General features: G+C 50.6%; 1 long non-coding RNA gene across 2 annotated transcripts; it reads left to right on the forward strand.

The window, feature by feature from the left end:
- The first annotated feature begins 20458 nt into the window (after positions 1-20458).
- Positions 20459-51685, forward strand: LOC147000454 (uncharacterized). 2 transcript variants are annotated; one of them, XR_015045837.1, is made up of 4 exons: positions 20459-20588; positions 39680-39769; positions 46322-46487; positions 51382-51685. It is a non-coding gene; the product is annotated as an uncharacterized LOC147000454 (long non-coding RNA). The 2 variants fall into 2 exon arrangements; XR_015045838.1 differs by having other exon boundaries at positions 46327-46487.
- The last annotated feature ends 20404 nt before the right edge of the window (positions 51686-72089 follow it).

Below are 72089 nucleotides of genomic sequence, written 5' to 3' on the forward strand. Positions count from 1 at the left end.
TCATACAGTGTACAAAAGCATTAGTCTGGCACATGGGCTCCAAGGAGACCCTTCCATGAATTGCCTGCCTCCTTGTATACCATAGGGGACAAAGGGGGCTATTTGGGTCAGCTTCTAGGGCCAAGGGTCCAATTGACCAGCTTGTGTCCAACCTATAGGCGAAAGACATTTTTTACTTTTTGTTTTGTTTTGTTGTTTGTTTTTTTCGAGACAGGGTTCCTCTGTAGCTCTGGCTGTCCTGGAACTCACTTTGTAGATCAGACTGGCCTTGAACTCAGAAATTCGCCTGCCTCTGCCTCCCAAGTGCTGGGATTAAAGGCATGCGCCACCACACCCGGACATTTTTTTACATTTTTAAATGTCTTGTATGGGGAGATTTATCTCACGCTACGTGACAGTTACACAAAATTTCTGTCTCGGAGACACAAATGCGTTGTGCAAGCCATTCTGCTGGCTCCTGAGGCATCGTGGGCTTTCTCATGCTGTGACCCCCTGGACTCTTCAGAAGCTGTTACTGACTCTAAGGAAGGGTCTACTTCCCACACTTCAGTCCTCCTGGGAACATGACAAGCTGCTGACAGATCCAAAATGTACTCCAGGCTTTCTACCGAGGCCACTTGGCTCCTGCATGTCAGCTGTTGAGATCCCAAGAGGCTCTGGCTCCCACTTTCCACCTAAAGTAGACAGATAAGGCCAGTGTTTTACTCCCTGGGTTAAGGGCCATCCAGGCAGCTTCCTGACCCACTCACTGTGGGAGCCACCTGATTATCTCAATAACATTCGATTTGGACTCCATCAAGGCCCAGAGTCCAGGCCTTGGCCCTTGGTGATGGGGTTGGTTTACCAGCTCCTGCCAGGTTGGAACTGAGGGCCAGGAAGGGAGCTCCAGGACTGGTTCTTCTGTAATGTCAAGGGGCACTCTCTGTCCACCTCTTGACATGTCTGACCAGAGAATTCTAAGCTGGTATAAATGTCTTGGCAGAGCCATTAAGTAGATAATCTCTCAGCTCTGGATCAGATAAGAGTCCCCAGGGTGATGGCCACTTATTCTCTCATAAGCCATGCCTGGATCTAAGTATCTAGAACATTCTCTGGTATTCCCACCATCTCCCTCTGGCTCAGAGTACCCTTGATCAGGAAGGGTTAGAGAGACCTATGGGGGGGGGGTGGCAGCAGGGAGGGGGTCATGTGACTCCAAAGCAAGCTAGCTCTCACCAGGTGTCTGCCTCAAGGTCCTTCTGATGGGGAACCGTGTGGAAGGTGGAACCCGATCAAAGGCACCCAGACTTCAAGATGGGTTGAACAGAGTTCTTTGGGACTGAGAGGCATGGCGGAAAGTCAGTGAACCTGAGAGAGAGAGAGAGATCCACAGGGACTTCAAGAGAGACCGAGGAGGAGTGAGAAAGATGAGTGGAGAGAGAGCTAGAGAACTCTGAGTCTGGGGGTGCTTTGCAGGAGGGGGATATAGAAACAAGAGGCTGAGAGGAAGGAACCTTCCGTGTGTTAGCACAGGCCAAGGCACGTGTGCTACTCACATGACCAAGAGCAGAAGACTTAACCGTACGTGTCCTCACATGGGACGCATGGGATTGACTACAAATCGGTTTTTTTTTGTTGTTGTTTTGGTTTGGTTTTGGTTTTGGGGTTTTTTTTTTGTTTTTGTTTTTGTTTTTGTTTTTGTTTTTCAAGACAGGGTTTCTCTGTATAGCCCTGGCTGTCCTGGAACTCACTTTGTAGACCAGGTTGGCCTAGAACTCAGAAATCCGCCTGCCTCTCTGCCTCACGAGTGCTGGGATTAAAGGCATGCACTGCCACACCCGGCTTTTGACTACAAATCGTGTTCCTTCTGGCCTATTTGTGTAGCCTAATCTTTCCTCCTGCTTCCCCAGACCCAGGGGCTCCTCCATCCACCCATGGAATCCAGAGGCCCCATGGGAATACGTGTATCATGTGGAAGAACGCAGCCTCCTCTTCAGCCTTGGCAAGACCTACACTTCTCGTCATCCTCTCACTGGGGCAAGAAAGCTGGGGACCAAAGACTTAAGTCATAGGCTCCAAGTGAGGTTAAGAGCCTGGGCAGCTGAACCTCATTTCTGCTTGCCACCCTGGATGGGGAAATCAAACACACTTCTCGGAAGGTTCAGACTGTTTCCTTCCAGATCCTGCTCTGTAACCCAGTGGTGGGTGGTGGGTACCTGAGGAGTAAGGAGAGGCTCTGTGGAGCTGCACCCAGGTTTGGAGAGACTCCGTGCCTTGTCAACATTTGAAGAAAGCAGCCAGAGACCCTCAGTCCTGGGCTTCTGGCTCGTCTGGTGTAGTGTCCTGACAGATTCCAAGGAAACTCATTAGGTTTCTAAGGAGCAGCCACTGAACCCCAGAACTCTGTGAGTCTTCCATGATATTAGGAAAGAGACCTGATTTCGGGGAGCTGTTCGGTTCTTACCTTGTCTTGTGTGCCTAGGTAGCTCACTCAGGAATGTGCTTGGCTGCCTTCCTGGTCTCCAGCAGGGTCATATGAAAACCTGGGGTCCAGTGTGGCTCCTGTATGTTCACAAGCACCCGGTGGCCCGGAAGTGTTAGATTAGCCTGTATTGGTCTCTCTGTGAGGCTCTTCTCCCCCAGGTGCATGCTGGGATATGGCTGTGAGGCCAAGTGCCTTGAAGCTATGAGCTTCTTCACCCACTGCTCAAGGCCTCCTTCTCTCTCCTCAAAATCTTTTTTCTAGTCCCCTGGGGGCATGGAGTTCTTGAAATGGGTTCAGGCAGAGTTGTGGAAAGGCGGTCGACACTCAGGAGCTGTCTCTGCAGTCTTTCTCTTCACGCCTTCCAGAAAGAGCCGTGTTAGCTTTTGAAGGGCAGCGGTGTGTGAATACCACTTAAAGGATAACTTTGGATTATTTTCTTAATGGGAAAGCAAACATTTATGTCTTCTATGCCAAGGGGCCTGCTGGAGTGTGGGAATATTGACTCTCGGGGCGCTGGCCTCCGTGACTGCAAGGGCTCGGGCAGGGAAAGGGGAACCGGCTGCTGGCTGCCTTACTTGGCCACCGCAAGCCAAACACTTGCTCCTTTGTCCCTGGGCTTACGCAGGATATGGCTGTGGCTGTGGCTGCGGCCGCTGTGGGAGCTGGGGCTGAGGCCTGTTCCATGATCTACTGGTTCTGTTTTCCTGCAAACAGCAAAAAAGACCAGGTGCCCAGTGCCAGTGTGAGTTCAGAGTTCAGGTCTTCCGAGCGGGCCCATCCTGAGGGACACTTCCCTGGCTGGAAGCAGGACGTCTGTCAGGTGGAATGGGAACAGATCCTGCCTCTCTGGCTTTGACATCTTGGCTGTGCCAGAGGTATAAATAAATCACTGCTTAGAGGGCTACAAAGATGGCTCAGTTGATAAAGAGCTCACCTTACAAGCATGGGGACCTGAGTTCTGTCCTCAGAGTCCATGGGAAAAAGGTCATAGTGTCATTTGGGTGCAATCCCAACCCTTGGGAATACAGGGATAGACTAGTTCCTGGGACTCGCTGGCCAACCCGGCTAGCCTATTTGGTGAGATTCAGGCAAGTAGGAGACCCTGTGTCACAAAAGTGGGTGGACAGCACCTGGGTCGCAATGGCTGAGGTTGTCCTTTGACCTTCAAATGTATACGCACACAAGTGAACTCAGACCAGCACACATGTATACTTGAATAGATATCACACACTCACGTGTGCGTGCGGGCGCACGCACGCGCACACACACACACACACAGCACAAAAGGAGAAAAAGATAACTACACTTGCCTGAGCCCTCCTCTTCCCACCTCATCCCTATTTATATATGATGGCCACCATGTGGTCCCTATTGGAAGTATCATCCAAAGACCCTTTGGTGGATGCAGCCTGCACCCGTTGCTTAGAGTATTGCAGGAAAGCATTACACACATTGTAGCCTGGTGGTCCAGGCGAAGGAGCAAGGTCCCATTGTGAGAACAGGGCCACTGAGGAGCTGTTAGGCAGAGCCAGGCTGGTACCAGGGGGCTGTGATTTTACCCGCCATCCTTACAGCCCCATGCAGGACTTCTGGGAAGCCTGACTCTCCAGTAGGTAGGAGGCTTTGCTCTCATGGCCCTAGGACAAGATGCTACATGGGAAGCAAGCAGATCCTAATCCTAGCCAGAGACGACGGTTCGGGTGGTCTCGATCCACATGGAGAAGCAGTAGTACCTGATCTGCAAGAACCGCTGCCTGTCAGCTCACAGGGCTGCTTTCCTTCTAAGTCCCATCGCAACCCTGCTGTCCTGTTCTGGAACTTTCCTCGGAAGTCTCAGCTGCTCTAGGCCCTGCTTGAGGGCCTAGAAAAGTTCCTGTCGTTTTTACATCCTAGACCCCATGTCCTGTGGCCCTGGGTCAGTAATCTCTGAGAAGTTTCCAGGATCCAGGATCTTCTGGGACAGAGCATATTTGCTGGGGCTGGAGGCACTGAGCAACTCCCTCCTATCCCCCCTGCTGGCCTCTCTGACCCACACAGAGATTGTGGGGCTGACATTTGTTCCGCCCCCGAGGCAGAGAGGCCCACTCCCTTATAGAGGAGTCATGCTCTTTAAGCTCCCGGGTGGTGCATCTCTCCACCCTTCTGGTTCTGTGGCTCAAGGAACCACGCAGGCACGGGGTTTCCTCTGTACAGCACAGGGTTCCATTCCAGCTGTCAGCTCACTGTTCTCTCTGTGTCTGGAACGCATCCTCCTCTCACAAAGCTTGTCCACTACGCAGCCTCACCCTGCTCTGCTTGCGTATCCACCTGGCCCGTCATAGAAAAAACATCTTAAAGATCACGTCAGTATCCTTAGCCTTGTTAGGTCCGCCCACCCGGACCTGGCCCAGCCTAGAGTAGCTATCCCACCATAGCCATCTGCCCTGTGGCTTTTGAGCTTCTGCGCATGCGCTGCTCGTGAAGGTCGCCATGAAGAGAAGACTCTGGGCCTGACACGCAGTGTGCACGCTCACGAACAAATGCTTGCATGTGATTGTACCAGTGTGTGAGCGTAGGCTCATTATGTGCCTGCGTGGGTTGTACACGCTGTGAACCTATATGTGCGTGTATCTATAGAAACCGTGAAAATCTATGTGCGATGCCCGCATGTACCATACAGGCGCATGTGCCTCTTGAGTGGATCTCATGGGTGCATATGTGTCTGTGTGCACACGTATGAATGAACATCCTCCCGTTTAAGGAAGAATGGTGTGCTCTGGTAGGCTGGGAGAATTTCTAGGCCGCATGTCGCTCTGCTGAGGGTGACCAGGGCTTCCACCCCTGACCCCATTCAGTGGTGCCTAGAGAGCGCCTGATGTCTTCACAATCATCCACCCTCGTGAACTCATTCAACACATTTCTCCTAGATTTCAGCAGATGTTCACGCAGCTATAGGCACATGAATGGAGAGTCTTCTGATGCGGATGGCAGCACCTCAGAGGCCAAGGAAGGCAGGCCACGGCAGCTCTGCTGAGTGCACTCTACCTTCCTTACTGCCCGTGGGCCACCCTCACTCCCTTCTGGGTTTGTGTATCCACCTGGCCTTCTTTCCTTCCAAGTACCCAGTGGACAAAGCCAAAAGACCCCTGTGGCACTAGAAAGAGGGCAAGGGGCAGGAGGGGGCTAGCAGTCAGGACATATAGCTCCTAGGACAGCTGTCTGTCCTTGACCTTCAGAGCACCATATGCCACGTTGGCCACCCTTTAAAGAGCAGCTGATTGTCTCAAATGCTGCCCTGCTCTGGAACCTGCACGCCCTCCCTCCGTGGACCGCAGGCTGCCAGCTGAGTGGCGGGTGGCAGCTGCCCTGAGCTGGAAGCTTTTGATTTGCGTCAGTGCCTAGCTGGCCAGGAGGGGCCTGCACGGCGGGTGCTTGGCAGCTGCAGAGAGTCACAATGACATCACGGCTCTCAGGAACCCAGGCAAGCATCCCAGGAGAGACAGACAGCATGGTCAACAGAGCCACATGCTCTTGAGCCCTCACCCCTCTCCCCACGGTGCAGGGCTTTGAAGGCAGTTTCCATGATGCGCACACCGCGGAGGTCAAGCCCCCAGAGGCGGAGCGGAAGTGGATTATCCCTCCCCCATTGGGCTCCCTTTGGCTCCCAGAGCAGCCGGCTTGTCACTCTGTGTCTATAGGGTCATGGAGAACTCCTGCTAATTGAGGGCCTCGGTAGGAGCCCTCACCACGCCTGGAAACCTGCAATTTCACAGAGATAAAAGCGTCCTCAAAGGGCCCCCAGTGCGAGCACTGGGAGACAGAGGGGTCAGAAAGAGGGGACACTGTTTACTCTTTCCTGGTGTGTCACAGAGGCTGTGCCGTAGCCTAGCCTCTTCCTGGGTGGAAAGAGATGGGCAGTCAGTAGTAGGGGCTGTGTAAACCTACATGTGAACCTCAGCAACCTCGCTCCTCACCCCTCCTCCCGTATGCCCTCTCTTTTTTACTGATGCCTCCTGCTCTGGGCAGGAGCAGTTGTGAATCACTTCAAAGACTGGGTGGCTTATCCTTACAAAGAATTTCTGGGATGGCGCAGGCAGCCTGCTTTCAGAGAGAGAGAGAGAGAGAGAGAGAGAGAGAGAGAGAGAGAGCGAGAGCGCAAGCGAGCGGTTGTCACCATGGTCACCCAGCCCATCCCCCTCCTGTCAGCAAAATGCTCCAACTTGTGGCAGTAATTACCCCTGGTGGGGCTGTCCATATCCCTTCTGCTAGTGTCTACAAGGTCACTCATGCTCCTTAACCAAAACACCGTCTGTGTGCAAGCTGTACCTCTGTTCACCTGCACGGATGTTTTGAAACTCCCCTGAGGAAAACACTCTGAAGAGACTTCGGTCTCTCAGAGCTCCAGGCCGGGATCCCAGCTTTCTGTTCCCATGGCCTCTGTACCCGTCCCTGAGTCCTGGGTTGAGAATAAGGTATGTGTTTGGGGGATGCAGTTGTGATTGCAATGGACTTGTGGTCAGACACTAGTTGCCTTGCTGGCTTAGCAGACTGAGGGCCTGGGCATCGCCTGTGAAGGTGACCTGGGCTCTTTGCATCTTGGTGAAGGCTTCTTAGCGCTCTGTGATCCGAGTCATTTTCCCCCTTACTCCCCAAAGGAGATCCTTACCAGCTTCTCTCCCTGGAATCCAAGAATCTGGGAAAATAAGGTTTCCAGAGACTCCAAACCAGCCAGGTAGAAGGGGTGTAGGCCCACAGGAAAGCAGTTAAAGGGCCCCACCTTGAGAGTTCAGATCTTGTGCCCAGGATCCATCAGCCTAGGGGACAGGAAACTGGCACTAAGAGCCTAGGGTGGTGACAGACAGTGTGTGACAAACAGTGTCTGATTCGCATGGAACTGTGGTTTGGAGAACGCCAAGGCCTCACTGTGTTCCCTCCCCACCAAGCAACTGTGTGGCTCCCATTTCCGAGTGTCTGGGACCTTCCCTCCCCACCCCACCGTGCTTCCTAGGCTCGTTCTGTGTGGTGGAGAGGCTGAGTGCTGAGTCACCCATGGGTCCCTAACTTGGAGCATCTTAGTGTATTTGTTTCCTGTGACCGATGAAGCGAAGCACAGAAGACTGGGTTCCTTAAACCACAGACATTCACTGTCTCCGAGATCTGGAGGTCAGAAGTCCAAGGTTGAGGTGTGGTCAGGCAGCTGTCCAAAGGTCTCAGGGCAGCTGGTGACCAGCTTCTCCAGACCCCTGGTGCTGTAGAACTCCTTGGACCTTGCCTTATCACCTGGCCTTCCCTGTTGGGCTGGCATCCCCTGTTTCATGGATGTCATAGTTACAATGTTTGCCTTTAAGACCTAGCAGTCCAAGGCTTGCTCATCTCTATAGCCTCGCCCTAGACACAGCTTCTTCCAAGAATAGTCCCACTCACAGGTGCCCCATGGACAGATGGGTAGACTATCAGTTAATCACTTAGAGATTTGCAGGAGAGTGCTCCCCTATGTCAATCAGCTTTCTCTAACTGACCCAACTGGGTGAACAAGTAAGGAAACAAACTCCGTTGTGTGCGTTGTGTGCGACAGAGCCAGGACTACAGCCTAGGCCATGTGCCTTGATGTTCTTCTGCCTGTGCTAGGGTGGAATGGGGGATCTCGAGGAGGGGAAGTCTCCCAGGCACCATTGAGCATCTCTAGCTGGAGGGGACTCTCCTTTTGTGATCAGATTCTCAGCCTGACTCCCCACTTACCAGCCCTGTGACCTCTGCACGGGTTCACCTCGCAGACATGTGGCTGGCCACCAGCCTCTGGCTGTCTGATTTCTCTTGGCTTGTAGTTCTATGTGGCTGCCCAGCATGGCATGAACCTGACCTCTATCCACCAGGGATAGAGCTGTGTGTGTCAGATGCCAAGGAGGCCTTGTGACATGCCAGGGCTCTGAGGCTGGCAGAGTCAGTATGTGTGGCTAGTCACTTAGGTCACAGGCCAGGCCACACAGAGTCAGAAGGGATCTTCAGTCTTCTCGCCCAGATGCATAACAGACCCTCTCTCTCTTTCCTATCTATTTCTGCTGGAGTCAGTGCCCTGACTACAAAAGTGAGGCTCCTAAGGTCTCAATAGGTCAGGTTGCTACAGGTGACTTGTGGCACAGACCTTCTGAGAGCAGGAAGATGACCCACAAGGAAGAAGTAGGAAGAATCCCTGCCCACAAATAGTAACACACATGCCAACTGTCTACCAAGATGGGAGAGCCCAGAGCTTGGTGCCAGTTCTCTGGGTCTTAGAGCTTCCAAGAGGCCAGACTTGACTCCAGTCTTTGGGGTTCTAGCTTCTGTGGGTTAAAAATGGTATCCCGTGTCTGGCCCAGGGCTCAGGCCACTGGGCGAGGTGGAACTCAAGAAGTCTGACTGTGGGCACCCCACGTTGCCAGGCGGGTGTTGGACTGTGAGAAGCCACAGGACCCTGCTCCAGGGGTGGGAAAGCACAGACTGAAGTCACTGCGAACCTGCCGGAATTGGCCTGGGGTCCCCGAGCCAGCAGAGGCTGAGGACGACAGGTTCTTGCTTGCTTGGCTTGGAGGAAACCATGTCTGAGAGTGCAAGGAGGCCTCCCATGGGAGATTAGAAGCATGGCTCTTTAGAGGTGGACCTGCTCTATTGCTCCAGCATGGTGGATTCCGATGAGAAGAGACAGTCCATGGTTTTAAGGTGTTTATTGTAGAAAGGCAGAGAGAGGAAGAGAGTAGGGAAGTAGAGATTGGCCATAGCCACATGGAGAGAGGGGGAGGGGAAGTGAAAAGAGAAGGGGAGCAAGGGAGGGAGAGGTAAGAGTAAGAGAGTAAGAGAGGGAGGAGGGGGCAAGCAGCCCCTTTTATAGTGGTCTGGACCTACCTGGCTGTTGCCGGGTAACTTTGGGGAGGAGCATACCTGGTTGTTGCCAGGTAACCGTGGGGGTGGAGTCCAGACAGAATACCAGGTGCTTGGGCCTATGTGACTGATGGCCACAGAAGTATGGAGCTGGGGCCTCGTGTCAGGAGCCTAGTGTCTGGGAGCATGTGACAAACTTTCTTCCATCTCATGCAGATTAATCTACTGGGTCTCCGGGGTTTAAACCTAGCTCAACCAGAAAACAGGCTGTCTTTCCCAGCCCTACAGACTTCAGAGAGGGGAGCCCATGGCCTTCAGGAGATCATCAGATGGGCTACCTACCACTCCATCCCACCAACATGTAAACAGAGATGGCAGATCCTCTCAAATGAAGCCCTTGCGTAGCCTAGGACCTCACGGAGTCCATGAAGACCCACATCAGTGAGTGCCTCAAGCTGTGGCCATGAATACATCCACTCTTTCCCCAAGATGGCTGAGTGCCAAGGGGTCCTCGACTGCCTGGCTCCTCTTCCTGAAACAGGGGCATGGCTCTCAATGGCCCCTTGGCTGAGGTGAAATAGTGTCCCTGGCTGGTGATAAAATGACAGTCAGACATGCTGTTACCCTCATGTTCCTGGGCACCTGGGAAGTGGTTTTTAGCATTGAAAACCCCAAGACACCCATGACATGAGCTGCTGGGCCAATGAAAAGGAAGGACAGGGCAGTGGGAGAGATGGTACTTCTGCCAACCTGGGACGTCCAGATCCAGGAAGGAGTCTCAAGCAGAGGCAGGGCCATCATTTCTAGGGTCCCAAGGTCCCAAACCTGCCTTGTGCATTTGGGCAGGTGGGCAGGGCGATGAAGGACCAGACAGAACCTCTGGATGAGGTTGTGCTGCCTGTGTACCCAGCACCTGTACCCATCTCTGCCCCAGACACAGGATCACTTGCCTGATTGTAGCTCTGGGGACATTCAGTGTGTACAGTGTCCCTCCTGGTGACTCTTGCTGTGACTCTGTCTGTAGCTTACTGAGTTCCAAGATCATTCTCTCCAGAGAGCTTCCAGGCTGGAGCCCACAGCCAGAGCCCCAGCTCCCATTCAAGTGCATTTTTCTTTCCATCCAACCAATGCTTACACAAGGATGACAGATCCTCTTCAGATAAGTCCCTGGGTAGCCTCGGACCTCATGGATTCCATGGGGACCCACATCAGTCAGTGCCTCAAGCTGTAGCCATGAATATGGCTTTTCCCAAGATGGCGGCTCAGGAAGAATGGGAGCTATCTAGCGGTCCGGTTGGTATTTAGACAAATTCTTCTTAAAGAAAGAACCCACAGCTCTTAGGTGGTGGACCCCAAAGGGACAAGGCTCCCCCACAGCAACATAGTTTGTCTAGGTGAGGAGATGTCACCACACACCTTCCAGGACCATTATCCCCTATTTAATATCTGTCTGCAGTAGGATTCAGTTGACAGGATGAAATAGAGCCTCACTATGTATGGCTGGTGGGGCCTCCCGATGACCTGGCACAGTGTTTGGGACCACAATCCTCTCCAGTCAGCTGCCATTCTCTCAGACAGGCTGCCTCACACGGCATATGGATAGAAGATTGAAGACTTCCTGCACTACTCTGTCCTGCCCAGGCCTCAAGGGAAAGGATGCTGATACTTCAGGCTGTTGGCAGATGGAGAGGCCCATCCCACAGAGGACTATGTGGAGCGGTCATTTGGAAGGATGCTGGAGGAGGCAAAGCTATCAGAATTTCCCTGACCCCTCTCCATAAGGTCACTCTTCAGTTTATGCTCTCCCAAACCCTGAAGCTGCCGCCTTCTGTGAGGATAACTGATCTGGATTAGACCCTCAGAGGAATCTGTCTTAGTCAACGTTCTATTGCTGTGAAGAGACACCATGACGTAGGGAAGCACACCTGTGAGAGCATCTATAGAGTTCTACATCAGGATCCACAGGAAGCAGGATGAAAGAGAGACACTGAACTTGGCTTGTGCGTTTGAAATACCAAAGCCCTCCCCGCAGTGACACACTTCCTCCAAGGCCACACCTCCTGATCCTTCTCAAGTAGTGCCACTCCCTAATGATTAAGCCTTCGAATATATGGCCAATGAGGGCCAGTCCTATTCAAAACACCACAGTGTTGGTGACCATCTAGGCCTGGAGCAGATACATATTCAGGGCTGCAGAGGGGACTCAGCCCTGCAGCATCCTGACTTTGGAAGCCTGGACCCAGGGCTGTGAGTAAAGTGTCTTCACGCATTTAAACTCTGTTGTGGGAAACTATTACGAATAAATACCAGAGCAGACAGGATCTGAGGAAGCAGCCAGCTGCCTTCTACACAGGACCAACCTCTCCCTGGTCCTACATAGATATGACAGGTGAGAGGCCTCGACCCTCTGCTCCTTTGACCTCCCTCAGACATCTCTCACCTGCTCACTTGTTTAGCATAAACCTTCAGCTCAATGCCTCTGCTCCATATCCGCTGTAGACATGATGTTTTTGTGTGCTGTGTGAAGTTTACCCTGGTGTTATGCAAATGCTGATCTCTCTGTCCTCAAGTCTTGTTTCAATCCAGACACAACATTGTAATGCTTGTACCAAGAACCTCCTGTCTCAGATTCTTACCATTTATTCTCTGCCTTGTCAATAATGCTGATCACCCAACAGCTGGGCAGACAGACAACAGAGCAAGATGTCTGCCAACCAGAGGAAGGAGAGAGGCAGAGAGGGACAGATGGAGATTCAGGTTAGTGGCACGATGGAGGAATTGGAGCCATGAAGAAGGAGTCTGAAGAGCCAGATCAATAATAGTATGTGAGTCTCATGGGAGCGGGCTGGGAGGTAATGAGATTAGCACGGAAAGTAAAGGTAGATCATTTAATTGCTCAAGTACTGAAATTCAATTTTTTTGTTTTTGTTTTTTTTGTTTGTTTGTTTGTTTGTTTTTGTTTTTTCGAGACAGGGTTTCTCTGTATAGCCCTGGCTGTCCTGGAACTCACTTTGTAGACCAGTCTGGCCTCGAACTCAGAAATCCGCCTCTGAAATTCATTTTTAAATGAATATTGATTTGCCTGCATGATGTTTGGGGGCTAACATGAAAAGTACAGCCCCTGGATTAGTTCACTGTTTATATTTATATTAAGAATAATTCATCTACACCCATTTCTCCTATACCTCCCCTATACCTCTTCCACATTCTGAAACTCTAAAGACAGGAGCCATCTTCCTCCTGGGAGCCTCCAGGCTGGAGTTTAGGGCCAGGCCCCCAGCTCCCATTGAAACGCATTTTCATTGTGGTGGGTGTGGAGGTGTCTTAGTTAGGGTTTTACTGCTGTGAACAGACACCATGACCAAGGCAACTCTTACAAGAACAACATTTAGTTGGGGCTGGCTTACAGGTTCAGAGGTTCAGTCCAGTATCCTCAAGTCAGGAACATGGCAGCAGCCAGGCAGGCATGGTGCAGGAGGAATTGAGAGTTCTACATCTTCATCTGAAGGCTGCTAGGAGAAGACTGGCTTCCAGGCAGCTAGGATGAGGGTCTTAAAGCTCACACCCACAGTAACACACCTACTCCAAAAAGGCCACACACACTCCAACAAGGCCACACCTTAAAGTGCCACCCCAGGGCCAAGCATGTACAAACTATCATAGGAGGTATGAGTGGTAGTGGGGCAATGCTATTCATCCCAGCTCTCCAAAGCCTAGTGAGGATGGAATTAATGTCTCCACCCATCTGTAAACCCCTTGAGGCAAAGGCAAAGCCAGAAAGCCCCAGTTACAGCCACATGCTTACACCAAGAGAGAGACACTGGACTACATTGGATCTCTAAGAATCCTTCACCTCCCTACCTCATACCTGTCCATCCTACTGCCTCCCTTAAAGCCTATGACCCTCCCCACACCCACACGAATGGATTGACTGAGCCAGTGTCCTGATGGCCATCACTTTCCGTCTGAAGTGAAGGTCCTGGCCTTCACTGCGGTTGTATCATGTTGAGCCCTGTGCACACAGCCCCACTCATCAGTCCAGGTCTTTGCAGGAGGGGGTTTCACACTCTTGATCACCAACTGGACAATTCCAGGTTCAGGTGGCTGGTCCCACACCTGTGGAAGACCTCTAAGAGTAGAGAGGTCACTCCACGCGCTTGAATTTCCTGTCCCTGCTGTGGCAGAGGCCCACAGACCCGAAGGCCCAAAGCCCAGATTTAGCTTCAGGTGGTTCTGGGGCAGGGGTGGGTGTCAGGGTCTGACCCAGATTCTGCTGATTAAAGTTGAGGTGTTACAAGGCTTCTTTCCTTCCTGAGGCTCTGGGGAGACTCTTCATGCCTCTCCTGGTGTGCTTCCGAGCTTCGGTAGGTCTCACACCCCTCCACTCATCTTCTGTGGGCAGAGCCAGCTAGCCATAGGCAGCCCGTCTCTCTAACACTGAACCCTCCTTTTCCTCCTCCCACCTAGTAGAGCTGTGTTCTCCCCAAACCTCCACAGACACCTACCTTCCCTGTATAAGGACAGACACACACACACACACACACACACACACACACACACACAATGGCTTTATGAAACAGAACAGCCATATTTAAGGGACCATTATGCCAACCACATTCAGTCCCTCTGGGGACTCTGTACTTGTCACCCATGTGTGCCTTGACAGTGACACTGAGTCCCTTGACTGACCCTTTCCTCCACTTTCACCTTGTCTGTGGCGCCAGGCCTGGGGCCCAGGAGGATCAGGTGGCCAGAGGCACAAGCCGTCCATTGTGTTTGTGCGGGTGGGACCCACAGGGCCGGGCAGGCCAGCAACAGCATCCTCCCACTGGTTTGAAAAAAAGGTCTTTGTGAAGGCAGCAGGTCCCCACCCTGCTCCACATGAGCCAAGACTGGCTCCCAGCTTCCCTGTCCACCAGCAGGGTGACAATGTGGCTCTTAATTCTGTATGGTTAATGTCACCAGCATGGCATGCCGGAGGGCTCAGATCTGGAGGAGACCAACAGAGGCATCAGCTGAGGACCACTTCCTTTATGGCTCCACCATTGGTGATGTTACAGGGAGATGGTGCCTGGGAGGATACTGTGGCTGGCCTGGGTGACCTGCCTCAGGTGGCGCTGGGAACTGGTGTGTCAATATGGAAAAGGTTAAGGAGAGGCTGGAAGTGGTGGCCAAGACATGACAATGAGCAGTAGAGGCTTCCATCCTGACAAAGGTTGAAGTCTAGAGGGCTGTGGGTCCAAAGGAACCTCAGAGCGATTAGGACCTTGTAGACCCAGAAGAGCTGCATTGAAGTCAGAATTTCATCTCCAGCCAGTCCCAGGGAGTCAACCTGCACCTTGGCTCAGAAAACACCCCAGGATCAGGGGTCTGCTGATGCTGTGAGCCAAGGCATCTCAGAGGCTTGAGAAGGGGGACACTTGAGAAGAGACTGGACAACTGTGACAGTTATGTGCATTAGGATGCTGGCCCCTACAGACCCTCCTGGAGATTAGGCCTCCCTCGGCCTCCTATCCTGGATTCCAGGACAGAAGAGGCCAGCCCAGAGTCTTGCTGGCCCCTTTTTTGTTCTACTTCTTTGGAAGGTCACAGCCACTGACTTCAGGAGCGGAGGCTTCTGGTGTCCACATAATGGTGGCTCCGGGACTGTCCCCAGGGCCAGGGTCAGGGTGGGAGGGAGGGAGGGAGGAAACAAGGGAGCTACTTTTGTGCAAAGAGAACTGGGTGGGGGTACAGGAAGGGCAGGAAAGGAAAGCAGGAAGGAGGGCGGGGAGGGTGGCGCTAATGGAAAGCTCTGGAAGGCTGAAGGACGGAGGTCCTGCTTCTGTCCTGAGGTAGAGGGCAGAGAGAGGCTCCCCTACTCCTCCCTCAAGGCCTCAGACACCAGACGTCTACAGCCCTTCATGGTGCCAGGCTAGGAAATGCCTTTGCAGGGTATACCTCCAGTGGAGGGTGGACCCTCGTTCCCGCCTCATCTGCCTGATGCCTTACTGAGACGTTCCACAGGCTGGACACCCTGAGCATGTGTGCCACCAGGGACTAAGACGGTGGCAGGCTTGTACAGGAGCTGCTGGATCTGTGGCTGATGTTTCTGGAGTTCTGTGGGCCTGGTCTGTTCTGAGGGTGGATGTGAACAGCCCATGCAGAGGGGCTTGGAGAGAGCCACTCATGGGGCAGGCTACGTGGATTGGTGGCAAGCTGTGGAGAAACTACCTCTCCAAGGACACCAAGGGGATCTGGGAGAGTTGGGGTCACACCTAAGGGCCAGGGGCAAAGGAAGAAAGCTTGGAAGGACAGCAAGGCAGGGACAGTTCAGGAATAATAGACTTCTATCATCTGCCATTCCTGCCTCTGATGCTCGTCTCTGCATCCAAATGGCTGAAATCCCAATGAAAGCCCAAAGGTGAGGGGTCTGGTGTGATACTCGCCTACCTGGCAGGGAGTTTTCTAGTGCATGACAAAGATAACACAAGGGGGACAGAGAAAGACTGTGGGCAAAGATCCACTAGTTTCCCCTGTCGCTGGCTGTCATGACTGTGGATCATTAGTTGTGGTGGGACGTTGATGACAATCCTGGCCATGGTTTTGCTGACCGTGATATTTGTGGTGGTAAGTGATGGAATTGTCATGTTCATAGGTCTAGTGGTCATGATGATGCTCATGTCGGTACTAGCGGTCACTGGGGATGGTGAGGTGTCAGTCATGTTCTTAGGTAGTGATCCTGATGCTGTTGATGTTGGCAATGGTAAGATGGCGGAGGACAGCGATATGGTGCTGGTCCTGGTAGCAGTGGTGATGGTGGTGGTAACCGTGGTATGATAGTAATGGCAGTCATTACATTGGTTTTGGTGCTGATGGTGATGTTGCTGATGTTGGTCATGGTCATGGTGGTAGTGATGGTGGTCATTACATTGGTTTTGGTGCTGATGGTGACGTTGCTGATATTGGTTGTGCTCATGGTGGTGCTGAGAGGGAAACGACAGCAATGGCAGCCATGTTCTTACTTTCAGTGGTAGTCACAGAGACAACATCACCAGGGCAGGTAATGACACTATCATCCTCTACAGCCTGGACTATCTCGGAACATCTGACTCTACTTTAGATCACTTATCCATCTTGCAAACACTAGGTAAACCCGAGTCCCCTCTGTCCACACTAGGCTGCTGAGTAATGTCGCCAGGATCAGGAAACCACCACCAGCTAGGATGAGTCCTGCTAGCCATTAAGTCACCACTCAGTGACTGTTTACCCACACTGACATACATCTTAGTTCTCTTTGGATGGCTGGCCACAGCTCATGCATCCTGTGGCAGGCTCCAGTGCCTGTCACTGACCCTTCCTTGCCCGGGTCACTCATTTCCCAAGGCCCTTTCAGGCCACCCAGGGGAAGTTTGCTTCTGGGCGCTAGTGCTACCCACAGTTTCTCTCCCTTCTTCTTCCCAGAAATCCGCCCATCCAGGCAACGTTTTCTCTCTCTTTCTCAGGCCTCCAGGAAGCCACCCCTCCTCCTTGTCAGTGAGAGACTTGGTGGCACTGGGAGAAGAGACATACTAACACCCCAGAAGGGAAGCAGCTGGCTGCTGGCCACACACCCACACCTGCCTGGCCTCTAAGCGCATGCTCTCTGCACCCTGGCAGAGAACAGGTGGGTGGATTCAGTCCAAGTTTACAAAATAGAGCAGTCTGACCCTATATGGTTTATGCACGAGTTCACTCCCTTGCTCTTTATTTATTTTTCGTTCTTTTTTTTTTTTTTCCTGGGGATCGATCTGGGAGCATGCCAGGCAAATTGAGCTAGGTCCTCCAGCTCCTCTGTCACTCTTCAAATGACACTTGACTGTAAGCACACATGTGTCAGTACACTGCATACATACAGCATGGTCACATAACACACATAACACACTCACACAGGCATACATAGACATAGAACATGCATAGAATCATATGTCATACATATGCCCCCCCACATCTTCATGTGTCTAACACATGCGAACTCATTAATACCACAAGCATTCATGCATGAGGCAATATCCCTGTGTGCACGTAACTCCATGTACATACTTGTAGGCGGTATGCTCAAACATGTTCTTGAAAACACATTACACACACCCCATACTCACACACACCATGTACACAAACAACCCATTCACTTTTATACATACACAAAGAAGTCATGAGCATACAGGAGCACACACATACATGTATACCATAGAGCATATACTACACACACACATGCATGCCAGGGTCTTTTCATCTTCTGTGATTTTAGGTGGGGCTTCCTGTTGTGTTAGAATCTCGGCTCAAGTCCGGACAGATCACACCAGGCCAATACAGTTCTATATGGGAGGTTTATTGTGGGGAAGAGGGCAAAGGAGGTGAAGAAGATGAAAAGGAGAAAAAGAGGGCAGAGGTCAGGGGAGGTCTGCCTTTTATTTGAGTTGTGACATAATCACTCAAAGGTAAAGGTGGGAGGTGAGCCAAGTGGATTCTGGGAATGTATGGTGAGTGCCATGGCAACACATGCGGTCCCTGTTGCCTGTGGGTGATGTCACCAGGTTCAGAGACGATTCGCCAAGCTGGTTCCTGATACCAACAGTTCCCACATTGGTGTTGGCCAAAAGGAGGCTGCCCTCCATTTTCCTTACTGCCTCTAGGGTCTTGACCACAGAAGCACCCCACTTTTAGACCATGCCCCCAGTGGTTACTGGAAGGGTGTGATAAGCTCCTGGGACAAAGAGGGGCTTTTGATAGCATAGGCTCTGTTGTGACCACCATGTATGCAACCTAGGCTACCCAGCCCTTAGGAGGGCTCCAAACTGGCCTGGACTCCTGAAGTCCAGCTATGAGAAAGGCTGATTAGGGGAAGGGTGAGTGTCAAAGAAAACACACAAGACGTTTCTACAGCCCTCAGGAGCCAAGGCCACTATCATCACAGAGGACTCTGTGACCTTTGCTGTCCTTAAGCCCCACCTTTTGAATTGCCTACTCAGTTGATTTTGTTTGTTTGTTTTACTGGGGACTGGGCCTCAAGCATCCTGGACAAGCCCTCTAGCAACTGAGCTATCCCCAGCTTCAGCCCCTCTGTTGTCCTTGCTCCGCCTGGCATCCAACAGCATCTCCAGGAAGATACATCCAGCCTCCCTGGCTGTACCTGCTGTGGCTGGGGCACGCTGCTCAACTTCACGCTATAGTCTCCTGCTTCCTGGGAAACGCCTTTAGTTTCAGCATCAAAATGCATCCTCAGAGCCTACATCCCTCCCCACTCAGCCCTGGATTCCTGCAGGTTCATGCCAGCAGCCTCCATAGCAGGAGACAGACAGCACCTGGCCTGGGCTCCACTCTTAGTCATGCAGCTGCCTCTAGCTCAACAGATAGCTTGTGCCCCTCAGCCAGTGGAGTAGGGCCCTGACCATGGCTTCCACGAACCTGCACCAGAATCCTTTCCCAGCCATGGCGATATATAATCTTTTCTGCAGTCCCCTTCTCTTCCTTTCCTTGGGGACATGCACCCCAGAAAGGTAAAGCCTTCCACTGGCCGTGCTAATAAAGGAGTTGGAAGAAGAGGTAGAAGAAGAAGCAGAGGAAGGAGAGGATATGGTAGATATTTGCTAAGGGACTGAATGCACAGAAAGCAGCTCCACAGCCCCCGTGAGGCCCAGACAACACAGAAACCCAGGCCGGGAAGGAACTGCAAAGAAGGCGGCCCTTAAGTCTGGCAAGCCTGTCCCTTCCTCCTCAGATCTCTCCGAGGGCCCATGAGCAGCTGACCTGCCAGGCAGACATTAGCAGAGGCTCTCTCTCTGTGTGTGTGTGTGTGTGTGTGTGTGTGTGTGTGTGTGTGTGTGTGTGTGTGCAGCCTGTCCCTGCAGCTGCTCTACACCAAATGCCTGGAATTCTAGAGTCCCTCCCACCCAGCAAGCAGGGCCAGCTGAAGGCTGACCCCCCTCAAGCTGGCTGCCAAGAGGATCCTCCTGCTGCTAAGTCTCAGCTTTACTCAAAAGCCCAGAGCAGCTCAGCCAGCTCTGTACAGTACTTAGGAGGCCCCTCCCACTCCTGCTTGCTTTGAGGCAACCTGACCTGGCCCTCCCTCGTCACGTGCTCTCCCCTCTACCTCCCACCCCCACAAGCCACCCTACGAGTCACAAGGCAGAGTTTCCATTAGCGTCAAACATACGTGGATGTCGGTCCTAAAGCCGGTGGGAACTCGAGGGAAGAGGCCAGTTTTAGAAAATTCACATGCCTTGGGGTCACGTGGTGACCAAGGACACAGCATCCTTCAGCTTGAGGTGAAAGGTCCTTAGGGTGTGGCTTCTGTACTTATGCCCCCTCCCACCCCCATCACATAGCGACTTCAAGGAAGGGGTTCAGATGCTCACCTTCAAATAAGATACTCTATCTGCAGGACTGGAGGGATCAATGGTCCCCAGACCTCATCAAATGTCTATTTGAGTCCTATCCCCCCCCACACATACTTCCAGTCCTGGCCGTGGCATGGAATCCAACCCAGGAGGATGGAGGTGTTTTCTGGGAGAACCTTAGGGAGTTCAGAGACACTGGAGAAGCCTCCATAAGTAAGGTCGGGGATCAATTTTAACACTACCAGACCCTAAGAACTGTTACCTGCCTGATAGCCCCACCCCATTTTCTTTTGGGTGAACTGACTTCCTCTTCTAGTGGGGGTATAATGGGTTATATTGTTACCCTCAGGACACCCATGTGACATGGGGAGGTCACAGGGCACTAAGCCCAACTAGCACCCAGGCTGTTTCACTAGCCAAAGCAATTTACAAGGAGTTGGGCATGTATCCCAAGTCGGAACACCTCACGTTGTCCAGGATTTTCTTGGACGGTTAGTAGAATCACCAGGATCCCCCAAGTTCAAGAAGGACCCTGTGCTAGGGTTCCTGGGTCATTTCTGCTGAAAATGAAGCCACCCCAGGAAACAGCAAACTTGGGGGACACTTGCAGTCATGAGGTTCTCTGCTGTGACTCTTTCACTGTGGAGCTCAGGGACCTGGAGGGACAGGGTGGAGCTCAAACAGATTTGAGGAATGGGGAAACTCAGCCAGCTCTCTAGCACAAGGGCAGTCCATCACAGTGTGAATAAGCCACCTCCTTCCCACCTTCAACCAATAGTGGGAAATCAGAGAGCCCCACTATTGCAGGAGTATGCTGCTCTGCTGTGCCACACTCTAACTTCTGGTGCAGCGAGCCAGCATTACCACACTCCAGATTGTGGTCCTTTCTTGGGGTTGGAGAATGGATATAATGTTTCTACACTGCAAGGAGGGTAAGTGTTTCAGGTCTACTCAACTCTTCAGCTATACAGCTTTGGTGATTTTGAATGAGAATAGCTCCCTTATACCCTCATATATTTAAATACTTAGTTCCCAGCCGGTGAAACTTTGGAAAGGGTTAGGAGGTGTGGGATTGTCAGAGGAGGTGTTATCACTGGGGGAACAAGCTTTGAGGTCAAGCAAGCAATTCCCAGTGTGTGGTTGTGAATTGAGACGTGAGCTCTTAGCTGTCCCTTCGTTTCAGCATCATGGACTGTGACCATTTGGAACCATAGCCAACCGGACCCCTTTCTTTGATAAGTTCCCTTGTTTGCGGTGTTTTGTCACAGCAAAACAAAAGTAACCAAGACGACGACAACGATAGTTTTAGGCTCTCAGGCAGACCTGTTACTCCAGAACGTTCCCCTAGTCCTGAGCAAGCAGGTTGTGTCCAGCTTTCTCATCTGCACCATCCCATGAATTCCTTCAAGGGCACATCCTATCACTGTTAGCTCACAGCGATTCCCCTAGGCTCCTCCCAGGGACCAAGCAAGGCTGGCTTATGTCATCACATAGCACGTCATCGAGTCATACTTCATCATGCCATCACCTGTTGCTGCCAGGTGACCAGGCCAGGTGTGGACTGTAAATAAAAGGACTGCCCACCTCTCCAGCTCCCTCCCCCTCTCCCTCTCCCTTCCTGCTCTCCTCCCCCTTCCCGCTCCCTGCCTCCACCCCCACCCTGTCCCTTCTCTCCTCTTCCCCTTTCCAACATTCTCTCACTCCTTTCTGCCGTTCCCTGCGATGCCTCTAATCTGCCCTTGTGACTCTGCCCCCGTCTGTCTGCTTGTCTACATGTCTGTCTACTCACCTACCTCTACCCCTTCCCAGATCCTCAGTCTGTAACTCTTCCTATGCCAGAGGAGGAAGGACCAGCACTGTGATGGCCTAGGGGACCCCAGCTCAAGTGGCATTTTAACCAGGAATCTTCACCCAGAGTCCTGCTCAGAAGGCAAACATTAGGCTGTCTCAATGTACCTCAGGCTAGCCCTCCTACCTCAGGTATCTCTCAATCCTACTAGGTTTTCAATCAGCCACAAGAAAAGAAAGACTGAGCAGGCATTAAAGAATGCTGATGAGCACATGACCCCACAAGTTCTATGTCTGTAACACTACAGAAACACTTAAGATAGGGAAGGCTGGGAACCCATGTAAGGTAACCAGATTCAGGCCTTCCTGAGAGCCTTTAGTCCCACCATCTGCATCACTAGACAGCTGTGGCATTTCCTATTAGGTGTCCCACCACCCTGAGGCCACTATTTCATAAGCCCATGTTGATCTCCCCATGACCTGCATGTTTTATGAGTGTGCCTGATTCTCATGTCAGCCCTAATGCCACCTTGGAAGCCCCCTTCTGCCAGTCAAAAAAAGACACTAGAAAATGTCACTCATGGCTGCTACCCCGCCCCAGCTTTAATCAGGCCTCCATGCAATGACCTTAAAAAAACCAAAAAAACAAAAACCAAAAAAACAGCTGGGCATAGTGGCACACGTCTTTAATCCCAGCACTTGGGAGGCAGAGGCAGGTGGATTTCTGAGTTTGAGGCCAGCCTGGTCTACAAAGTGAGTTCCAGGACATCCAGGGCTATGCAGAGAAACCCTGTCTCAAAAAACAAAAAACAAAACAAAAAAATTTATTTATTTATTTATTTAATGTATATGAGCACTCTACCTGCATGTACCCCTGTGTGCCAGAAGAGGGCATCAGATCCCATGATAGGTGGTTGTGAGCCACCTTGTGGTTGCAGAACTCAGGACCTCTGGAAGAGCAGGCAGTGCTCTTAACCATTGAGCCATCTCTCCGGCCCCCTAGAATATCACCTTTGCAGCATATTCTCTGAACCCCTAGAGAACACACCACCCTGGGGTGTTGGAGAAGGAGCTAGTCCCTCAGGACCATGATACACACTGGGGAATGCCTTCTCCCTCCATTCTGTAACCCAGGGGTCCAGGTCAACCATAGGAGAACAAGGTGTTTCTGGAAACTCCAGAGAGACCCCATTCCTGTCTCTTCAGGGTCCTTTAGTGCTCTCCATGACCCTGGTGTCCTGGTTCATGCCACCTCCCAACAGTTGCTGCCTCAGTTCTCACAATACCTCCCTCAGTGAGTTCAGGGTGACCTCACCCTTATCTGAGCAGTCCTTCCAAGGCTGACACACTCACATTCATAATGTCACAATGTCACAAACTCACATTCATGGGCTCAAGTGGACATGAATTTGGGGGCATGGTCACAAAACTTCAGAGAGTAGGGCTTAGAGAGATGGTTCAGTGGTTAAGAGCACTGGCTGCTCTTCCAGAGGACCCAGGTTTGAGTCCCAGCACCCATGTAGCTCTTCACAGCCATCTGGAACTCCAATCCCAGGAAGATCTTGTCTCTGAGGGTACTGATTATATATACACGGTGCACAAACATATGTGCAGGAAAGACACCCATACACATAAGATAAAAATAAGAAACAAAGAAAAAAAGCTTAGCGGGGTAAGACGTGTGAGCCAAGTTCAGAGTCCCCCCAGTTGGTCAGAGTCTGGAGCAAAGCTTGACACTCACCCTCTCAGTAGCAGAGATGCCTTGAAGTCCAGGGAGTGCCTCGCTGCCAGCATTCCCACAGCAAACCCTGCTGGGCTGCCTCTTTGGCGCCACTACCACCTCAGAGATGGAACGTGTTCCAGATCTGTTGTGAAGAGGCAGGGTGTGATACGTGGCGTGCATTGTTTGTGTGGAAAAGGACAAACGTGAATACACACGAGGCTATTTGTAGTTGCAAAGATGACCTAGAAAGATAAATAAGAAGCTAATAAAAAAAATAGTGACTTAGGAGCACTGGGGTGGTAGACTTTAACTTTCCCAAATGTACTTGGCTGTAGCAGTTGATGCCAGAACCATGTGGCTGTTCTCCATGTTAAAAATAAATAAATAAATAACCTTCAGCTTTAAAACAAAGTATCCTTTAAAGAGAAGCCAACAAAATAAAGCTTATACAAGATTTATACAATAACCAAGTAGAGGGGGAAAAAAGATTTATTTCAAATGACATGAGAGCGGTGTTCAGGTTGGACTTTTTTTAGCGGGCTACATCTTCAGAGAGGAGAACTTCAGAGGCCATGGACAACACTGCACCAGTCCCCACTATCAGCATAGCTTCTGCCATTGGGGTTCCCCTTCTTTGTGGAAAATCAACAGTTCTGAGAAGGTACCCCAGTTATTATTGCCCGAGACAAGCATGCCCGTGCAGGGTCTAATTGGCTACGTAGCAAAGGAGAGCTGTAGGTATGAACAAGACCTGGGATTTCATGGTTAAAAACAGCTTTTTATTTCCATGTTCCTGAGGAGGCTGGGAGTCCTGGCTGCTTGGCAGCCGTGAGGCAGCTGAACAGCTAACCCACCTGCTGTGGCTGACTGACTACAAAGCAAAGGAAGAAAGGGGGTGTACGTGCAGGATTCGGGTTATGCAAAAGGTTAAGGAAAGGAGACCTATGTATGTAGACCTATGTCATGACCTAGGGCATTGAGCTGAGGAAACCTTCTCTGGAGGTCCAGGCACCCTGCCTGCAACGGGTTCAAATATGTGTAATTTAGAGAATTAATTACATACACACACACACACACACACACACGAGCATGTGTGCACCCCCAGTTCATTCCCACGATACCAAAAAATAATGAAAAAGGTTTCATCTCACTTCCGACCATTGGAGATCATGTCTGTGTTGACTGACTCCTCCCTCGGACAATTGCTAGTTAAGGAGGTGGGGGAGAGAACTGTGCACTCATCCGATCCTTCTGTGTCTTGTAAGCTTGGAGCAAATGATATGGACAGTTCCTCTTTGTTAGCAGCTGGTTAACAAACCCAGGGTAGGTGTAGAAAATGGCAACTGGCCCTCAGCAAGCACTCTGGAAGCCATTACTCAGGTGGCCATCACTGATCACCAGTGAGCCTCAGACCACTAAGGCAAATGTCTCTGGGAAGTTGGATGTCCTGGGGCCAGCATTCCCTCTGACAGAGTGCAGTACCAAGTAGCCACCGCATGAATTAACTGACCATTGTCCACATTTATGGAAGTGTGTGTGACTCCAGAGCCACAGGACACCAATGAATTTTTCCTTTTCAGCCAAGGAAGTACGTCAGGGCAGCCAGTTAACAGTATGTCCTGCAAAGAGGTATTCAAGCAGGAGGCTTCGCTTGGGTTCTTGGATAGGCTTTAGCATGGAAGAAAAGTGAAGGAGAACTGGTCTAGATTAAGAAGAAAATTAAGAGACACAAATACCAAATGCAGAGTTAGTCAAACATCAGTCAAACCACTTGTGGAAAAGTACTAAGGGAATAGAATAGTACAGTTGAGAATGTCCCCATGGCCTCAGACATTTGAACACTTGGTCTCCAGATGGTGGCGCTGTTTGGGGAGGTTTAGGTGGTGCGGCCTTACATCACTGGGGGAAAGTTTGGAGAGCAGAAACCCCACCTACTTCAGTTTCTCTCTTGCTTCACGTTTGAAGTTCAGAATCCAAGCTTTTAGCTCTTGCTGTCATGCCTGCCACCTGCTGCCATGCTGCCCACCAGCATAGACTCGAATGCTCTGGAACCAGATCACAAGTTTCTTCTCTAAGTTGCCTTGATCGTGGTAGTTTTACCACAGCAATGGGAAAGGGATCAATACGGGGACCATGGGGAAAATACTAAGCATGGGCTGGCACTGGGTAGCTGGCACTGCTGGGGATTGGTTCTAAGGCGTTGTCTTAATTCGGCTCCCAAAAGCTGTGCTTCCAGATGCTTAGGGCCCTTGTTCCCAGCTGGCTTCGATTTGTAAAAAAGAATTGCCAATGTCTAGGTAGGGAGACAGAGGTGGGACTTTTAAATGGCACAGGCAAGGAGCTTAGAGAGGGAGAAAAATAGGAGAATCAATGGCCATGACTCGGAGGGAGAGGGATCAAATCTAAGGACTGTAGAAGAGAAAGTATCCAACAATTATGTGGAAAGGAAAGGCAGCCCTGCAGGAAGGGCTGCCCAGAAGGTAACAGGGCAACAAAGATAAAACAGATTTAGAAGGTGTTAAGCCGGGAATATCAGAGGGAGTGTGTGTACTAGCCGCGAGGAGGTTTAGAAATGCTCAACCATTGAGCATATTAAAATTAGCTAGCATGTATGTGTCTTTCACTAATCCAGAGCTCTTGGGTGGGTGTAGCATGCATGCATACCCCACCAGAAGCATCAAGTAGTTTAACTAACTTACAGCTACATGGCATCTTTCTTTCTTTTCCTGGTTCTGTGATAATATTCTCTGGCAGAAGCAACATCAAGGAGAAAGGGTTCATCTTGGCTCACAGTTCAAGGCTGCACAGTCCATCATGGCGGAGGAATCAGGGCTGCAGGGGCTTGTGGGGGCTGATCCCATGGCATCCACAGTCAGCATGCAGAGAAGAATGAAAGCTTATGCTTAGCTCAGTTTCTCCTTTTGTACACAGTCCTAGATCCCTGCCCAGGGAACGACCCCTCCTACAAGTAAGATGCGTCTTCCCACTTAACCCAATCAAGAGATTCACAAGCTTGCCCAGAAGCCGTCCTTCTCAGGGATGCTAACAGTTCATGTCTGGTGTGATTCTAGTTCATACCAAGCTGATAATTAACACTATATAACCCCAACTTGACACCCAAACTCATCAGCTTTAAGCCATAACTTCCCACCCCTGATCCTCTTAGACTATCGCTGCCTTAATAATGTAACATGCATCTAGTCCAACCTCAGATCTCCCCCAACAGTTTAAACGTCCAAAGTCTCTTTAATTGTATTGCTGTGAATGAGAAACTAGCTACCCCTGTATTAGCTTCTTTTTCTGCTGCTGTGATAAAAGGCAGCTTATACAAGAAAGTGTTTATTTGGAGTTTACATTTCCTGAGCTGTAAGACTCTATGACCCTGTTAGTAGGGAGTACGGCAGCAGGCAGGCAGGCAGGCAGGCAGGCAGGCAGGCAGGAAGGCAGGCAGGCAGGCAGGCAGGCAGGCAGGTATGGCGTTGGAGCAGCAGCTGAGAGTTCACATCCTGAACCACAAGCAGGAGGCAGAGGAGAGCTAAGGAGAATGGTGTGGCTCTATTAAAACTTCAAAACCCTCCCCCAGTGACACACTTTCTCCAGCAGGGCCACGCCCCCTAATCCTTCCCAAACAGCCTCCAACTGGGGAGGAGTATTAAAGTGCCTGAGACTTATGGGGACATTTTCTTCAAACCACCACACTTCCAACATATAATGCTACAAAGTGAATATTCCTATTCCAAAATGGAGGCATGGAGGTACAGCAAGAAATGATCAACCCGAAGCAAGACCAAAAACCCCAGCCCAGAAAACACAAATCCTGCAGCTCCATGCTCAGCATCTGGAGTTGTGATGATATCAGATGAGTTCCAGAAGGCTTGAGCAGCCTGCTCTGCCTGTCAGACAGTGGGCACATAAATTCTTCCCTGGAATGGCCCACTCCATGCCCACAGCTCTTAACAAGTGCCCCATGATCCTGACATCTTCAGTCTCCTTGGGTTTCCGACAGCAGCCTGGACCTCATCTCAGAACTTCATACAATGGCATCTCAAGGTCTCCTCCTCTCCATTCTCGAGCAGCTACATCCTGCACACACACACACACATGCAGACACACACAAATATGCACACATAGAGATACACATATACACATACAAACATACACATATACACATGTGCATATATGCAGACACACAGAGACACACACACATACCTCTCCATTCTAGAGCAGCCATACCCTGCACACACAAACACACACATACACACCCACATATACACATCTATGCAAACACACACAGAGACACACACATATGCACACATACAGAGACATATATATATATATATATATATATATATATATATATTCACACATATACATACACATGCAGACACACACATATATACAAACTTACATATATATACAGACACACATGCATACATATACACATACACATGCACAGACACACACATATATACATGTACACAAAGACATATGTACACACTCAGAGCACACATAGATACACACATATATGCACACATGTATACACAGGCACACAAAAACACACATACATACACATGTACATATTTACAGACATACACAGAGATACACATGCATACATACACAAACACATGCACAGACACACATGCACACACACAAACATGCACATACACAGAGAGACACACACACTCTTTAAAAGCCAATGAAAAGAGCATGTGTCTGCCATGTCCTCCATATCTCTTTGGTTGCTGGTACTTTACTGGGGAAACCACAGGAAGCTTGTGGGGAACAGGAACTGGAAGCTTGCTCACTTGATGGGCCACATACAAACAAGCAGAATGACGAGCACCCTTGTTTTGTTCACATGGTGAGAAGAGACATCCAGGTTTTGTTCTGCTTCCTGTAGCATAGTGGGCATTTGGGGTCCCCTCAGCATGCAAAGGAGACCCTTGGAAGAGCACAGAGGCTCTTCCTATAGGACCTGTTCTATAGGAGCTGAGTTCCTGGACCTGGAGGTAATACCGGCAATCCACCCAGGGGCAGTGTCAGGCTACAAGGACTGCAAGAAACCTGTCCTTGGGAAGGGGTTCTCAACAGTGGAGCACCAACATGTATCTCAGAGCACACGGGAGGTTGATTCCATCCCAGCCTCTTGGGACCACTCTACTGTCCCTTGGAGTATAGTTTGAGGCCCAGCCTTGGTCTACAGGGGAGCTCTGGCTCTAAATTCTCCTTGCTCATACAAAGTTGGGGCTCAGGTGTAGTTTACAGGCCATCCTCAGTCTCTTGGCTGTGGGGTTGTCCCTGCATGCTCCCCCCGAGTGACCCTTCCTCTAACCAGTCCATCAGGAGTGACAGAGGGCATTGCTTCTACCTCCCACTCGGGTCCATGCAGGCAGAGCAGCACAGGGGTATGGGGCATGATCTGGGGTCCCATTCTGCCTCCTTATCTGGGGCGTTATTCTCCTCGGCTGGACTCTGCTTTATGTTAGTGAGATTAGCCAGTTTGAGCTCTGCAGGGAGGGTTAGAGTGAAATGGATGTGTGTGTGTGTGTGTGTGTGTGTGTGTGTGTGTGTGTGTGTGTGTAGGGGGTGTCCTCATCAGAGCCAGTCTGCTTTGCACACTAATGTGAATGAACTCCAGAGAAGAAAGACCCAGCACTTGGGGCTGAGCCCAGAAGCTATGTTTAGCAGCTTCCCACCTGCTTTGCATGTTGAAATAGACCCGAGTTCCCCACAAGGACAAGCATTTTGGGGTCACTGGTCCAGAGCGATGCTCCTTGTCCCACTTGCAGAACAGAAGACAAGGGTTAAAGGGGATGCAGCAAATGTTTCCTGTGCATCTATCTGCCCGCCCCAGGCCGTCTGCCAGGGACACGGAACTGCTGGCCTTGGTCCAGGTGGGTAGAGCAAGCACAGGCCTGGGTTTGCTGAAGAAAAGGGTGAAGACAATCACTATAGTTAGGAGTCACTCATGCACCTTACAAGGACAGGCCGTGGTGCGGCTTCCTTGTCCTCACAGGGCACACACGGACTCCTCTTGAAGTCCAAATTGACAGTTGGTGACAGAGAAGGCAGCAGGCACACTCCTGTGTCACCAGGCTCCTTCCCAGAAAGAAAGGGGTCTTTCCTAGGCGAGTGAGCTGCGGTGATGGAAGCTGTCCAGCTCCACAGGCAGCCTGCTATCTTAATGACTGGCATGTGGCCGCTCAGCAGACAAGCAGGCTGGCTGCGTGCGCGGAGCCAAGAACAAAGCGGGCCATTAAAAGGCAGCGCAGAAGCTCCCACGGCAGGCCGCCGTGGAGCTGGAGCAGATGGGCATGGGCTGCCTTCCCAGGCCTCAGGAGGAACATCAAGGGCCTTGTAGCAGTCTGTCACCCAGGACTAGATGTCTGGGACCGACCTCAGCGGCCAGAGACTGGCCAGTCACACAGCAGGCTACAAAGTTAGTCTGAAGAGGAAACAGACGGTGTGATTTATCCCCAGACCTCCCCCACCGCATGGGTTCTGAGGACCATCTTATTCATGGCTTTTCCCTATCTCCATTGCCACATTCAATTCCTCATTCATTCATTCATTCATTCATTCATTCATTTCTCCACTCATTCATTCATTCATTTCTTTGCTTATTCATTTCTTCATTCATTTCTTCACTCAGTCATATCTTCATTTCTTCACTTATTCATTTCTCCATTCATTTCTTCACTCATTCATTTCTTCACTCACTCATATCTTCATTTCTTCACTTATTCATTTCTCCACTCTTTCATTTCTTCACTCATTCATTTCTTCACTCACTCATTCATTTCTTCACTCATTCTTTTATTTCTTCACTCATTCACTAATTCCATTTACTTACTCACTCGTGAAGCTTTTGATCAAAACTTATTATGTTACCCAGTAATATCTGAGATTCTAAGAACCCTGGAGCCTGAGCTATAACCCCTTCTCCAAACATTTGCAAGTAAATAGCAGGCACTGGGAAGCTAGTGAGTCCGACCCAGAGGAGGCAGTTAGGCCTTAAACCTAGCCAATGATCTTCCTATTTTTCCTGAAAGACCCAAATCAGAATTTTTTTTTTTACATTAATTCACGAAGTATAGATATTGGCACTTAATCCCTCACGTTTTAAGTGCAGAATGTATGTCAAACAAAGCAGACCTGTGAGCCCCACCCAGCTCCTGGTTTCAGGTCCTGGAGCCAGTTATGTTGTGAACAATATATAGAGAGAAGACATGGGCCCAGGTGGGTCTGTCTAGCACACAACCGTGTGTGGTAGTCCCTGAGGCCGGCTGGCTTAGGCTGTGGTTACAGGGATATCAAGAACTACCCCTACCCCAGAGTGCCAGTGGGCCTCAGGCCTCAGCTGCTGCTGAGATCTTGTGCAGAGTGAAGAGCAATTCAGACTGCCTCCTAGAATACCTAGGACTGTGGAAGCAGCCAGCCACAGCTCCAGGTCTCCTGATACATGGCAGTGTCCCTGACACTCAGGGTCAGACTCAAGCTTCTCCCTCAAGGCTGTCTCTGGAGTACCCTCTCTATCTTACACAAGTAAGTTTCCAAATGCAATCCTTCTTTGCACAATCCGCCTGGATCCTCCTGCTCAGGCCTTTGTGTCTTGGACATGTCTACTGCATCTCTGGCTTGTTTGATAGGAGAAAAAAAAAAAGCAGGAAATTGGGCTGGTATTTCACGAGAACCTTCAGCCTGCATGGTGCAAGGCGCTTACTCGGGTTTTGTCTGAATCTACTCTGCCTGCAGCTTGAGTCGCACACAGAGCTAAAACAGGTGCTATGAAAGCTGGCCTGCCCCACCCACACAAAAGCTCCTCACTCTAGTGCCAAGTGTCATTTCTGGAAGGCTTATGTTGGGCTACTGTGATGCTTTGTATATGCTCTGCCTGGGAAGAGGCACTATTAGAAGGTGTGGCTTTGGAGGGAGGGTATGGGGGGACTTTGGGGATAGCATTGGAAATGTAAATGAAGAAAATACCTAATTAAAAAAAAAAGAAGAAGGTGTGGCTTTGTTGGAGTGGGTGTGGCTTTGTTGGAGTGGGTGTGGCCTTGTTGGAGTGAGTGGTTTTGTTGGAGTGGGTGTGGCTTTGTGGGAGTGGGTATGGTCTTGTTGGAGTGAGTGTGGCTTTGTTGAAGTAGGTGTGTCACTGTGGTTGTGGGCTTTAAGACCCTCATCCTCCCTAGCACTTGGGAGGCAGAGGCAGGCGGATTTCTGAGTTCGAGGCCTGCCTGGTCTACAGAGTGAGTTCCAGGACAGCCAGGGCTACACAGAGAAACCCTGTCTCAAAAAAAAAAAAAAAAAAACCTTATCCTAGCTGTCTGGAAGCCAGTCTTCTCCTAGCAGCCTTCAGATGAAGATGTAGAACTCTCAGTTCCTCCTGCACCATGCCTCTCTGGATGCTGCCATGTTCCTGCCTTGATGATACTGGACTGAACCTCTGAACCTGTAAGCCAGCCCCAATTAAATGTTGTTCTTGTAAGAGTTGCCTTGGTCATGGTGTCTGTTCACAGCAGTAAAACCCTAACTAAGACAGCTACCATGGACGGGAAGGAAGCTGTCTGTGGGTGCAGTTTGAATGCCTGCCCTGCCAGTCTGTCATCACCTTGGGAACCTTGTACTGGCGTTCCCATGAGCTGCTAGAGGTGGGGTTGGTTCTGAAATGTGTTTGCATCCTGTGGGGAAATGTGTCCCGAGTGCTCCCCATCCAGGGCAGCCACGGGATCACCATCAACGCAGTCTAATTTCCAAGATACTTGTGGTAGGACAGTAAAGCCACGAGGTCACTAGGACTCGGTCATCATCAGTGGCCCCAGTCAGAGCATGGTGGGACAAAGATACAAGTGTGACCAACAAACCACCCCACTTTCTACAGGAACCTCAGCTAGCATACCTTCAAAGGAGGACACTTGAGGTGCTGAGACAGAGGCAAGACATGACCAGGGAAGGGTGATGAGCAAGGAGATGACTTTTTCTGCCTTCTATATGGGGGCACCATGTTGAAGGGCACTATCAGAAGGTGCAGCAGTTGGAGGCAGACCCTGGGACAGTCATAGGCTTTGCTAGTGAGTGCCTGGACCTCTAGTCTTGGCCTTCAGTGGATACTTCTGTTCTTAGGATTTTATGGCTATGAAGAGATACCATGACCAGAGCAACTCTTATAAAGAAAAACACTTGGGTATGGATTATGGTTTCAGAGGCTTAGTCCATTATCATCATGTCAGGAAACATGGTGAACTGAAGGCAGACATGATTCTGGAGAAGAAGCTGAGAGTTCTACATCTTGATCCAGGCAGCAGAAGGAGACTGTGTGGCACACTGGGTGTAACTTGAGCATAGGAGACATCAAAGCCCACCACCATAGTAACACATTTCCTCCAACAAGGCCACGCCCACTCCAATAAGGCCACACCCACTCCAACAAGGTCACACTCTTCATCAGTCAAGAATTCAAACACATGACTCTGTGGGGGCTAAGCTATTCAAACCACCACAGTATCTGACCACCAGAAGGGAGGAGACAGTTCATGGCCAAGGCTGAACATGACTGTAGGAGCTCTGGGGACCCTGGTGCTCTTAAGGGGCTCCAAGGTTGCAAAGGCCTGGAGCCTGAGTCACTAGTGTACAAAATCCACCACTGAAGCAATGTGAGGTTGCCAGACAGTAAGAGCCAGAGTGACCCCCAGGGAGGTCACAAGGGTCTGACGCAAGGCTGGGTGGAGAGAGAGGTCCCCCCAGCAGTGGTCCTCCAAGAACCATGAACACAAGCGAACAATGAGGTTCGCACCACGGGGCGAATGTCCAGGGCAGCCACCTAGGACTGATGTTACCTGTACTCTATAAGCTGGGTGTATCGATCAGTTTGGGCTGCGTAACAAAGCACACTAGCCCCAGGCCACAGGAAACCCTTGTCTCACAGGTCAGAAGACCAAAATCAAAGACGGGAGCATTAACACAGCCCACATAAAACTCTGGTTCAGGCTTCCCAGAATCCAGTAGCCTCTGTCCTCCATGTATGACCGTCCTCTCCTGTGCCCTCATGCTGGCTTCCCTCCCACGTCCAAACCATTCCTGCTGACTCTCTAGTGCTCCCTACTGAGATCATAGGAACCCCATTTCCACAAAGCTCTAAGTCTAACTGAGGTCATTCAGTGACTTCCACATCCTCTGGAGGAGGCCACAGGTCACCTCTCACCCTACCCCTGCTTGCAACTACATGCAAGCAAATGCCGCACCTAAGCTCCAATCTGTGAGCTGTGAACTCCACGTGTAGCGTGCAGTCCCTGATGCTGCTCACTGCTCTTCAATAGAGCGGAAAGGACAGGGGCATCTTTCTCATCTTGTCACTGACTCCGGTGAGCACTTGGGCGTGGTCAGTCTGTAACCAGAACGTTCCTTCTCTGCATAACTTCATGTGCCTCTGCACATGGCCTGCACTACTCCCACATGTACTGGTGAAGAGTCTTGGGAACACCCCTGCCTTCCTCTGGCTATGGAGAAGCCCATTTTAGGAGCAATGTTCCCACAACTTATAAAGTTTCAATACATAAACTGGCTCCTTTGAAACAGAAGCTACTGGCCACCCTCCGCCGGTCCATGCATCTGAAATGTATATGCCCACTAGTAAGAGGATAGACAAAGCTGCAGCTGTCCTAGGTCTGGAACCACCTCCTCATCTTGTTTCCAGCCAATCACCACCCAGGCCTGGGTAGAGAAAAATCAGCCTCCTTCTCATGCCTGCTGTACCTGCAGAGGTGATCTGAGAGAATTGTAGTAGGAAGTAAGGCACCTCTAGTCTCAAAGATGCAGCTAAGGATTGTACCTCATTCTCATTTCTTATCATCACCATGGCTGTCTGTCAGTGCTGTAGAGAACAGAGTATCTCTCAACTCAAGACTCGCCTTGCCTAGTAACTGCCTCTAGAATGTCTCCAAGTACATCTAGCTGTTTCCTAGAACCTTTTGTCCACTTAGAATTTTGTCAGAAAGAAACATGCAACCCTTCAGACAAGCGTGCCCAGGAAGGGGCTCAGACTCAGACAGCTTAGACTTCAGGGAGATACAAGGAGTTGCTGGCATTATCTTAGGATGGAGATACCCTGAGCTCAGGCGACAGGCGCTGGCCCTGATGCCCAAGCCAACCACTCAGCCCAGCTCACACCAGTTCAGCAAAAGAACGTCAAGTTTTGATGATGCCTGGTATAGAGGAAGAGGCAGTTGGCACACCAGGAGGAACTGGAACAATGTGACTTTTAGGGGCTTGCAATATTAAGTAGCAGAGATGGGAGCTAGACAGTGAATGTCAAAATAAGAGGGTGCCCTATTTGGCATCTATGTGCAATATCCTTGAGGTCACCAAAAGTATGGAACCCCCCTGACATCCTTTCCTGCTAATAATAAGAACCCCAGCCCTGGATGAATGCATTCAATTTTCACTCCTTATCATGACTCAGTGAAAAAGATTCTATGGGCTGGAATGCAGGCACAATGGCAGCTGCTCCAGCAGTCATTTTGGGCCACAAGGCATGATCTATAAATGATAGATCCATGGGCCACATGTCAGGGTCCATACAATATTATAAACTTAGGTCAGACACTGTGAGATGTGTGTTTTGTAACTCACTTGTGTGGTTCCTGGGTGTGGATTTTATAGACAATGATGACATCAGGGCTCAGTGTCAAAGGTTGGGCACGCCTGAATGCAAGAATTCAAAGTGCTCAGCACTACCACTATGCAGGCTCCATCTGGATTCTGTATCAGAGTATATTGCTGTGGAGCCACCTAATTTTAGCTGGGGACATTCTCTAGCTGTTACAGACTAGGTGTGACTGGGTATCACAGTTCTAACCAAGAAGTTTTAAGTAGAACTACTGCAACCTCCTTCCAGAAGTCATGCTAAGGGATAGGACTGTATTGCCTGCTGTGGAATGAGTTTACGCTGAGCCTACCTCTAATGTAAGGGTGTTGAGGGAGGGGAGGTTGAAAGATGTTTGCAGTAGATGGGGGCATGAGGGTAGGTTTTCCTGATGGGGTCAATGCCACCCTTTGCCTGTGAAGCTCTCCCATGGGAAGATGACTATACATAGGCAGAAGAGGACCCCCCACCCCCAGCCCTTGTATGGCCACCCAGCCCACTGACTTTGGACCTCAGCCTCCAGGACCTTCTGATCACAGCAATGAGCTATGGTGGTCCACTCTCCATAGGGTGCAGGCTGTCCATTGTGGACTCGGGGTAACAGAAAAGGATTGGAAAATCTATAACACTTCTAATGATAGAGCAGACATCTTAATAGCATGGAAAACACTTGCAAAATAACTTTAAGAAAAGAGAAAAACACTAGGCAGTGGTGGCACATGCCTTTAATCCCAGCACTCAGGAGGCAGAGGCAGGCAGATCTCTGCGAGTTTGAGGCCAGCCTGGTCTACAGAGTGGGTTTCAAGACAGCCAGGGCCACACAAAGAAACCCTGTCTCCATAAAGCAGAAGGAGAAGGAAGAAGAGGAGGAAGAAGAAGAGGAGAAGAAGGAGGAGGAGGAGAAGGAGGAGAGGGAGAAGAGGGGGGAGGAGAAGGAGGAGGAGACAAGAAGACAGCCTGTGTACAGGCACAGGACTGGGTTGTGTCAACTCTGAAACAGGAAGAACTTTCTAGAACAAGGAGAGCAGGGTTCACTTCTCATAATGCTGTCCTCAGAGTCCACACCAATGAAGGCTGTGGGAACTCTGTAGCTGTGATGTACTTTCCAGAATGTTCCAGAGGAAGGAAGGTCTACAAAAGAATTCATCTATAGCTTCCATGCTTCTTAGAGATATGAGGAGCTGGCCTGGCTCCCAGGGATCCTAGGGTCTAGCTGGGCTGTTGGGTCTGTGGGGTTTGGTGACCCTGGGCTCAGCTGGTCACAAGTCTGGGTTCCTCTGTCCACAGTCTTCAAAGTCCCAATGTTTCAGAAGTCTGGGTGGGACCTGAAGGTACCCGAGTCCTCCACCAATTGGCCTCTCCTAGACACCTGGAAAGGACAGGAGTGTGGCATTCACCATTACACAGTCCCAGTCCCAGATCATCCTGTCCTTGTATGAGCAGCTTCGAGGCTCCGGCCAATGAGCATCTCCCCAAACCCAGTGCTAGACATACCTTAATCAGACAGGGTGAACCCCAAGAAGTCCATGGATGCTCTAAGAAGCTAGATCACTGGGTGAGAAACAGGGGAAGCCACCATGAATGTAAGGCCTAGGAGAAGAAAGTCCCCAGGCACCAGAAGGTGGCCACTTCCAGTAGGCAGTAAGTAGGGCCCAGAACCATGGCCCAAGTACAGAGGAGCATGTGACCTGGCTCATAACTGCTGCCACCAGCTCAGAGAGATGCCAGGAAAGACAATGGGCACATACCTGTGTTCTGGGAGGACCACCAGAGCAGCCTCAGGGGCTGACTGGATCATTTCAGGGCCCCACTCCCCCACAGGCCATCCTTAATGATGGCTAGAAGCTTAGCTGGCTTGGTGTAGATTGGCTTTTCTTAAGGCCACACAGTCAGGTACTGCCTGCATCTTTGGGGTGCTGAGCAACCTTGTGTCATCCACCTACTGGGGAGTATCAGTGCCTCACATTGTGACAGCCAAAGTTATGGCAGTGTCCTGGGGCCCAGGTTGGTCTCACTGATAACCAATAAATACACAAACTGCTAACTGTGTAGGGGGTACTGTACCCATCCCAGACTCTTCCAGATATAAACCTGATTGGAAGCTTGTGGGTTTGGGGACCCACAATGAATCAGGAAGAAGCAGCTAGGGAGAGGGCAAGGCTGGGGAACCCAGCAATGTCTGTCCGTGGGGCAAAGAGAAGCTGGCTGAAGGACACAGGAGAAAGAAAGGCTGCCAAGAAAATCCCTTGGGTCTGCAGATGGGTCTGTTGAACATATATGCTTCCATAGGATTGATCACATCTGAATGACTGAAGCTTGGGGACAGTCATATCTGTGGGGCCCTTGGGTAAGGAAAGCTAAGGGTAGGATAGAGACTGTCCCTGGAACACCCCTTGGGGCACAGGTTCACATGCTCAGAGGTCTCTCCCAATCTGATTCACGATCCGGTGTGAGGGGTGCAGAGAGGAGCCTGGTTCTGGCTGTTATCAGCATCAAATGACTCCTCTAGGGCACCTTGGCAGGGCATGGCCTGCTGCATTGAAAGGTAGCTTATACACAGTCCTGACTCATGGTCCTGAATCCCACCGTCCTGACTGATGCACTCTGACCTCGATTTCCCACTGCAGTGGGCTGAGTGGCGCTCCATCGAGATCCCTGTGCATCAGGGACCTACATGCAGAAATCCACTTGAGTAAAGCCGTGTACAGATGAGTCACAGCTGAGGGCCTAGAGCTGAGCATCCTGAGCTAGAATTGGGCTCTAAAGGTAATGTTGGGCCTGATGAAAGGGGAGAAGAAAGAGCCTAGGAAGAGTTGAGCAGAGGGAGCGCTAGATGCAGATGGGAAGAGAACAGAGGAGACAGGATGCTACCGGGACCATGGCTTTGGACTTCTGGTCTCTAGCTTCATTCTTTTTATTTTATCTTTTATTTTTTATTTTTTCCTGCCCCTCTTGCTCCAGCCATATTTATTTCATATATGTGGATACACTGTCACTGTCTTCAGACACAGCAGAAGAGGGCATCGGATCTCATTACAGATGGCTGTGAGCCCTCATGTGGTTGCTGGGAATTGAACTCAGGACCTCAGAGTAGTCGGTGCTCTTAACCACTGAGCCGTCTCTCCAGCCCCATCCTTTTTATTTTATTTTTTATATTTTTGGTTATTTAATTTTTCGGCTTTTCAAGACAGGTGTCTCCCTGGCTGTCCTGGAACTCTCTCTGTAGACCAGGCTAGCTTTAAACTCAGAGATGTGCCTTCCTCTGGCAGGATCAAAGGCGTGTGACACCATGCCTGGCTTGGCCTGCAGCTTCTGAGAAAAGATAATTCTTATGTTTACAACACATTCTGATCTTACTGTGCCCTGACAGCCCAGGACACCGACTCCCACCCTCTCAGGGGGTCCTGGCGTGCCCACATGATACTTTGTACCCCCTTATTCTTCACCTATTCTTAGCGCTTGGCAGTAACCTCTGAGTTTTACACATGAAACAACCTCATATTTAATTTTTCTTTTAAAAAATAATTTTATTATTAATAGAAACTATAAATAAAAACATAAAAACAAAAACGACACACATACACATACTCACACAAACAACCCACATGTCAAATTAACTAGTCATACTTTTGTTTTTCTTTTCCTGACTCACAGAGATCCATCTGCCTCTGCCTCCCTAGTGCTCAGACTAAAGTCGTGGGCTACCTGGCTGGATCTTTATTTTTTTAAGATTTATTTATTTATTATATAAATACACTGTAACTGTCTTCAGACACCCCAGAGGAGGGCGTCAGATCTCATTACAGATGGTTGTGAGCCTCCGTGTGGTTGCTGGGATTTGAACTCAGGACCTTCGGAAGAGCAGTGTTAATCACTGAGCCACCTCATCAGCCTTCTTTTTTTTTTTTAATCACGTTTTTATTTCTTTTATTTTGTGGACATGTTTGTGTGAGGAGTACAATGCACATGTGGGGAGGTCAGAGGAGGGCGAGCTTGATGATAAGCTCCTTCATTCAGAGCCTTCTGGAACCTGCCCAACACTACAAACTCCAGTCTTCAGGGCCCGTCTGTAAAGGCTGCCTGAACTCTTCCCAGAGCTCACTGAAGCTCCTTCCAGCTTTGTCCAATCCCAGGGAAGGTTCACTGCGGGCATTATCTATCCAGTGTGTATGTGTGGATATCCTCAGGGGAACTTCTCAGAGACCGAGCCCCTGGCTAAATCTGGTCTCAATTCTCAGACCTGCTGTGAAGACCCTACCCCCGATAACCTGGAGAAATAAATGCCTTTCCCTTTATCCCTGCAGTAATGGGGCTGAGTACTTTTTTTTTTTTTTTTTTTTTTTTTTGGCTTGGTTGGTTGGTTTGGTGTTGTTGTTGTTGTTGGTTTGGTTTGGTTTGGTTTGGTTTGGTTTGGTTTGGTTTGGTTTGGTTTGGTTTGGTTTTTCAAGACAGTGACTTATGGAGTCTAGGCTGGCTTTGATCCCACTAGGTAGCTAAGGAAATGACCCTAGTCTTCTAGCATGCTTATGGCTTTGGTGTTCACAGTCAAGTCTGCTGTGCCTATGATAAGCATGTGATCCACCTCAGCAGGATGCACAAATGGTTGGAATAGATTGTGAGAATAGTCAAGGTCATCTCCCTTAGTTCCAACTGTCAGACACCCTTTTGGACCCACCTCTCGTCCCTTTGCTCTGTGAACTCCTGGTTCTCCTGCCTCTGTCCCCTGAATACTAGGACTACTGGCATGTCACATCAAGCCTCATCTATATGTGTTGAGGATTGAACACAGGACTTCCTGTGTTCTAGGCAACCATTCTTCCAAGAGAAGCAAGCCCTCTCTCTAATTTCTTTCTTTCTTTTCCCTCTTGTAGCCCAGAGTGGTCTGAAATTTACTACGTAGTCAAGGATTACCTCAAGCTTCTGACCCTCCTGCCTCCATCTCCCAAGAACTGGGATTACAGGTAGGTGCCACCATGCCTGGCTTATTACATGCCAGGGATCAAACCGTGATTTCATGCATGCTGGGTGAGAACTCTATCCACTAAGATGCACCCAACTTCTCTTCTTGTGCTTCTAATGCTGATTTGAGCATCATTGTTCTGAGCACTTCCAAAGCTGAGGTCTGGAAATCATCTTTCCTGTTGATGATTCATAGCCAACTACACAGCAAGGCTGGTGCCCCTAGGGATGTGGGAGGAATCACTTGTAGAATCACCAGGGCCTGGAGCCATTTGTAACTTTGTGGCTACACTAGCCTCAGAGCCCAGCACAGGGTGGGTGGGCAGTGCACACTGAGTCCACTCACTGGCAAGCATAAGAGGGTGCATTGTCTGTAGAGAATTATAAAACTCACTATTTTTCTTATAGCGTTGTCAACTCTAACCAATCAGGAACACTATGTACCTACCCCAGCGAGCCAAGCAACGCAAGTCACACCAATATGCCCTAAGAAAAAGAAGACACACAACACGGAGTTGGTTTTGTCTTGTTTTTTTTTTTTTTTCAAAAATTGGGGAAATATATTCCCCAAAATATTAGGGAAACATCCAGAGAAACCCCAAACCATAAACAAAATTTAAGAGTGGCAATTCCTCATTTAGTTAAATACAGTCCGTTTGACTTAGCAATTTCACTTCTTCCCAAAAGAATTGAGAGCAGAACTTAACAATGAATCTGTGCACATAATAATGTTTACTGCTGAGTTATTCACGGGAGTCACACAAAACCAGAAGCAGTTAACAGTACCCATCGCCAGGTGAGAAGACACATGCAACCTAGTACTGCCTGTCCCCAAAAGGCGAGGGATCTTAAAGCCTGACACCACAGGAGGAAACCTCCAGTGAAAGATGTTGGAAATGCTCTAGTCTATATAGAAGACAGTGTGGTCCTGTAAGTCTCTTACCCCAGCACCAGTGAGGTCACAGGAGGGTCAGGAGTTCAAGGTCAACTTCACCTATACAGTGTTGGACAGTCTGGGGGTACATGAGGCCTTGTCTCAAAGTCTCTAGAGTCAGATTTGTAGACAGAACACAGAACGGTGGGTACGAAGGATGGAGGGGGACCTGAGGGATTATGGTTTAGTTAGATTAAGTGTGAGTGTGGACCAATGGGAAGTTGATGGCAGGGACCACTGCCCAATAGGGAGCACGTTCAGTCCCACCCCTAAGAAATGATTCAAATGGGCCTGGAGAGATGGCTGAGGGGCTAAGAGCACTGGATGTTCTTCCAGAGGACCTGGGTTCAATTCCCAGAACCTGCACTGCAGCTCACAACTGTCTGTAGCTCCGGTTGCAGAGGATCCAACAACCTCACACAGACAAAACACCAGTGCACATAAAATGAAAAGAAATTATTAAAACGATAAATTGTGTGTATTTGTGACCTATGAGCATGCATGCAGAGGACAGGGGTCAACACTGGAGGCTTCCTCCATCAAAGCCTTACTGTGAGAGCTAGAATCTCCTGTTGAACCTAGAGCTTGCTGATAAGGCTAGGCAGGCAGCCTGTGAGCCTGGGTGGCAGATGCTTTAGTAACCAAGCCATCTCTCCATCCTTACAATGGTAATCTATTGAGAAAACAGATACCTAAGGTCATAGCTTAGACCTTCTGGCCACAGACCCATATGCTGTGCTTGGAAGTCATCCCTTCTGCTGCCTGCAGGAAATCCAGGCAGAAAAGAACTAAAAGGTGTCTCAGCCTGACCTACTGGGCTCTAAGTGGCCCACAGTGGCCCCAGTTGTGAGCTGCCAAGTCGAACCTTCCTTCTGGACCTTTCCATGACATGGTCCTATCAGAAGTTTCCTGCTGAGTCTTTGTTGGTAAACCCATGAGCTTAACTCCAAGGACTAGAGTTACTTTACAGCAGGAAGCCCTGAGAATTGAGATACTTCCTGCTAAGTGTCAGCCTGACTATGTGTGGGTTGGTGGGAATGGCCTTCCAGGTAGACAGTCCCCGGAGAGGCCGTGTGACTAGGTTTCTCTCATTGGCCAGGCTCCCACCTTCAGGGGGAGGGCCTCATGTTATCCTGGGTAAGCACACAGCTACCTGCAGAGCTCAGTGCTCCTCTGTGGGGCTGGGCTCCTCCTCCCCAGCCCTGCCTTGGGCAGGACCCGAGCTTCTAGCATATCCCGATGGCCAGGAGAGAGACCAAGCCGGTTGGGCACAGCGTGCTGACCATGAAGGTATGGCAGCACTCTGGTAGAATTGGGGGGTGACAAACTGGATCCCTGTGACAGGATGTCCATGACGAAGGCAGAGCAGCACTGGCACCATTAACCAGAGACGCCTCCCTGACTACTGCCACTCCCCCACAGTGGGACAGAGTTGACACTGGGGGGTGGGAGAAGAACTTTTGCTCAGCTGTGCTCACAGCCAGCTGCCAGTTTCAGTGGAGGATGGTGCCCCTTCCCTTTTCTGTGGATGGGGACATTTGCATTCTTGGGTACAGCCTGTTCAGTTTCTGCTTTCGACTGGGCCTCCAGCTACATTGGCCTCCACCCTATGTATGAAGGAAAACCAGTTCCCGTGGGTGGGGTACTACTGGTTTCTCCAGGCAGCTGTAAGAGCCCTGGGGAAAACCCCAGCTGAGAGAGCATTAGAATCACTCAGCCAGCCCTGGCCAGGTGCAAGGGCCAGCCCCCCTGAGGCCCTATTGTCCTTAGAGAAGAGGCGATGGATGGGTTCCTAAAGTCCCATTCAAGGTGATCTGGGTCACACACAACCCTGTCCTCCCACTGTGTGCTGCCAAGCACTTAGTGGGGCAGATGGTGCAACTTCCTGCCCAGCTGCCAAGCCCAAGCTCCCCGGGAAGCAGGCACTCTGGTGGAGGCTTTCCAGTGCACCCACCTCGGAACACCTCTAATGGAGTTTTGATTTCCAAGAGTGTGTTGTTATGGAGACGTACTTAGGGGGATGCACAGAACAGGTCACTGCCAGAGAAGAGAAAATATGTGTTATTGTGGGGTCCAAGACAAGGTTTGGGTCTGAGAGCCTTCTAGAAAACCAGGCTATCACCATGGGTACGTGGACTTGATCTCATGACTTCACAGAAGGGCTGATGGAAGGAGGAAGGGGTGTCTTTGGTCTTTAGCCTATTGTAGGGTGCACTTGCTTTCTCTTTTATGTCCGTTCATCCATCAGGCTACTCCTGATTGTTAAGGTCAATGAGAATGCATTCAGGAGACCTGGCCAACCCTCCTGACTCTCCTCCCTTAATGGAGACTCAGCTTTTCATGGGGTAGGAGTAGTTGTTTTGGATGACAATTTCCAAACACCAGCTATAGTCCAGGTAGGTCTGGGTGGAAACAGACAACTCCAGGATATGGCTGGAGGCATGGCACATTATCTTCTAGATTTTAAAAGAAGTTAGGAAGATATGACAAGCCTGGTGTCTGAGGAGATGGCCCCTCTCCTGCAGGCTCAGCTCTCAATCCCATCTTTTAGTCAGGGTTTCTATTCCTGCACAAACATCATGACCAAGAAGCAAGTTGGGGAGGAAAGGGTTTATTCAGCTTACATTTCCACATTGCTGTTGATCACCAAGGAAGTCAGGACTGGAACTCAAGCAGGTCAGGAAGCAGGAGCTGATGCAGAGGCCATGGAGGGACGTTCCTTACTGGCTTGCTTCCCCTGCCTTGCTCAGCCTGCTCTCTTATAGAACCAAGACTATCAGCCCAGGGCTGGCACCACCCACCATGGGCCCTCCTCCCTTGATCACTAATTGAGAAAATGTCCCACAGCTGGATCTCATGGAGGCATTTCCTCAACTGAAGCTCCTGTCTCTGTGGTAACTGTAGCCTGTGTCAAGTTGACACACAAGACCAGCCAGTACACCAGCTAAGGACAGATGGTGCCACCTCCACTACCTGGGGTGACATCATAAGTCTCAGCAGCTCTTGGGTCTCAAGGATCAGCAAGGAGCTGATCCTGCTCATGGAAGGAGGTAACAGGAGGCTGAGAGGAGGTTGGAACCAGGTGTCCTGGAGCTACAGCACTGGCTTTTCTTCCCTCACTTGTGAGAGTGGAGAGTGAATGTGTAAATGTGACCTGTGCCCACCATGGAGCAGAAATGGCCTAGAGATCCCCAGGAAAGGAGAGTTGGGAAGACAGGCAGGGCCAGAACCTTGATGGGGGTAACATTGCTATAAGTGGGGTGGGAAGGAAGAGGGGTAAAAGGGGGAGAGAAGAAGGGAGGTTAAAGGGGAGGGAGAGAAAGGATTAACATGGGACAAGCTTACTCAAGACTCAGGAAAGGGAGAGAAGGAAGAGAGAGATGGGGGGGGGGGAGTATCCCTGGTTGCTATGGTAGTAGCCCTTGGTCACTGATCCAGAAGGTGAAGACACAGGGCATCTTTGGGCAGGAGAAAGGGGGTAGGTGAAGGTCACCATGGAGAAGGGCATGACTCCAAACCACTTGGATGGATAGATCCTACAGGTCAGAAGCTCTGAAGAGTATGGGTTCCTCGTGGCAGGCAGAGTCAAGATGTGCCTGGATCCTGGGGCCACATGAGACCCACTTGGCCCCGTCTACCTCCTGGCTCTTCGTGCCCTATCACTTCCTTGACCCTAACTGTCCTCCTTGCCCTGTCATACACACCTGCTCCATCCCAGGGCTCCCTCTGTCCACTTGTCACCTCCAGGGGTCCTCCTGACCATAGCTATAATGCTTCTGGTTCTGCCAGTCACTCACTGTCACCCTCTCCTGGACTCTGCAGCAGCTTACCTGAGCTCTCTCTTTAGGACCCTGGGGCCAGGTACAGTTCTCCTGCCACCAACTGGGTTAGGTAGATAGATGGTGTTCTAGTTTCTTTTCTGTTGCTGAAATTGAGAGAGAGAGAGAGAGAGAGAGAGAGAGAGAGAGAGAGAGAGAAGCAAAGGAAGAAACAAAGAAGGAAAGAAAGAAAGAAAGAAAGAAAGAAAGAAAGAAAGAAAGAAAGAAAGAAAGAAAAAGAGAGACAAGAAAAAAGCCACCCTGACAAAAGCAACTTAGGGGAGGAAGGTCACAGTTCCAGGATTTGGTCCATCACAGCAGGGAATTCAAGACAGCAGGACCTGGAAGCAGCTATCAAGGGCAGAGAATGCATACCTCCATCTGACTCACTTTCTCTTGTTTTATATAGTCCAGGACACAAACCCAGGGAATAGTGCCACCCACTTTTAGGCTCAATTAATGTAATCAAGACATGCCCTTATAGACATGCCCCCAGGTCAACCCGATCTAGACAGCCCTCTACTGAGACTCTCTTCCTAAATTACTCTAGACTGTAACACATTGATAGTTATCGCTAATCGTCACATTGGGATGGGCGGATGAATGAATGAATGAATGAATGAATGAGTACATCAGCCTCAGCATAAACAATGGCCATTAGAAGAATCCCATGAGCCCCACCGCAGTTGCAGAGATACTGGCTCTAGGAGCCTATCAGTGACCTAGGAGTGATCCTGCCCTCAGGAGTATGGTAGACATTTCAGAAGCAAACAACTCACTAACCTTTCTCAGGACCCACTCATCACTCACACTCAAAAGAGAGAGTGGAGAGCTATTGGCTCTGCCCTGGGTGGGGGGTTCCCAAGACTGCCCACCCACAGCCTGGCTCTGAGGACTGAGCTCACTGAGAGTGTGGACCAGGTCCAGCCAGCTGGACCCACAGGCAACCACAAACCAGTACTACCAATAGCTATAGCAACTGGTGGCCCGCCGTACCAATGGCTCTGAGGGTGACAAGAGAAAGCAGCTTCAGGCTCAGCCTTGTACAAGGAACACTATCCTGTCATTGCTAACATGACACCCTAGATGCTCCCCCAAGAGAACACAGCAGGGCCTATGATTATATACCTGCCTCCTGTTTGCATCCACATGAAAGACCTGGGCAACCCAGGGACACGGGTAGCCAGAAAGAAAGGACTACTTGATTTCTTCAGCACTTGGGAGGCAGGTGCTTCATGATTGGCTAAAAGCCCATAGCAAGACATCAGGGCCTCAGGGGCCCTGAGATGGCTTGGTTTGTACATTTGTGGAGCTGGGGCTTCTGTTAGTTCTAGCATTCCTTCACGTTGGCCTGTACTTAGATTGTCCAGGCCTGGCAGTGCTCACGGCTCTCTAACAGACCCAGCCGCTGAATTGCACCACATCTTCTCAGTGCCAAGGTCTTATCTTTTCTCATTCTTCCCGAAGAGTCCTGTGAAAAAAATGTGGTCTTGTCAAAGCAGCTCTTACTTTCTCTGAATCTGCCTTTTAAGCTGCTAGAAAGCCAGCATCCCCTCCTCCCTGATGGAGTCTTCCAGGGAGGCCTCACTCACATGCTCCCTTGCCTTTTCTCCCTTGCTCTGTGGCAGGGCTCTTGGGTCTGCACCACGACTGGCCAGCTGACAGCCATCTCCCTGACCTGGGTGATGCTAGAGCTCTGCCTAGCTCTATCCAGCTCTGTCCAGCTCTGCCCAGCTCTGCCCATGCCCACGCACCCTCACCTAGATGGAATCATAGAATCTGGCCATGTTTCTTCTCCCGAGGTCAGCTTCACTGGGATGCTGAGGATTCAAGCCACTGTTGCTTGGCCTCCCTCCTTTTCAAGGCTTCTGCCTCTTCCTGTTCCTGCCTCAGGCGCCCAGTTACATACTGGGAGCACTGCTCAGACCCCTGGCTTCCACTTCCTCACAGTCTAAGTCACTGCATCAGGTAAGTCCTCTACTAGGTTCTGTACCTGCTCCAGGTTGGCTGTATGACTGAGAGCAGATCTCCAGGTTTTGTTTCAAAACACACACCATGTATATTTGACCCACCTCCAATCATGAAATTGAATGAATTGAAAAGGTTGAGCAAATCTCAGGGACTATGGCCTTTCGTTTCCTGAGCCGCTCCAAGTGGCCCTGGGCTGGTCATTCTGGAAATGCTAGTGCTGACGAATAGCAAGCAGTATGACAACTCTCACCATTGACCTTTGCACCCCCAAACAAGATGGAACCTCATCGAGAGAGTTGCTATCTAAACTCTCCACCTGGGGCTGCCTGGGGAGCTCAGGGGTCCTGGGGTTCCCCATCCATGGGACAGGACATAGCATGTAGTATGTGAGGAAGAAGCAGAGCTATGGGCACCATGCCAGATGCACAAATTATACACATACCCCACATACTCCCAAGCATATCCCTAGCACACTCTGATGAACATTGTCAGGGACATGACCCGGCCCAGACATACTTGTATATATGTTACACACACACACACCCCGCACACTTAAATGCATATACATATGTTTACATATGTACATATGTTTACATATTCACACCAAGTTCCACATCCCCCACTGATTTACTCACAACTGTGTTATAGCACCTTTTATACACGCTAATACATACAGACTCATACATACACACACTCCTATATACCGTATAAACACAGCATCACATATATCCCTCATGCCATAGGCATACTACATGCACAGGTACATGTTTGCATATGTATGCAAGCACACACTCACGCACGCACGCACGCACACACACACACACACATGCACGTACCCTGGACAGAGCCAGTCACTGCCTGGAGTTGTCAGTGGGTTGATTCTCAGGGACTATGGCTGGCAGCTGCAGGCTGCTATAAGCACAAGACAGGTTGGGGTAGGCCAGGCATACTATAGACATACTGGCCAAGCCACTCTCCAGTCCCTGCCAAAGCTGTGACTTCTGGTGCCAAGGGAGTGGGCCTTTACAGCTGGCCTAAAAGTGTGATGTCCAGAACTATTCATGGCCACTGAGCCAGGGGAACAGCTATGTGGCCACACCACATTCTTCCTGACGGGCCTGTCTGGGACTGCCTGTTCAGCACCTTCCTTGCCCTGCGGGGCCAGGTGCAGAACTCAATAAACACAGCCAAAGCCCTGGGCAGTAGAAGCTATGCATAAGCAAGTCTGTAGAGTGCTGGGATCTACGTAGGCAGCCCCTTACTAGAGCAAGGAATGCAAGACTTTCTTATGGAGACCAGTCTGACCTTCCCAGGACACTCCAGGGAGCCCAAATCAGAGCCCAGGGTCCTTACCCAGGCTAGCCTGAGCTAGTTAGGGAAGCCCTTGGAAACAACCAGATGGAGAGGCTATGATTCATCTGTGTTCGTCAGAGGAGAAACCGTGGCATGGGGCAACAGAAACACAGATCCTAAGCCTTTGCATTGGCCAATGTCACGGGTGCCCCTTCTAACTCAGACAGCTGAGTGAGGCCCTCATCAGCACATGTCCCCTTGGACCGAAGCTCTTGGAGCACCTCAGCTCCAGGGAAAACTAGAGTCCTGTTCCCCGAGTCTTGAAAGCTCCCAAGCACCTAGCTTTGGAATTTGCCCTGTCACTGCCTCCCTGAGAGCTCAGAGGCCATGGGAAAGCGGGGGTTTGAGGGTGCTCACTCAACAGCCTGTCCTAGTGGCCCTGCCTTGCTGCAGCAGAGTGTGCCTGGCCAGGTCCTCCGTCCAGGGAACAAAGCACACAGGCACACAGCTAAGCCCCAGCCCCAGGGGCCTAGCAACACAGTGATGGGGAGGAGAGTTACAAGCTGGTGACATTGTGATATAAGTGCTAACTGAGCCTCATTTGGCTTTGCTGTATCACTCATGTAATCCATCCCCCATGCCCACCCCCAATGCACATTCGCACGTGTGCACGCGCGCGCGCGCGCACACACACACACACACACACACTCCCATCAGCTTGTTTACTCCAGATGGAGGTGTCTCAGGTAAGGAGCCATCTGCAGTATAAGAAGCCCTGGGGACTTTTCCATAAGTCCCATCATTTCTGGCTCCGAGTAACACCCTGTTCACATCTTTAGGGGACCAAGCTACTCTGTGAGCCAGGTGTCTGCTCCGCAGGCTCACCTTTTACATCTCCACAGAGTCAGCAAATGTCATTGACACTACAATTCTGAGATGACTTCCGGGCTAGAGAATGGGCATCTTGGAAGCAGCTCTCCTCTGTCCCCAACCCACCTACGCTGGGTCCCAGACTCTAAGTGGGGGTCCGTTCAACCACAGGGCCGAGCGAGCACCTCGCTTGCCTCTCCCAGTGTCTGCCAGGCGATGGTTGCCAGGCTAAAAAAAGCAGCATTGTTCAGTGGCGTGGCTTTGACGTCTCTGCCTGCCGGCTCGTTCCAGAAGACAAGTCCACACAGGCTTCACTTCTCACTCAGTCCCCAGGCGCACACCCACATTCAGGGGGGCCTGTACACCCTCAGGCAGTCACGTAAGGAGACAGAGTCACTGCTGAGTCTGCCTGGGAAGTCCAGGGCCAGATCCCCAGGGGCCCCGAGGAATGCTCCCTCTGAGGAGAAGTGTCGGGGACAGCTTCCTGTGGGACTAATGCTACCACCTCCCTTTCGGGGGCAGGCAGGCCTCTGCACTGGAATGTGGAGAACGAGGGTGGTTTCTATGTAGAAATAGTATGGGGGAGGGTACAAGTGACGCTGGATACGTGCAAAGGCTCAGGGGATCCGGCTAAGAGGTTGTCCTGGGGTCACTTGGCGGGCTACACCCTCCTTTGGGCAAAGCTCCCTCCAGAGGGTTTACACCCAGCCTCCCATGTCCTCCTGAGGGCCAGCTCCTCCATTCTTGTCCTTATTGCTTACGGCATCCTGGGGACACCACAGCCAGAAGAGTCTGGTTCTGAGCAGCATCGGGAGGACAGGAAGGACACCGCCCACTTAGGGTACCAACAGGTGGACTATCAGTGTGCCCCCAGAGTATTTATGCAAATCTGTTTCCTATCCTAGCAGGAAGGAGGGTGGGGGAGGGGCATCGACATGTTGGACACATCACTCACGCCTGAGGTGGCTTGGGAGCTTTAAAGAGCTGGATCAAATCCAGTAGGTTTAGGACAGTGTCCACAGGTCAAGGGCCAACTGGTCAACAGGATGTGGAAAGCAAAGAAGACAGCCCTACGAGGGGACACTGTGGGAGCCACCAGGAGCATGAGATTTACCGTATGGCTACAGAGGACTGAGGTCCATCCAGGGAGCCCCCCATTGCAAAGATGCAACTAAGGCTGGACCTCATCCTGAGCTTCTACTAGCCTGAGTGGCTGCTGGGGACAAACAAAGCCTCTTAAGGATCATTGCATGTGACAGAAAGTGTTCACAGGTATCAATCACTCCCCGCCCACAACAGCTGCCACTCAAACACTCTGGAAGACCCTTGTCCATCCAGGAGAATGGAGTCACCCCTTCCTCTCCCCAGAGCCTCCCAAATGCCCTGCCAGGGTGAACTTTATCTGACCCTTTTGGCCAAGGGGACTGGATTGTCACATCTGTACTGGGTGGAGCATGAGCGGCTACCCTGCACCTGGAGAAGATGAGTCACTGTCACAGAGGAAATTGTGCCCTTCCCATTTTTCCTGCACAAGACCTAGCCAGTCAGGAGTTCAGAGTAGAGAAGGAAGGGGGCGGGGACTCACAAGCTCCTACCTGTGACTGAGGGGCTGTGGACCACCACTGATGACCACTGGGGAAGGGAGAGTCACTTTTCTTCAGGAGTGTGGCCCTTTTTAGTTCAACCTCTCTGCATGGGCTGCTAGTCCCACATTCAATCTTACAGGTGGAGCACTAAGTGAATTAGGTGAGTGTCTTAGGATTCCTGTTGCTGTGCTGAAACACCATAATCAAACTTTGGGGAGGAAAGGGGTTATTTCAGCTTACACTTCCATATTGCTTTTCATCATTGGAGGAAGTCACGACAGGAAGCAGGAGCTGATGCTGAGGCCATGGAAGGATGCTGCTTACTGGCTTGCTCCCCATGGTTTGCTCAGCCTGCTTTCTTATAAATTTAGGACCATCAGCTCAGGGATGGCCCCACCCACAATGGGCTGGGCCCACCCCCATCCATCACTAAGAAAATGCCCTACAGCTGGATCTTATGGGAGTATTTCTCAATTGAGATTACCTGCTTTCAGATGACTCTAGCTGGGTCAAGTTGACATAAGACCAGCCATGACAGTTGAGTTATAGAAGAAAAGAGAGAAAAGAAAGTTGAAGGTGTAGGAGCGGATCTGGAGGGGTGAACTTAGGGATGAATAGGATCAAAGCACACGGTGTTCGTGTGTACAATACCCAAAGAATTAACAAAAACATATTTTAATTATTCATTTCAAAATTGATATTTAAAAAAAAAAAAACAGAGAAAAGGGCTGGGCGTGGTGGTGCACGCCTTTAATCCCAGCACTTGGGAGGCAGAGGCAGGCGAATTTCTGAGTTCGAGGCCAGCCTGGTCTACAGATGAGTTCCAGGACAGCCAGGGCTACACAGAGAAACACTGTCTCGAAAAACAAAAACAGCAGCAGCAACAACAACAAAAACAGAGAAAAGGGGTGAAAGGGAAGAGGCTGCCAGTGAATTCCAGGTAGTGGGCACCCAGAGGTCCCAGGGGTTAGTTAATGAAGTAGGAGAGACACAATGAGGCACACCGGTTTAGATGTTGTGTCATTATCCTGCATCTGGCTGTGACTGCCCTCTTCCCCATTCCAATCATGTGAAAACAAAAACCTTACATTATATCTACATTGTTTAACTTTTCATTTTTTCTTCTATTTTTTTCCCTATAGCCCTGGGGTTCAGACTCAAGGCCTCATTCAAGCACTGAGCCACAACTGTGTGCTGTGAGCATTTGAACATGCAGAGACCCATGCCCATTTGTGTGCATTTAAAGGATACCGTAAAAAGTCTGGTAGTTTGATTATGATTGACTTAAGGAGGGGCTCTATTAGAAGGTGTGGCCTTGTCAGAGTGGGTGTGGCCTTGTTGGAGTGGGTGTGGCCTTGTTGGAGAAAGTGTGTCACTGTGGGTGTGGGTAATAAATGAGACCCTTCTCCTAACCATGTGGGAGCCAGTCTTCTAGCAGCCTTCAGATGAAGAGGTAGAACTCTAAACTCCTCCTGCACCATGTCTGCCTGAACCCTGTCATGCTCCCACCTTGATGATAATGGACTGAACCTCTGTACCTGTAAGCTAGCCTCAATTAAATGTTGTCTTATAAGAGTTGCTTTGAGCCGGGCGTGGTGGCGCACGCCTTTAATCCCAGCACTTGGGAGGCAGAGGCAGGCGGATTTCTGAGTTCGAGGCCAGCCTGGTCTACAAAGTGAGCTCCAGGACAGCCAGAGCTATAAAGAGAAACCCTGTCTCGAAAAACCAAAAAAAAAAAAAAAAAAAAAAGAGTTGCTTTGGCCATGGCGTCTGTTCACAGCAATAGAAACCTAAGACAGATATCTGCCTCTATTGTTTTCAATCTTACTGCCTCCAGCCAGGGTTTCTTGCCAAACTAGCAGCTCACCGTTTTGTCTAAGCTTTCTGGTTAGTGTGATGGGATCTGCCTGTCTCCGTGCTCCCTGAGCACTGGGGTTACGGGCATATACAACCAAGACCAACTTCTTATTTGGGTGTTGGGGATTTGAACTCAGTCCTCATGATCTCAAAGCAAGTATGCCTACCTACTGAGCAACCTCTCCAGGCCCTTTCTCTGATAGGCTAGACTACTATCGGCTGGCCTTGCTGGTAGCCTTTGGTGGACCAGGGCTGAATCACCTATTGTCCATGTCCTAGTTAGATTTCCATTGCTGTGGTGAAACACTATGGCCAAAAGCAACTCAGGGAGGAAAGAGTTTTTTCCAGCTTGTAATTCTCAGGTCTCACTCCACCATGGAGGGAAGCCAGAGCAGGAACTCAAGCAGGAACCTGGAGGCAGGAACTGAAGCAGAGATTCTGTATGGAGGGTGCTGCTTGCTGACTTGCTCTCCATGGCTTGCTCAGCAGTATTCTGGGGGTTGCCACATCAATCATTAATCAAGACGATACCTCACAGACTTGCCTACAGGCCAATATCATGGAGGCATGTGGCTAGGCTTGTGTCTGGTTGACAAAAAACAAAACAAAACAAAACAAAACAAAACAAAACAAAACAAAACAAAACAAAACATGCCAGCACTGTCTAAGGCATGTGCGCCAACACTGCTTTCAGGCCTAGCATCTATGGATACATCCAAAGCCACCACCACCTGACTGAGATGGCTTGACACAAAGCTGTTGTCACTTGAGTGTGAGCCCGTGGAAGGTGCCTCTCAGAGACTTCTCCAGAGAGGTGTACTTGATGGAACATAATACTGTAAATAGACTGTAATAAACAGACTGTCTATGGTGTCCTGGAGGCGTCTTAAGGAGTAGGCATGGCTTCTCTGAGGCAGGGAGCCATCAGCCAGGGCAGCTGCATTCTCGGGCTTCTGGGGTTGCCGTGGTCAGAGGCTCCATCTACCAGGACACTGGCTTGGTCCATGGACTCCATAGGACTATTTTGTTTTTTAAAGGGGTGAGATTCAGTTCATGAATTTACTCAGTTTTTCTTGTATCTCCAAATCTATTATCATTATAACAATGCATGCATGTATTCATCCCAACATACACACATACACACATATTTGCACACATACACAAACATACACACACATACATACACACACACATATACACACATACGCATATACATACACATACACACATATACACATACACACACACACACATATATACATACACACTCTTTTTTTTTAAGATTTATTTATTTATTTATTATTATATATGAGTACACTGTAGCTGTCTTCAGAAGCTCCAGAAGAGGGCATCAGATCTCGTTACAGATGGTTGTGAGCCACCATGTGGCTGCTGGGATTTGAACTCAGGATCTCTGGAAGAGCAGTCAGTGCTCTTAACCGCTGAGCCATCTCTCCAGCCCCACATACACACTCTTACACACATATATATACACCACAGAAATGCGCACACGCGCACACACACACACACACACACACACACAGAAAGCAATGCCTTAAGGCCTGAGCAGAGATGGTGGCTTCAGGCCTCAGGCAGCCTGAGCTTTGTCAAAGAGGTTCAGTCGGCTAGAAAGAGTAGAGAAGGGATGGGGTGGGTGTTCTGCCTAAACCCATGCTCAGCATGGCGTCTCTGGCTTGATAAAAACAAGTGATGCCAGACAGGACTTGCCTCCTTGCCCAGCTGGGAATGCTGCTGCCTCCACCAAGCCTGCTCTTGAGGAAACATGGGAAAGAGGAGGAAAACCACTGTCCAAGGGCTGCAATCAGACAAGTTGATTTAACTGGCCCTGCCACTGCCAAGTCTGGCCAAGTAGAGGCTGTGCTGGGTTAGAGAGTTCTTATGGGAGCAAGGGGATACGCAAGTGTATGCAAATGAATGTGTGAGTGTGTGCTGGGGTAGATACATGCATCAGAGTGTGTGCTTGTGTGCCTCTGTGTGTGTGCCCACATGTGTGCTAGGGTGGATATATACGTCACTCTGTGTGTGTGTGTGCATGCTCAGAGAGATATATGCATCACTGTATATGTGCATGTGTTAAGGGTGGATTCGCACATCACTCTGTGTGTGTGCATGCATACATCACAGTGCATGTGCTTGTGTACCTGTGAGCTTCTCACTTAACCTAAAGGTTTCCACAGCTCTCTGACACAGCAACCTGGCGCCCAAAGACAACCAGCTGGAATAATAAGGGATCAAGCACCTGCCATACTGTCTCTGCCTCAGGCATTTCTTGTCCCTTTCCTGGGGAATTTCAATCCTCAATGTCCTCCACAGAGAGACTGAGTCCCCCTAGTCACCACACCAGGCTACCAAAGCTCCTTAGGAATGACAAGGTCAGTGCCAGCCTGACCCCCACACAGCACACCTCACAAAGGGGAACTGGCTGTCCTTTCAAAGGAAGAGTGATGGTGCCCAGGGAAAGAGAGAACCCTGTGTAACCCCTGGCCAAGATGCCTCTACCACATCTGGCCCTGGGGCCTTCCTGGAGCAGAGATGCAGGGCAGAAATCCATACTCAGGGCTTCTGGCCTTCTGCATCTTTCCATGAAGCCCTTCAGCCAGAGGTCAGCACTATGCTCCCAAGAGTAGCCGAGAAGCATGAAACAGGAGCCATGCTCTGAACACAGAGCCCAGCCCCTGACGACCCAGCCTTCTTGGAGCAATCTGTTGGCAGAAATCACAATCAAGGCTGAAACAGAGGGTGGCAAGGGTTTGGGATGGTTAAGGTTAATTTGTAAGATGGACCTCTGGAAGAGCCTGTGCGGGGATTATCTTGACTGCCTTGGCTGGTGTAGGAAGACCACCCATTGTGGGTGGCACCATGTCCTTGCTGGATCCATTATGTAAATGAAGAAGGGAGTTGGGCAGCAGCAAGCATTGCTCTCTGCTTCCTGACTGTGGTTAGGATGGGAAGACACACTCCACCACCCTGGGCTCCCTGCCACGGTGGACTTGACCTGTAGCTGGAGTAAGCCCTTTCTCCTTTAAGTTGCTTTTGCCAGAGGACTTTATCATAGCAACATTTAAAAAAAAAAAAAATTAAGGACTAAAGAAAGGTCCAGAGCCCAGCTGCCCAAGGTGACCTAGTGCCTTGGCTATGCAAAGCTATAGTGGCTGCCTTGCTAATGTTTCACACTCTGGAATAGCAGGGTGAGTGTTTAGAGCACAGGCAGGCAGAGTGAGTTATCTCCATCTGCTGGGAATCTGTGTGGACCAACTGGTGTGGCTTCTCCACAGTTCACAAGGAAGAAGTATCTGCCTGTGGGCCAGCATGGAAGGTAGTACCATCCAGGAACCCTTGGAGGCTGCGGCAGGGAGACAGCAAGTTCTGGGCCATCCTGGATCACAAAGTAAGACACTGGAGCAAGAGAGAGACAGAGAGACAGTAGATAGAAAGAGACAGGCAGAGAAGAGAAAGGAGAGACAGAGACATGACACAGACAGACAGGCAGACAGACAGACAGACAGACAGACAGACAGACACAGAAAGAGACAGAGAGCATTGTGGTCCTATCCCTGCACCTTTTGCAGCCTGATCCTCTTTGTAGTTGGTCAGGAAGGTTAGTGGGTAGCGCAGGTAGAGCAGAGCCAGCATTCATCTGCAGAAGAACATCAGGATTGCTTTCAGCTTTGGGGTGGTCGTGGACAAAGCTACTCTGAACAGCTGTGACAGGCTCTGTATGAACACGGGTCTTCATAGTCCTGGGACAAATGTCCAGAAATGAACACAGTTGGTCGTATGATGATGGACATTTGGTTTCCTAGGAAAACACCAAACCCCATGCAGGGTGGCTGCACCGTTTGACAGCAGCTAGAACGGCCTGGCTTCTGGTGTCATTTTTTACAGTGAGGGCCCACGCACAGTGTGAGATTCCCCCCCCCCCCCCGGAGTGGCTAAATGCTGTTCCTTACTTGTAGCTCTAGGTCTGTCTGGCAAAATGCCTGCTTGTGCCCTTTGCCTAAGTTCCCACCGCCTTGTTTGGTTTTGACCCTTGAGTGGTGAGAGTTCTCTGTGTACCGTAAGCACCAGTCCTTTGCCGGATGTGTGGTCTGCAAACATTTTCTCCCAGTCTGTAGCACGTCTTTTTAGCCCTTGCGCAAGATGCTTCCCAGAGCACAAGCGTCCCGTTTTGACGCCGTCTAGTGTGTCTGCCTTTACTTTGGTGGCTTCTGGTGTTATTCCTGAAACCTCTTCCCCTAACCTTGGAGCCTGAAGAGTTTCTATTTTCCTACATGTTTTGTAGTTTGGGGGTGGGTGGGGGGTAGGGGGTTGCAGTTAACCTGTGACCCCATGGTGAATTTGTCTCAGTAGCAGCTTTGAAAGGCTCAGGCCAAGGGCCATTTTTTTTTCCAACCTCGACTTTGCTCCAGCAACTCTCTTCCACTGAGTAACTTTTTGTCCTTTTGTCAGAAGTCAGCTGGGCACAGGTCGGGGCCTCTGCTTCTCTAATAAGGCCACACTGTCATGAAGATCGTGCCTTTACCGTCGTAAGCTGTGATGTGTAGAAAGCCTCTTGCTCCTGAGCCCCGTGAGTGGAAACTTACACCTGCTCCTATGTGGGAAATTAGGAACGTTCTGGTAGCCGGTGCCTCTTGAACAGCCGCCAGTTAGTAGGCATGTGGATGCTGAGCCTGCACACAGGCGATGCCAGTCGAATGGTAAATGCACGTCTTCTTTTTACCCCAGAGAGACAGATTGCTGGAAGGAGGAGAGGAAAGAATGTTTTGCATACACCATCGGGCTGAAGCCAGGGCTCCACCGAGGCTGCTAGACTCCACAAAAGCTTTGTTCGCCTTTGCTCTTGGCTCCGGTGCCGGTACTGCCTTGCCTGGGCCCCAGACTTTATTTACACACCTTGGACAAGCAAAACTGTAGTGAATGCTAGGAACAGAGTTTCCTGAGCTTTGGGGATAGGGGTCCACCTCTGAGGTTCAGAGGCAGGGAGGGAGCCATCTTTGATGTGTCTGGGTGACAGGGTAGCTCAGCAGGAAGTTCAGAAGGACTAAATCATGTTGTTGATGTCCATGACTCCTACTGAGCCACACGGCTTTGAAACATGGCTGAGATGGTCGCAGCTGCTGTTCTGAGCTGGGAAACCATCTATCATGGAATCACTCCTCCCCACGCAGGTGAGGTGGGACCAGCTGGGACCAAGGCACCCCAAAGTAGAATCTCCAAGGAGTCATTGACTCTGATACCCTCGCTGTACCTCCAGACAGTCCATCTGACTGACTGAGCGGGAGCCAGCTGATGGTCTCCATTGAGAGCCAAGGGAGGGTTTCCCAGGAAGAGAAAGATGAACAGACAAAGGGTAGCTGGAGAGGCAGATGGTCAACATGAATTCTAAATGGGAAAGAGCAGAATCAAAGCCTTGGGACTAGAACTCCTGTCAGGCTCTAGGGCAGTTCTTTACACAGCATGATGGATTCCTTGGGTCCTGGGAGCCACAAGTCCAAAGTCAGAGTGTTGGTTGGCCATGCTCTTCTGAAGGCTCTGGAAGAAAGTCCTTCATGTCTTTTCTAGATTCCAGTAGCCTTGGGCATCCCTTGCCTATGGCCATATTGCTCCTCCTCCTCTTCTTCCTCCTCCTCCTCTTCTTCTTTCTCCTCCTCCTCTTCTTCCTCCTCTCTTCCTCCTCCTCTCCTCCCTCCTCCTCCTCCTCCTCCTCCAAGAAATGGCTCCCTACTGTTTCTTTCTGTCATCCCTGTCTGCCCCTCTCTTAAAAGAACACAAATGATGACCTCCAGGCCCATCTAGCTAATTCAGGATGAGGGCTTGACTAAAGAACCTTCCCTTAGTCCCATCTGTCAGCACAATAAAAGAAAACATCCTGAGATGTCCTAAATTTAATTTAAAAGCCAGGCGGGTGAGGCTAGAGGGGGAGAGAAGGAAATGGGTACGTTAACAGCTGCAGGCTGACCCAACAAAGACTACTTATGTTGCAACCCTGACTGAAATCCCATCACAGAGGGCCACAGTGCCCCCAATCCTCTTTACATAGAAACTCCATGAGCATTCACACCAGCTGGCCCACAAGCCACAGGTCTAGCCTCTACCCCAAAACTCTCTGTGAATCCCACCTCTTACCAGTGGCTAGCAAAGGGGGCGGGGCTCTGAGGGGTCAGGTGACATTCCTAAACTGCCACCTCACCCTGCAGCTGGAAGCCTGCAGACACATGTCCCAGCTCCTCATCCTCGTCTGGCTGGCATCTAGATCTCTTTTCCTTCCCTAGATCCCTGCCTCTCAAGAGTCAAGATGGCGGGTGACCAGCTATGAAGCTCTTTCCATTCCTTGTAATAGTTAAATGCCAATTCACTGCTCTGCCATATAAAGTTATATTCACAGGTTCCCATGTTGAATCGTGGGTGGATCTTTATTTGTTTATTTATATCTCAAACACTGCCCTGCCCCCACATCCAGGTCACTCCTTCACAGAGTCCCTCCTTTCATCCCTCCTCCCCTACTCCTCTGTTGCCTCCACCCCTCCACTATGATACCTCAGAGTCTCCGAGGGTGAACGAATAGACCAGCAGGCTGAGACAGAGTCTTGCTGGACAGGATAGAAACCTTGATCAGCTCCTGGAGCAGCCTTCATCTTAGCTTGGAATGTTAGGTGACTTGGGAAGGAGGAGGTGGATGAAGGGAAGAGCCAGAGAGGTGAGCAAGGACCCACGCTTGCCAAGGACTCAGGTCATGTACAGCTTTGGGCTCATCACTGGGGCTGAAGGGGACACAGCTGTGATGCCTTTGGTCTGATTCCAAAAGCCACCAAGAAGTAACGTAGTTAATGAATTCAATCACGCTCTTTCAAATAACACACTTTGGTACTGCTGTAGTTTTATGATCCAAAAGTTAGTTTGTTGAGTGCCAATTCCCAAAGCCCTGTGTCAATCGTTGCAGGGTTTTTGTTGTTTTGGGTTTTGTTTTGTTTTTGAGATTCAAAAGGGATGTGTCCTTTTCAAGGGGCTTCTCTTCCAACCACTTTACTCATGGCAGGCACTGAAGGACCCCAGACACCCTAGGAGAATGACAATGATGTCCCTGCATACCACTGCCATGCATCCTGACAACTGAGAGAGGCCTGGAACCTCTCTACCTCCTGAGCCCCAAGGATCTTCCAGCACAAGAAGTATGTGGAGCCAGAACGTGGGAGCTCCAGAACCAAACATTTACCAGAAAAGACAGGGAGAGCCACGCCCTACCCATTCACAGATGAATGGGTTGATACTGCAAAGGGACCGTGGCCCTGGCGTGGGTTTGGGAGGCTGAACTGCCAAGGCTCCCAAAGCCACAGCAGTTCCCTACTGCCTTGCCCGGCCGTAGTACCAGTTCAGAAGCTCCTCCCCTTCTGCCTCCAAGTTGCTTCATTGTGAGGTGACGTTAGGCCTTGCCCTTTCGGAAATGGTTCTGCAAACATGACCTCCTTTTGCCTGGGGACTGCATCAGCCAAGCCCGTGGGGCAGACCAGCCCCTCCTCCCATCCACCTGCTGCCCCACCCCTGTCAGAACACCTCGATGGGACATCCAAGCTGAACTGTTTCTGGCTCCTGCAAGACGGAGACAGTCTCCTAGCAACTGAAGAGGACTTCCAGGAAGGAGGGGAGGCTGGGGGGGGGGGGCAGGGATACTAGCAGTGGTTACTGAGCGGACACCTCTGCCACTGACTCCCTCTTGACCCTGGCAAGACAGGACAGCAGTTATGAAGAGTGGTGGCATGTGTATGTGTGATACTTGGTAGCTCGGCTGGCTGGGTCCTTCTACGAGATCCGTAAAACCGGTTCCAGAGTTCCCCTCTGGGTTTGTTGCTGCTGATCAGGGGCCAGAGGACCAACCTGGTGTTGATACTCAGGGACAGATAGCTCCTTACTGTGGCCTGGAGACTCCTCTCATGGCTCATGTGAGTGGCTATTCCCATGCTTTCAGGAGGATCATGGGAAAGGGAAGCATTGGACAGGTCCATGTAGCCAACCTTCAAGTCCCACCAATCCCTAGAAAGGAGAATCTTCACAAGAAACCTTCTCCTTATCAAGGAAACAGTTGCCAGTGTACCCTGCCCCCATCTCCACGGCCTACCTCTTAGGGTTTCCATTGCTGTGAAGAGACACCATGACCAAGACAACTCTTGTTTTTTTTTTTTTTTTTTTTTTTGTTTTTGTTTGTTTGTTTGTTTTTTCGAGACAGGGTTTCTCTGTGTAGCCCTGGCTATCCTGGAACTCACTCTGTAGACCAGGCTGGCCTCGAACTCAGATATCCGCCTGCCTCTGCCTCCCGAGTGCTGGAATTATACTCTTATAAAGGACAACATTTAACTGGGGCTGGCTTACTGGGTCTGAGTTTCAGTCTGTTAGCATCATGGTGGGAAACTTGACAACAGTGTCCAGGCAGGCATGGCGTTGGAGGAGCTGAGAGTTCTACATCTTATTCCAAAGGCAAACAGGAGAAGACTGTCTCCCACATAGCTAGGAAGAGGGTCTCAAAGACCACCCCACTGTGATACACTTCCTCCAACAAGGCCACACCTCATAACAGTGCCACTCCCTGGGCCAAGCATATTCAAAGTACCACACTGCCCATTGAACCCTCTTCTCTCACAGTGTAGGTGGGGCCAAACTAGGCTCACATGGCTCTGGCTCCTGTACTGGATGAATTTTTCAGCCTGAAGCCATGGAAGGTGTCATGGTTACTCCTAGTTGTCAACTTGACTCTATCTGGAGTGAGCTACAATCCAGAATTGGAGGGCTCACCTGTGATCCAGATCTTGAGGCTGGAAGACACAAGTTTCTAACCTGGATCTTGGCATGGAGATCATGAGGCATAGTGGCCATGGAAAGCTTAGGCCCAGGCAAGGTAGTATATGCCTTTAATCCTGGGATTAAAGCAAGGAGATCTCTGGATTCAAGGTCAGCCTGGGACAAAGTAGTCCTAGATCCAGGTATGGTGGGCCAGACCTTCTGCTGGAGGCTTACATAAGGACATTGGAGGAAGGCAGACTCACTCTTCTTTACCCGCTTGCACTTACTTGCCAGCACATCTGTTGGAACCTACTTCTACAGAAGACCAGCTGAAACAACTAGTGTCGTGGGACTGAGCCACTATTAGATCCTTGGACTTCCCATTCACAGCTGCCTATTGTTGGGTTAGTTGGACTATAGACTGCAAGTCATTATAATAAATTCCCTTAATATAGAGAGACATTCCGTAAGTTCTGTTAACTCTAAAGATCCCTAATACAGAGAACGAGGATCCAAGAACAACCGCCGCAGACATCTAAAGCTCTTCATGAACCTTCAAAGCAGCCCCCCACCCAATAGCAATCCTTCCATTTGCGCTTGCTGCTCCCAAGCCCCCCACCAGGTGACCCCAGAAATCAGAGAATCTGAGCCTCAGACGCTAGACAGGCTCCCAAGGGCAATCACTTCCTCTGCACTGGCTAGGATTGTCTGAATGGCGTTTACCTGTGTAGTCTGAGACCTGGGATACAGCCTGCCTGCTCGGAATTCATGAAAGGAAGACGCCCCGGGGAGATGAGAGTGTGCTGTGGAAAGTCTCTGCTAGCCAGACTCTTGGATTCTTTCCGGTTCCAAAAGGCAAGGGTAGGTGGGAGCACAGTGGGGGTGGGGTGGGGGTTGGGAGAAGAGTCTGGGATGGGAACTGCCGAAAAGCACACCCCCCCCCCAGTTGCCTCTCACACAAGAGCACAGCAGGCAGCACCTTCTTTCCTCTGAGAAACAGAAAAATCCACCTGCAGTGATCTGAACTCATTTGGGAGACGGTGGCAAGGGCTAGCGAGCTGTGTTTTCTTCCTGGTTGTAAGCATCTGGTAGTACAGAGACAAAGCCACTTGCGTCATCCCTGCCCCTCCGTCCCCCAACCCCCTGAACCAGAACCAGACTGCTTCACAATAAAGTCTTTGCTGTGGTTTGAGCCTGGGTGCTGAAGGCTTGCGTCAGCCCCGTGGAGCTAGCTGGAGGGTAATAGGTCCTGGAAGAGGTGGAGGGCTTGGGTACCTGTCTTTGGAGTGGACTGTGAGATATGGTCTCTGTCTGTCTCTCTCATGCCTGACAATGAAATAAGCAACTTCCTTCATCATGCTCTCTGCCTATATGACATGCCACCATGAGCCCAAAACAGGGACCATCAGTCACGGACTGACCCCTCTACAACGTGGCCATTATAGCAACAGAAAAATAACAGGAGCCCTCATTAGCCTCTCTCTGAGCCCATTCATCCATAGATGCAGAGCTATCTGCCTCCACCAAGTGGACATTAGTCATCAGCCAGAGGTCAGGGAGCATGCTTGGTGTCTATGGATTTTCCACGACATGCTTACAGTGGCAGATATCTACTGGATATCTATGGTGGTTTGAATAAAAATGGACCCCATAGACTCATGCATTTAAATGCTTGGCCCATAAGCAGTGGCACTATTAGGGGATGTGGCCTTGTTGGAGGAAGTGTGTCACTGAGGTAGGCTTTGAGGTCTCAGCTGCTCAAGCCCCGTCCAGTGAGTTGCAATCTTTTCCTGCCGCCAACAGATCCTGATGTAGAACTCTCAGCTACCTCTCCGGCACCATGTCTGCCCGCAAGCCGCCATGCTTCCTGCCATGATGATAATAAACTAAACTTCTCAACCATAATCCAGCCCCAGTGAAATGTTTTCCTTTATAAGAGTTGCTGTGGTCACGTTGTCTCTTCACAGCAACAGAAACCCTAAGGCAGTACTTATTATGTATTCAACACTAGCATACGTGTTAGGGCTGCTGCATAGACCAAAACACCGCTGTCGTGTGCCTACAACCGTGCTTTGTATTCTACCATAGCCTACACAAGTCAGAACTAAGATCCATTTACAGTGAATTTGATGAGTGTACCACAAAAAGATCACAGCCCTTGGGTATCTTACATGGCTTTCTGAGCTGGAAATGTTTGCAACCTGCAGCCAACATTCTGGGGTCCCTGCCATCCTTTGGAACTGTCCAGGAAGAGGCTGAGGCTGGAGAGAATGAGCACGGGAGCCAGGGTTTGTTTCAGAGCCTCCTCTGTTAAATGGGGTGATGACCGGCCCCGTTCATTGCTTTGCGGGGAGCACAATGACTGAGCCCCTTTGCAAGGTGGGAAAGGGTAAGGAGCCATTGGAGTCCTGCCTTTCAGTTTCGCAATCAGAAGAAAAAGCAGAGGAGAAGGGACAGCCTCAGCTTTCACCCCCCGGGCCCAAAGCCTCCCTTTGCAACACCCACACTGACGTCAGGAAAGTCTTGTAGACCAGAACCGGCTGGGAGTGGCTCCAGGAAAAGGTAAAAGTGTGTAAAATGGCTTCATGGCTCAGCTAGGTCTTCACAAACAGGAAGCATCAGTGGGTACAGTCACCTGCCCACCTGCCCAGTATGAATTCGAGCTTCGTGTGCTGCCTGTGACGTGCTCCTTGCAGTTGGGTGGAATGGCTCCCATTTCGCCTGAGTGGTTTTTCATTAGCCATGGAGGTTAGCACTCATTTACAGGATACTGAATTGTTGCTGCCAGAGGACAGGCGAGCTTACGTTTCTACCAATCCACGAGCACACACAAGTTGGTTTGATATGTGCTCCAATCTGAAGACACCTGTTGATCCAAGTTGCTGGGTCGTTAGCATAGAGCTCGCTCACAGCGACAGCTCCGGAACTCTGCGGAAACGGGTTCCTCTAACAGGGTTCTCCGAGTCACGTGATTATGGATGCTCGGGGCACTAAACAACTACTGCATCCAGCCTGAAGTGCCAAATCACCACCAGAAAGCCCAGAAATGCTAATCACGTGACTCTAAATAGACTGGGGAAATATTTACATCATGAGCTAAGCAGGAATGTTTGGCTTCAGTAGGGAGTGAGTGTCAACCGCACCATTGGGTTCAAGCTTGTCACTCTGGGTTCACATGAAGCTGTGTGAGCACTGATTCGGAGTTACAGAAATACTTTAGCAAGCGGCAAATTCACAATCACCCGTGACGAGAACAGTGCGAGATCGGCATTCTGATGGCCTGGAACCCAAACCCACCGCTTTGCAGCCCTCACCGGACTCCCTGCTCTTGGCCTAGGTAGAAAAGCGGTGGTGGGGAAGATCCTGGAAGTTGCGCGCGCCAACTAGGCCACAGACCATCCTCTTCACCTCACCGCTCCGTGTTGCTGAAGGGGCTGCTATTGTTGTGTCTTGCTACCTTTGCTTTCCTGTGATGTGCCTAGAGCTGGTGCGTACCTTCAGCCCCATTCACAAGCCAGCGGGGCTAGGCTGTTTCTCCAACAGCACAGCTCAGCCGCTGCGACCCCTGTACTCCAGAGAGACAGATGAGGGCCCTGGGGTCGGCCAAGTTCTGTCGCTTATTACCCGCAGTGACCACCCACATCTCAGAGGCCTGCAGGAAATTGGGCAATATGTTCCTGGCACCCTCAAAGTACTGGATCCCCTTGCTTCAAACCAGGGTCTAGCCCAGGCTAGCCAGCATCCTAGCAAGATAGTGAGAGAGTTGGGGGAAAGGCCCTGTTGCTGCCTTGAACTCAGCGAGAAAGTATAGAAATTGATCCACCATAGCCCCAACCTGGCCAAAGGAGGGGGAGAATCTTGCTGTTGTTCTGTGAGCAGATTTCTCTGACCCAGTGTGAAGGGAACCATCTGTAATGGGATCCAATGTCCTCTTCTAGTGTGTCTGAAGACAGCTACAGTGTACTCACACACACAAGGCCTAATATCACTTTTTAAAAAAAGATTTATTTATTTATATATACATACATACATGCATACATACATACAGTGTTCTGCCTGTGTGTATGCCTGCCCACCGGAAGAAAATACCAAATTACATTATAGATGATTATGAGCCACCATATGGTTACTGGGAATTGAACTCAGGACCTCTGGAAGAGCAGCCATTGCTCTTAATCTCTGAGCCATCTCTCCAGCCTCCCCTGCCCACCCACCCCCCTGAAGAATTTTGACAGGTACAGAACAGGAGTGAGGAAGAAAATACGTCAGATGGGCTCCCAAGGCTACCAGATGACTATGCTAGGTGGTGTCAGTCTTTAAATAAAGTGGCCGAAGAAAGCCTTTTATGGTCACAGTTGGACTCAGAGCTTGGGGTAGCTCTTGCTCTTAATCAGGCAACCTCGGGCATCCTGGCTGACCCCAGAGTCCACGCCCTCCCAGCAGAGTTAATTATAACACATCTAGTAATCCCGAGGGTCGGCATCAAAGTCACGCAGCTGTCAACTGGAGCTCACAGTTAAGTGGGCCACAAACACCCTGACGATTCCGCTGACATCAACATCCCCATTCCACAGTTGGGAAGGAGGTGCTTCAGGCCGAGGCAGATTCCAGACCAGGGTGTCCAACTGTGTGGGCCTCATTCCAGCAGGGGCCCTTAAGGGGAGCTGGAGTGGCCGGCTCTGCAGGAAGGCCAAGGATGAGGCCTTAGAAGGTGATGCTGGGAACCTGAGCTCTCAGTGTCTGACTGCGACCAGTGGCCAGGCAGACAAGAGCAGTTTCCAGGGAAGCGCAACACCAAGAGAATTACGCACAGGGGAAAAGTGAGAAACTGCCCCTTTCCAGCCTGTGAGTTCAAGCAGTGGTGTGCCAGAGACACACAAGTGCTTCCTGAAGGATCAACCACATCTGTCAGGCTTACCTCAACAACACCGTGGCCTGTGGTGCTGAGTCTAGAAGCCAACTCCTGTGCTCTGCCTTGACTCCAGTACTCAGCCTCTATAGTGAGCCTCCATGAACCCCAGACAAGCGGTCCCCCAGATCTGCTTTCTCACTAAGGCCACCCCCATGCCCATACTGATATCTTTAGCCAGGCCACGATGCATGTGGAAGCCCACAGCACAGTTTGTAGCACTTGGGGGCCCACAAACTGAATCCCATTGACTCCAGGGGGCTCATGTCCTCTCTGTCTCCCCAGATCCATTCTTGGTAGCATCTCTCAATTTCAGCACCTTAAATCCAGAGTGCTTTTTGGACTGTGTGGATCCAAGAGACTGGAGATGTGGAGGAAGTGTCCGGACCATGGCATCTCCATCTTGGACAGTGTTTATCCCCAGAGCTAATCAACAGTAGCCACCATGCCCACCTCCCTGCCCTGGTGGCCTTGGGACAGGGATAACAAGCAAGAAGTCAGTAGACTTACTGCAGTGACATGATCCAAAAGTGTGTGTCCCCCCCCAAAAAAAATATATGGGTTGATACCTAACCTGGAAGGAGATAGTTCCTAGGGATGGGAGCTAACACAGTGACAAGAGAGCACCCCCAGAAAGGAGGTAGGGTCCATGAATGTTAATCCTGATTGCCAACTTAATGGGATTTGGCATTGCCATGAAGGCGGGCATCTGGTGGTATCTGTGTTTTAAGTCTTGGTTAGCTGAATTAGAGAGACCCGTTCTAAACAGAGGGGGCGGGGGCATCCCATGGGCTGGGGCATCCCTGACTGAGCACAAAGGAGAGAGTGAGTTAAGTACCAGCATCCTTCTCTCTTCCCTGACCCGGCTACCGCTACCTCATATGCTGGCTGCTATCACTTTTCTGACGGCAACAGATTGTGTGCCCTCCAACTGAGAGCCAAGATAAACCCTCACTTACTGAAGTCACCTCTTAGTCTGCCATTTTGTTCATAACTGTGAGGAAAAACAACCAAAACAAAGCCCTAACAGAAGGGACCCCCAGAGACCTTCCCTTCCCCTTCCCCCAGTCAGGACTCAGCAAGGAAACACCGTCTACCAAGCAGAAAGTTTTCCTCACCTGACACAGAACGTTCAGGCACCCTGATATTTGACATCGACCTTCAGGACAGAGAGTGAGAGACAAAGTTTTCCTCTGTGGCCTATTCCCAGTGTTTTTTTTGGTATGGTAGCCCAGACAGACTCCAGCAGGCAGTAGCAGGGACAGTCCTTTCATTTTAAGCAACAGAACAGCTGCCTTTCCCTGCACAAGTTCTCTGTCACTCCACGGACCCAGACAGATCCTACAAGAGCATCAAGATCAGAAAGCTACCCTCCCAGCCTCTATTCCTGGGGCTCAGCTGCGGCTGACTCATGCCCACATCGCAACCTGTCAATGTGGGACGTGACTCAGCCAGTGTCACTTGGCCCAACCCATGTTACCTGTCCAGAGACCAGCTGGGTGTTCCTTCACCTAGGACATCCCCACCCTGCTCGGCCCTTAGCCTTAACCCAGTTGCCTGCCCCTGCCTCCTCCTGCCAGGCAGCCTCTGTCTCCCCAGCTGCCCACCCCATTGCAAGACGAAGTTATCCCAGAAACCAGCAGGCTCAGTGTGGGATCAGAGCCAAGGTCCAAGTCACAAAGGCATGGCAGGCCCAGACAGGCTTGCTGCACACTCTGGCAAACAGTAAAATAGCAACACCTCCCCCTAGAGGATAGCCCCCTGGCCAGCCCCATCTGGAAGAAAGGACTTTTTACATGGCTTCTGGTGCATCCCCATCCAACCTTGGGGGCTCTTGGCAGCTCTTTCTCTGGGCCTTACCTCTTTGTCCTCAGGTGCCTGGATTCTGGTACCCATGCTGATCTTCCTTACAATGGAAAGCTGATGTTTCTTATGGTGACTCTAAGCTTAGCCTCTGCACCTAGGCTGATAGAAGAGAGACACTGGTGCCTCTTCTGGTACCAGGGATTTTCTTGCAACTCACAGAGTTGCCCTCGCCCTCTGATTGTTCATGTTCCTTCCAGACAAACGGTACCCATGAGCAGAGCAGCAGGTACAGTTCCGAAGCCCACCTTGACCAGACATCGTATGCACAGGAGGTATCAGTGGGCCAGGAGCGAGAGACAGATTGAAGACCAGACACCATCATATGGTGAATCCAAGGCAAAAAGAGCCTAGCTCTTCACACAACAGCAGAGCTGTGGAGAGTCAGAGGCCTCCTTTCTCCCCTTCCCTCCTGAGGGCATGGGGATCCTTCTGACACCCTGAGCCTAGGAGTGCCTCTGCAAGCCTGCCTCGATTTCCAGTGGCCCTGCCTGCAGCTCTGTTGGCTGCCTAAAAATGTTTAAGGGCTGGCTATTGAGCCACAGTGCCCTCAGTCCCCTGATGGAGGTGTCTGTGGAAGTGGTAGGAGCCAGGTCCTTCCTCAGGTGAAGCCCGGTATGGCCAGGAACTTCCACTATTAGCCCAGGTTGGGAGAACACACTTCCCGTGTCTCTTGGAGGGCCGTGTGCTTTCTGCTGACTCAGCACACCCCTGGGCAGGGGGGGGGGTGTCTCTCGGGAGCACCTCTACTGGGGCTCCAGACAGGAATGCAGATTCCAGAGTAGCTGGCAAAGCAGTCCCAGAATTCGTCCATTTATTCACTTCCTGCTAGGAAGTCCCACCAGCCATAGCTTTGCTGCCATGCAATCTTTGAGGATGAGGCTCTGGGGTCAGCCAGCACTTCCAGTCAGTCTTTCCATCTGTCAGATGTGGGACTCACTCCATTCTTCCTATGTCCCCTCAACTCCTTTGCAGGGACAAACCTCCACGGAAGGACCTGTTCAAGTTTATCTTTCTTTCTCATGTACACATGTCACCAGCCTTGTCAAGACCCCAGAGGACATTGCCAACCTGCTTGGAAGGACTGCTGACCTTTCAATATCCCCTGACCACATCCATCTCACAGACCTGCAGTGGACTCAAAGGGCCTGTGCCACAGCAGGGCCCTCAAATCTTGGATGGAATCCATTGTCATGGTTAAGACCCCAGGTTCCACACTCTAACCTATATTCCTCTCCCCGCCTCAGCGGAAAGAGCTAACAGAAACCCTGGCCTAGATGGGGCTTGTGGGAAGGGCACAGCAGAGACTGAGATGAAAAGCTGGTCTGCATCCGCCATGGGAAAGGAAGCAGGCATGTACCTTGCAGAATGGTAACTGAGGAGGAACCGGCATTTGCTGAGTAGCTGTTCTGGGACAAAGGAACACGGAATTGGCAGGGGCAAGGCTAAAGGAAGCTACTGTCACTCAAACGTGTTTGGCCTTGGCACTCCATGAATAAGAGCCCAGTGAGTCCAGGAGAAGCCAAGCCAAGCTGGCTGCACTCAGTGTCAGACCCAGAATCCTCCTGCTCCTTCTCCGGATCCTTGCTTGACCTTCAAACAAGGCCCTGCACCCAGAGAGAAGGAAACCAGATTTGCAGCAGGCTGGAGATGGATTAACACTGGAGGGTAAGGTCATAGCAGGAAGGCCAGCCCTGATTTTCCTAACAACTGCTGGGTCACATCAGAAACCTTGTCAGTCACACTACTTGTCACACCTCCCCTATCCCTGCTTTCTAGACAGCTTAATTCTGAGGCCCTTATCAGTATATGTCCCATATACTCACTCTTTCCACACAGAGGAAGATGGCAGAACTGGTCTCCACCACTTTTCATAAAGTCAGGAAACTGACTCCTTCTAGTAGCACCAAAACTCCTAGACAGAGATCTAAAAACTTAGACAGAAAAGGAAAAGAGGGCATGTGGTGGGGGACTGTATTGGGGGATGGGAAACAGACTTAGTTCTCATCAAATAGTCTGACCAAAACAAAAACAAAAACAAAAACAAAAACAAACCTCAAAAAAAAAAAAAACCATGAGAATGTATTTCTGAAGATTTAAAAAACCCACCTTAGCATGGAGTTGGGTGGAGAACTCAGGCAAGGGTAATGAAGACAAAGGTTGGGCTAAGGTGGGGAAGCCCCGAGGAACAGAGCCCCTAAGCACAACAGAGATTTCCTCCTTTTCTTAAACATCCTGAGACCCAGACTCCTTCCTTCTTGTTGCTCTGCCGTCTTCCCAGTTCCGTTCTCATCTTGAGACCCAAAACAGCGGCTTCGTACTCTTCCCCCATGCCCCCTCATCTTTACTCCACTGAAGTCAGCTCTTCTTGTAACGCACCCTGGGTAAGGTGTGGTGACTAGAGCCCTTGGCCAGTTCCTTCTCCCACTCTAGAGAAGGTTGCTCCGCCAAGCCCCACCCCCCACCCCGGATCCGACCTGCATAACCTCTGTTGCCTCCTGGCTCTGCTTATGGCAACATGCAGGTGTGTGGCTGGTTCTTGGGCTTTCTGTTGCTTTCATTGGCTCCAAATGGCTGTGGCATCTCTGGCAGGGAGGCCTCTTGCCCTGAGTGGATGGGAAAACCAAACAAAGCCACTTCCCCAGGGAAGGCGTAATCCACCTTGTATGTGGCTGGCCCCATGACCCTCTGGGCATGGCAACCATGAAGCAACCTGAGCTAGGCTGCTCACGGAAGCCTAAAGGAACTGTGTTGCCAGCCAGTAGTTAGTCTTTTTCCCTTTAACTGATCCATCATTGAGTGATAACAAGTTACTAAGATGACAAAATCTCAACTCAAAGGGACCCTGGAAAATGCTTCTAGGCTGTGGCAGTCCTAGCTGGCTCCACCCATCCCTTTCCCAATCCCAGACCCGGGCTCCCTAAGTAGACCTTTACTGGAATTCTGCGGGGTCGGGCAGCAGCATCAGGCCCTGCTTGACCCCCGAGAGCCTCATCCTCAAAGCCTTACTGCTTGGCTCCTAATGGCACATGATGACAGGCCACCACCTGCCTGTGACACCTGACAGGCAGCCAGGGAAAAGAAATGAACAGTGGAGTCTCTGAAAAGCCTGCGGCAGGGCCCCCACCGGGCGGGCACACTCAGAAACTCGTGATTTTTCTCTTACTTACAAACTGAAGAGTTGATTTGGGAAACTGCAGCCTGTTAATGTCTCGCTGGCAGGTCCCTGAAAGGGACCTCCCTCTGAGAAGTGCAGTGCTGTCCTCTTTGCCCATAGCTTTCCTTCCCTCCAGGAGCCTCTGAAACAGGGTTTCCAGAGGGGCTGCTCACAGTGGGGCAGGAGGGGAGGGGGCAAATGCTTTTTCTCCTGGCTTACTGCGTCTGAGGTTTGTTGTAGATGTAGCCTTGGAGACCCACGCACTGCTAATGGATTCTAAATGGAGCAGCTTGGAGCAAATGTTAAATAGGGAAGGCATAGAAAGAGCATCCCCTGCAATGACCCGGAGTGGAGCTGAGACATTCAGAGAACCGTTTTGGGACAGAAGGCCAAGATCCAGCAGGGGCTTCCCAGGGACCACACACACCCTGGAGGGCCCTCGGGGTGGCTTTGGAGGGCAGTAGGGCCAGGAGCAGGAAGTGAAGAGGCGATTAGAGGGAAGTGGACAGTCCTATTTTCTTCATTCATTTCTGGGACCCCTGAGCCATTCCTAACCCTGAACGAACCTGTGTCCGGGGGCGACAGGATGGGAGCGAGGCTTGTCAGCGGCGCAAGTGTGAGACCTTCTTCACGGAATGGTCTGTGCCACCCTCTCTGCTTGGGTAGAAATCCGGGAAGAGACTGCAGAATAGGCTTAGGCTGCAATTCTTAGGTTTTGTTTTCTTCAGTCATCACGGGGCCATCAGGTGAGCAGTGGTGGGGCAGTCAAAAAAGACCACTGAGAGCACAAGGACACAAAAGCCACCTAACAGCTGCATTTGAAGGTGTTGCCTGGTAAATGATGGACACTGCCCCTGCCCCACCCACCTACACCCCACTCACCCCCCTCAACCCACCCCCACCTCCACCCCCATCCCCCAAAAGACACATTCATGTCCTCTCCCAGTACCTAGGCGCAGGCTTATCTTGCAGATAAGACCCTGTGATGAAGTCACCGGGTTTATGGCGGACCCTCACCCAAGGGCAATCGAGCATTCTTATGAAGCTAGCCACTCAGAGAGAAAGCTGGAGGACAAGAGTCTATGACAATGATCTAGGAGCCACCAGGATCTGGGAGGGCAGGGAGGTCTTCCCCAGACACTATGCAGAATCTTGTCTTAATCATGACTTTTTAAAAAATCTTACGATGTTTTGAACCCTTAAACATCTTGATGATCAGAGAAAGATTGCAGCCCCACACCCACCCTTCCAACATCTGGCTGCCTGGGAGC

This window comes from Mus caroli, unplaced genomic scaffold, assembly GCF_978045245.1.
Source record: "Mus caroli unplaced genomic scaffold, Mus_caroli_1 scaffold_18, whole genome shotgun sequence".
Taxonomy (NCBI): domain Eukaryota; kingdom Metazoa; phylum Chordata; class Mammalia; order Rodentia; family Muridae; genus Mus; species Mus caroli.